Consider the following 72,089-nt stretch of genomic DNA (forward strand, 5'->3'; position numbering starts at 1 on the left):
GTGAGTATAGGAACAAGGCAAATAAATTTCGTCTCAACAGCATCATCAGCGCGGCTGTGACTACTCAGAAAAACGTGAATCCATCTCATTCCTTTGATTTTTTTTTTTCTTCTGTTTGGTGTAAAGAGGCAGTGTAGTAAGGCTCCTCGGGCTCCCTGAAAATAGTTTATGTTTTGTGTTACTCCCACACACACACACAAGCAGCGACCGTCTCCCATAAGATGGAGAGCAATCTGATATCTCAGCAAGCCTGCTTCATTTAAAATATGGTAAAGCTTTCTGCTTTGCTTCTGAGAGATGCTCTCTGTCTTGTGTGTGTATATATGTGTGTGCGTGTGTGTGTGTGTGCACGTTTATAAGATTCAGGGATGATGCATAGACTCTGACACTTTGACAGATGAACAGATTTAGAGTGCTCGAAGGACCCAGCCCGTTCAATATGGGCAGGAGCAGAGAGAGTGCGAGTATGTTAGTGGGTGAGTGAGTGACTGCTTGTTTATATGTGACTACCAAGATTTGCTAAATGTACAATTCATGCCGCTTTTATTTCTGTTCATTGATACATAAAGTTGTGTAATGGGTAGGAATATACGGCTGTGTCAGTCATGTTTACTGCCATGATTGAGCCAAAGGAAATGTGCTTGTGGTGAGCAGCAGGGCTGTCTGCAAGCTGATGGAGCATGAGTGGCTGATAACTTCCCACCGTTGCAACCATGAAGCTCAAACTCGCACCCAGTCATTACTGCTGTTGTCCTCCTGCATGCCAGGCATCATTCTCTAATACTGGCTCTAGACTTTTTAGAGCTTTTTTCCCCATCACAGTAAAATTGTTCGCTCCAGGATGTTCACATTTTTTTCTTGGTATGTACGAGGTGTGGACCTGTAACTGTATCAAGCTTTTCACATCCTGCACTGGCCACAAGAATGCATGACACAGTAACATGATAGGCCAGTATCAACTGGAGACAGAACAATATGTAGCAATATGAACTGCAGCACTGAGCCTCTTAGGAAAGTCTGCAGGCAGAAAGAATCGAGAATAATATCCGCAGGTTAAGAGGCTAACAAGCACCGACTCTTCTATCTGACTTTGGAAGACGAACGCAAAGCCCCAATGCTCTCAAGCAGTCTGCTCATCATTCTTCAGCGTGCAGGCTGCAGTTGGGCATGTAGAGAAGTGTCAAGGGAGAGCATATACTAATATCAGCAGGATCCTGGTCGGGTTTGTAGATGTTTGTAGTACAGATGAGTAGTAGTAGTAGCAACATATGGCTATTTGCTGGAGGCAGTATGTACCAGTGTGAACCTGATTTCTATTAAACTTGCAAAAATAACAGCAGAAACTATTTGTTGTTGATTTTTGGCCAGTATTACACCTCAAACTTCAAGAATACAAAGATTTTATTTGAATTTCAACCCGCAAAGTGTCTCTAGGAATTGGGGAGCATTGTGCCCTTTAAATATGTATTAATACATATAAATGATAGTTTTTCATATTTTGCATATGTGTGTTTTTTTAACTTGTCTTCTTGTTTTCTTTCCAGCTACTCCCCATTCTTCAAAGACACAACATAGGTTATGCTGCTCTTGCCTGTTACCAAGCAGCATGAAAAGTTCTTGGACACCTAAGGTTATCATCTCCCCAACGTCTTCTATTGTCTCAAAACGTTTGACTGACTGCAGTCAGACGTAGTTAAATATTGTCTGCACAGACCAAAAGACTTGTCTGGCTTCACATTCCTAAATCTTTGTAAAGGTGGCCCACCGCACACACACACACACACACACACACACACACACATATACACCGAAAGAAGAGGAGTAAAAAAAAGCTCTCACATCAATGAATCGTCATCCCTACTTTTCTCCCCTGGGCTATCGTGCTCCGGTCCCCGTGCCCTCATCCGGACGCAATGTTCTCCTGTCGAAAATTTGCCAAACACAGACAAAACGCTCACTTTGTCTGCCTAAGCAAATAATTACTTCAATTAATTAGCCATGCCGTGAATAGCTGGAGGCGAACGTTCCATTTAAAACAGCTGAAAGACAGCAGAAAATGGCAGCGGCGCCACCGCTAGAGGGCGCAACTCCAGTGACCTTCTGAGACGAGGTATGTGATATAGAGGATGAGCTGAGTTTGGACACGATGCACTTAGAGGCCTCTTTAATTTGACTTATTGCCTTTTGCACTTTGTTACTGAACAAGGCTCATTTCAACTGGATGATTTGACTAGAGCAGATTACAGCACACAGCTTTTGGGAAAGCATACTTGCATACTATATATATTATATATATATATATATATATATATATATATATATATTATATAAACATGTAGTGTTCGAACTACTTTTAGCTTTTTGTTTTGATTTAATAGCCCAGGTTGAATGCACATTACTCTACCACACTTCTACAACACACTAGTTGCTAATGATTTGAAACCTTTAGCAGTACATACAGTCATTCCAGTTGGACATAGGTGTGTAGTTATTTGTCCTAATAAGCAGACTACTTATTGAGTCATTTACCAAATAGAGTCATATAATAAACATACAGTTTACAACTTTTGCAATAAATGCTCACTGTTTGTATATTCTTGCTGTGTGTGTGTGTGTGTGTATCTGCCAGTTCACTTGTTTGTGTGTTAAAAAGTTGAGAGTCTAAACTCTTTCAATTCTTTTCACCTGCCCTTGTGGTTTTTCCAGCACTGTCTGGCACCATTACCCACTGAGTGACTAATGACTCTTACAAATGTGTATTATTTGCATCAAAAGACGGGGACAGATTTCAATGGCATGCACACCGGTACCTGGACAATGTGAGGCAGTTACAGGTAGAGCCTGTTGATCTGCCAACGGAGGGAAGAAGGAAGTAAGTTAGGGAAGACTGGTGATGTTTGTCATGCCACTAACAACCATCAATATAAAAGAAGGTTTTTCTCTACCTAGTGCACTACTACTACTGTCCTCTAGACACATTGTGTGCATATAGATTTTTCTACCTGCCTTGTTTTAGTACTTTGTGCAGTCTACTTGAAAATTAATGCATGCTTTGTGTCCTTATAAGCACCACTTCTCTTTTTCTTCTTCCCTTCCACTCCCATTTTGTTTTCTAATTATTAGAAGTGGTTTAGGATTGACCAATGCACTGGATCTCCACTGCGCTATGTTTATTTCTCTATACTTACCCAACAATTGGAATCAGGTCCCATGAAACTCACACTGATGTGAACCCAAAAAGGAGAGGGGGATTTGATGAGACTGGCTCTTTCTAACTGAAAACAAAGACTCCCCCTAGTGGGTGTTGCAGGACCATCAGCCAATTTCACCAACCTGGGGTGTCTGTCGGTGCCTTTATGCATGCATGCTTTGCAACATTAGTCACTCAGTGTACGTGTACATGTGTGCCACAGTCAGATAACGAGGTCGAAGTGTGCCTGCTACCTTTGTCCCCGTACATTCAATTCTGCAAGTTTTTACTGTCTGTGTGTGTGTGAGTGTGTGTGTGCTCTCGTTACTCTGTGCACTTCACAATGACTATGCTGCCATTTCTGCACAGAAATTTCTCACAAATTAACTTTGCTGCTTTTGTGTGGCCAGAAGAGGGAATTGTCCCATTTGAGCGAGCGACTGCTGTAATTTCATTTTTATTTTCAAACGAGCCTCCTCTTGTTTAGTTTCTAAGTGCTTTGTTGCTGCATCATTTTCTTATTATTGCTCACTAAAATGGCTTAGGCATTTCCACATGCAATATGTTGCACTCCGTCCTCTTAATTTCGCTTTTGCACAATCACTTATTGTTCTGGAGCAATGAGAATTTCATCTGTATCTTCCCGTGAAGTGCTGATATTTCGGACTTCCCATACACACCATTCAATAGCAGAGTAATGAACTTTCCCCGTAATGACGTTTATACGTCAGTGATTCTGACGGTGGCCACACATGGCTGGATCCACGCTCACAAGGGGCTCGGAATATGTGATGAAATCAAACATCTTGGCGTCCAGAGGGAGCGCATCACCTTGGTGCCACAGCATGGGTGATTGAGTAATGTAACCAAATATGTTTGCTGCGCTGAGACGCTTGGCAACACTTGCTATGGTTGTGGCAAAGGTAATTTAGAGCTCCAACAGGTATGACAAGGCTAGAATGGATGTGTGTGTGTGTATATATCTGTGTGTCTGCATGTATTACGTATGGATAGGTTAAATAACGAGCCATCGAGCGGCACCTCCATTTGTTTAGGTCATCTTTACTCTCATTTTGCTTCAGATCTGCGATTTGAAGACAAATATTCTCGACTGAAATCGCCCCCATGGCCGGCTCTCCAGGTTCAAATTGGGCCAGTGGGGCACAGCATGAAAAGAAAAGAATAAAATTCTCTCAGCCCAAGAGAAGGGACCTTGTGAAAAGTGGATAGGGTCAACCCAACACTCGCCCCCGTCTCCCTTTCCTTCCCCTCTTTCCCTGCAATCCATTAGATCGAGCGCTTCTTCCACCCGCAGGAAGCTGCAGAGGCCGTCTCGATAGCATCCACCATCTATTTTATTTTTTCTTATTCTTATTTTTCAATTTGGTGGCTGGGGAAAGGTCAGGATTAGTTATCGACGTGGCTGTGTCTAAGCCAGAGACGGGGAGCCGCTGCCATGGGTTCCCTAAAGCCATTTTCCTCAGTCCCAGCAGTAGCCTAATCTGTGTGTCAGTGGGTGAGTTCATGTGCACACGATGTGTGAAAGCACCTGTGTACGTGCGCGCCCCAAATGTGTTGTCGTGTATTTACTTAAGGAAGAGCAGATACTAGTGTATGGTAGTGTGGATTTGCGTGTTCTTGCACGCTTCTGTGTGTGTGTGTGTATATGTTTTGCTCTACACGGTGTTTGTTGGACTTGTATTTGCATGTATTTGCACAGAAATTGAGAAAAGCCGCCCGGCATCTCGCTAAGCATTCCAAATACATTTCCATTCAAGTGGTTCTCAAACGCTGTTGTGTTCAGTTTCAATCGCTCTGTCAACTCCCTCGCTGGCTTTAGTCAGTGGATCCTTAAGTGGCAGAGCTTCCTCCACTAAACTCATTGCATTCTACCTTGCACCACCCCACCCCCACCCAAACCTCCTGTACCATCCTTCTTTTCTTCTTTTGCCATTTCCCATCCATTCCCAAACCAGCAGTGATTCCCACTGTGAGAGGCTGCTGTCTCGCAGCCCCAGACCTGTGAAATGATGATAGAGGAGCATGAGCCCCTTACCCATCAGTCTTTGTGACCCACCCCCAACCACCACCACCATGCACACACACAAGCACATACGCACACACCTTCCACCACCATCTCCACAACTGTCTCCCGCACGCTACACTGAGCTATGGTTGTGGTCACTCGTGACGGTGACAGATGTTTCTGGTCAGACAGGGCTGGAGACCTCCCCCCGAAGTCATCTCAGCCCTGGCCTCAACCTGCTGACTGGGTCCCCTTGCAAGGTGTCTACACGTTAGAGGTCAGGTAGTGATAGAAGGAACTGCTACTCAGAGTCAGGAAGGTAGAACAGAAGTAGTGAGGGGGGGGAAAATAGTTCACTACAACCTCTTTCAGTGCTCTCCGTGGGCTTTGTTTCCTCTATGTTTCTCTTCTGTAGCAGAGTTTAAGCTGCTGGAGTGGTGTGATTTGTTTCATGTCATCAATTTATTTTGAGTAGTGCATTGCATTATTTAGATGATGCTTATCTCGCCCTCAAAATCACTATCTTGTCGAGACCGGCACAGAATAGCATCCGTATCTCTCGAGCTCATCAAGGCATCTCATTTATTAACCAAAAGGAATTCTGAGGGAGAGGGAGATATGTGAGGATGATTAGACGCTCCAAAATTTGATGCTATCTTTCAGCAATTGGTTTTCCTTCATTTTCTGTAGCTGCTAGATCTTTAAAAGACATTAGCCACATACTGTAAGAAATAAATCAAACAAATGGATTAGCAGAGCTAAATAGTTGTCAGGAGCCTCACAAGGCCTTATGAAGACAGATCTGCCCCTTATGGAAGCAATCAGGTATGGAACTTATCATAACAGAAATTAGGAGCAAGGCCCATTTTTTATTCCACAACCCAAGGCTATATTTCCATAAAAACTAATGGCCGAGTATATTATTCAACTATGGTGACTTATGTGCTGGCTCCCCTGTATTTTAAATATACATATATGTATAATGTTGAAATTGCCAAGATGAATGTGGCGCTGCATTTCGAGATAAGGCAGAGCAGAGTAATATGAAGAGTTTGTCATTAATGTGCAATGCCCTTCGCACCTCTCGGCACTGGAGTAAAGGAAAGATAGGAGATAGGAGCGGCGGTCTGCGTTTGTGCCCTTTTAAAAAGGGGGGGAACCGTCACCGTATGAACAGATACAGATTTCATAAAAGCTCTCCGCCCACCCGTGCTTCCACTTCAGCTCGTCATCCCTTGCTGACACTTCAGTCCAGCCGACCATCTGCTGTTTTAAATTAAGGTTGGGGGCTCGGCGAAGGTTACGAAACGCTCAGGTGGCGCGTTCATCTCGGGGAGAGCTGCCGATGAAAAAGCAAAGTTTGTGTGTAAATTGGGAGAGTTTACCTTTGTTTTACCTAAACCCAGGTCCCTAAACCCAACACAGCACAAAATAAACAAGTTAAACCACAATTAATCATATGAAATCACTATAAAACAATAAGGGCAAGCAAATGCCTTAGGATGAAGGAAAGTTTAGACTGCTCTCAGACCTCTGGATGGAGAGAGAGCGTGGCGGCTGTTTCCCAGAGCATTCTTATTTGTATAGGTCACCTATGCTACATGTAACTCTAGCTCAGGTGTCTATTTCCCTTATCTCACCGTGCATCTGTAACTGGAAGACAGCCACGCTCCTTCCGCATTCTCTCAGCCCCGTACACTTGCGCCAAACACAGTGATGATTGTTTTCTGAAAGTTAAACTGCAGAAAGTAGACCGTCGGTATGTGAAAATGTCATCACAGTAAAACTCCCCCCACTCATACACACACACACACACACACACACACGGAAATAGGAATAGGAGGAAGAGGGGAGGGCACAGCAAGCCAAAAGGCCATTAAAATCTGCGATCATTTATTTCCACTCGCTCGTCTAATCCATCTCTCTGGGGAATGGTTCTGTCCTTATCCACCCAAGGCTACCAATCTATTCTCCTGTCTGTCTCCATGCATCAGAATGAACCTGTGAAACAGTCAGACATGTTCTCCTTTCTCTTTTACCCCTTTCCTCGTCTTCCGTCTCTCGCCGCTTCCAACCCCCTTTTCTGATTTGTTTCGTTTTTATCTCTACCCCTGCCCTCTTCCTCCCTCTGTCTCCGATTGCCCCTGTGTCTTTCTGTTCCCACCTATCCTCTCCCTCCCGTGCCTGTTTCCTTCCTCCCTCTCTTTCCCCATTTCACTGTGTCAGAAACGTCCAAATGAATCCAATTCAAATCATATCCAGAAAATAGGGAGCAACAACAAGACTTTGTCAATGGCAATTTAATCCATGGTGAGCAAGGTGTATGCAATGCTGTGCATGTTCCAGGAAGCTGTCTGATTACATTTGGATTTGTGCAGATCTGGTGGCTGCTCACTTGCAGAGAGGCAAAATTACACAGAAAGAGACAGCTGACTCATTTTTCACAATGTACTTTAATTTTTCATCTTTGATTTTTTTTTGTGTGTGCACATTTGTTATTCAGAGAGGTATGTTTATTTAAGTTTTGACGGATTTGTTTTGCTAACAAAATAATAAATTGGCGAATTCTTATCATCCCTAAAAAGCAAGGTATTTTGGGAAGATAAGACCGAGGGGTCTGAAGCATGCAGCTCATCATTTAATACCTTACTAGTCATGAAAAGTCAGAGAAGAGAAAAGTAGTCCCTCACACCAAGGTCCAATTACCCATAAGGCCGGATCCCCAAGGTTAGCCTCACCATTTCGCTGTCACGTCAAGAAATAAAACTCTCCCGTCTGCCTGCCTACTCTCGCAAAAGCCTTTTGCTAATGGCGGCCACAAAGTCCCGCTAAACATCAAGTGAATATTTATAGGCCTTTAATAACCTATGTGTAAACCGCTAGTGTCACCAACCAGGTGAAGCAGATGATGGGGAATAATGGTCAAGGCGTTAATATTTGCTCCGACTTCCCCATAGGTAGACAAATGGCCTTTAGTATTGCAGACTCATGCTCACATGGGAATGGCTGCCAGGAATCCCAGACGGAGAGGTCCGTGATCAGAGCCTGTCCAAATTTCGGCGACATAATTGGGGTAATCGTGTGATGAATTGCAGCCATTTAGCATTTTTCATTATCTGCAAGCTTCAGCAATTTTCCATATAAAGGTATATGCAGCTGAGCTCAGTGAGCATCGTACTCTAGTTGAGTTGAGAGCCAGAGAGGACCGGGGTGATGTTAAATATGTACAACTGAGCAAGTAATTAGATTAATAAGGTCTAAATGAGCACCGGGCCCAGGAACTGAAACCCAAAATCCCTCATCCTTGGAGAATCTGGGCTGAAACACATTATAGTGTCTGTTTAAAGTTTAAATGGACCCTGAAAAAAAAAAAAGTTTCTACACTGTGGTTGCTGCGCTTGTTTCTGCCCCTGGCAGACTTGAATTCGCCCCCCTTGCTCATCTCTCTGTTCACCAGACTAAAGAAGAGATGTTCAGCAGAAGTAATAATGAAGGAAAACTTGTGAAGCTCCGCAAGGGGGAGAAAAAAAAAAGGATTAGATAAGAAAAGGCCCTTTAGGATTACTTAACTCTACTCAGTCTCTGACTGCACATGTTTTATGTCAGACTTTCTCTGATTCAGGTAGTTACTATATGATGTAGACTTATTTCATACATGCAGCTCTTACCGATTCAAATGCACGTGCTTCCTACGCTGAATGCACAAATCCTTGGTGGCTCCACGATCTTCTTCTTTGTACAGGGCACTTATGAGTTAGACACTTCATTCAAAACCACACATTTCAATCCATTAGGTCCATTAGGATTCATCCTCCTTAGTAAAAGAAGCGATTTCACACAGTCACATTTCATCCTTTAAACATTAAGATATTTATTTAACAGTCGCGGTTTTGTGCGTCGATTTCATTTTATACTCTCTTTAAACCTAAAAGGTCACATTTTGATTTTTGGTGTTCTGATGTTGCATATATACTGTACTGTGAAGTTAAGTGCCCGTGTTTGCATGTGGTCCGAGGCTCAAAACTTGAGGTGGACGTGTGTTTGCATGCTGGCTGGCTGGTAGTGAAACACCCATTTGTTTTTTAAATGCTCTTGCAAGAGTCCTTATATCATGTATTAGCACTTAAAGTCATATAGCCTTGTATCAAATGAGCCTCCCCATTAAATATAACTTCCAAATTAAACAACATACAGCTACTTTAAGAGTCGGTCATCCACCTACATGTCAACAGTGTCACCACCTGCTACCATTCTCCTTCAGGGATTAGCATCCTTCTTAAATTCAAGTGTTTGTCAACATGATTGACAGCAGCACATCTGATCAGGTTAATTCAAAAAGCTTTTGAATTGGCTGAACTGTGATTGTATCATCAAACGTAGGAGCGTAATGAACCTTTTCACCTCCATTAAACCTGAAAATTGGTTGTAGAACCTTTTTTTTATTCTTCAAACATCATAACTTTGCTGGAACTTTTTGTGGCAGGGGAGAGGATTTTATAGCACTTTATATATTTTATATGAAGTGCTCGTTTTAATTTCGGTTATTTCTACGCTCCTGATTTGATGGTCCAAGTTGAAATTGGGGTTACGTTGTGGTCACAGAATGTATATGAGGCCAGCACGAATTGTCTTTTTGAAGATATATACATTATGTTCCGCCCCCCGCTCGAAGGCTGCCTCTGCCGTACAGTGGAGAAAGAGGACAAATAGAGCTTTAGCAGGCTTTAGAAACATAAAAGTACAGTAGGAGGGCCCCAACTCCCTGGGGGTTGTAGTTTTCCTTCATGAATGCAAAACAATATAGCCCAGGAGTGTGGGCATGTGAGCGTGTGTGTGGAGTGGGGTGCTATCATCAAAGGCCTCATAGACCTCATACTTCAGCTCGCGTTCCTGTGTTCTTTCCTCATTCGCCACGTTTTTCCCTTCTTCCCTGACCTGACATGGATTAATTACAGCCCTGCACAATTTACACCCTGCTGGAACTGTAGCGGAGGCAGGGCGTTAGAATGCTGAATTGCTTTGTGCAGCACATGGAGAGCCTCGATTGCCTTTGCAGGAAGCATGTTTACGAGGCTCGACTCAGAGGTGAACTCCCAGGCCTTAAAATGACAAAATGCCCTCACTTAGATCGAGACAGCTGCAATGTTTTATGGACTACACAGGATCCATTTTAGTCTTTCGCAAGCTGTGACTTGATAAAATCGGCTTCATCTGCAAATGAATGAACATCTCTAAGGATCTGTCACGTGTGTAATGTTGTATAATACTAATATAAAATTGTTTTTGAAATCCACCAGGGAAGAACCATGACATGGATTACATACCCAGATGAAAGCATGCAAAATTTCTCTGTATAGAACAGGCACCATGAGTCGTGTTTATTGGGAAGGGAGGATTAGCAGACACCTCAGCCAGAGCCAGCCTGGCGCTGCCAAGGAGGTGTCAGCAACAACTGGCAAAGCGGGCGCCCCGCCAGCCCGCCTGGCCGCCCTGCCTATGAATGGTGCTTTTGTCAAAGGTGGCAGTGAGGACACTTGAGAGGGCCGCAATTAACACCACCTAAAATTAGAAAGCATGACCCCGTGCATCTGGCCAGGAAGAAAAGAAGCCTCCCATTCTTTTCTTTTTGAATACATTTTTATTTAAGACATTTGAACAAGCATGCATTTTGTCCCATTCGAGCACATTCGCGCTCATTGGGTCAACCACATATCAGAGGTCACACACCTAGGCACTTCACACAGCTACCGAATCCATTCAACTGGGCGAGAGCCACTGAGACAAGGGAAACAATTTGGGCTCAAAGTGAGTGGCAGATCAATGCACTAAAAGCCAAAGCCAAAGGTCAGACTGCTCAGTGGCAACTCAGGGATTCACTGTGACAGCCACCAGGGTAGGAAATAGCCACGATCTTCACATGATCACACGCTCTATAACTGCCTAGAAAGACGATATTATTTGTCTGCATGCTTAATAGTCATCACAGATGTGATGCACGAAAAGCAAAGGCAGTGCCTCTCTTCCCCGATAAACCTCAAGTCCCAAAGACTACGTTGGCCGAAGCGCTCACTGATATATTGGTCTGGACACCTGCCTTGAATACCACTCATGTTGAGTGGTGGATTTGGCAGACAATGCGTCGAACTGTAGCTTTTACAGCTTTTACAACAGAACATCCTCTAGCAAAAGACTTAAAATTTCACCTTTCACTGGAGTAGTTCACATTTAGCTTTAATCATATAGCTATCTGTATTTTGCTGTGTCTTATTAGATATAAGTTCCTTTCCTAATTTTCACTTTCACCCTTTGCATCCCTCTCGCTTTACCCCTGTTTCGTTCTCTCTCCATCACCTCTTCCCTTATTTTCATCATTTTGCAGGCCATAATATCAAACTGTCACACAAATCCAACCGAATTATAGATTTTCTGAGGGGTATGTTGGTATGTTTGGCAGCGAAATACAGTTATGGCAGGAAATAAACAAGATGGCCCACCAAATTGAAAAGGGGGGCAGGGGGTTCCCCTGCTGTGCATTCAAATTGGCTGGCACAATTTTGACAGGCCACTGTCGAGCACGTCTGTGGGATTAGAAGGCCCTGAGATGCTGTTTATTTGTGTCTGCTCATTCGCTTCACTTTTGTCCACAGCTTATCATCCCCTTCCTCAACCACTGCTGTCACCCGGCTACGCTATTAGCGGCTACAGAACTTCTGTCAGGAAGCACTGACCCTCAAGTCACTCTCCCTTTTCATGTGTTCCTTCTCCATAATTGTTGCTCCAAACAATCAAGTTGGGGGATTTGATCTTTGGGATTATCCATACCGCTTGACAGTCACATTGTAAAGTTGGATAATGTTGAAATCTTTAATTCTGGAGCTGTGGCCTTTTCCAATTTAGTTCACCAGTGATGTGAAGGGTAGATTCATAAAAAGCGTCACTTTGCTTGCACTGTTCTCCGAGATATGTTGCCTTCACTGATCAGTATTATAATAGGTCCGTTGTTTGTTTTGTATTCTTTTTCCGCAACCGCTGAAAAATATCAAAAAGCATTACTCACGCTTAATCTTCTTCTCATTCCTCTAGTTGTGAACAGTGCTGCACAAACACAGAATCACCTCCCTCTGTGCAGCCCCTATTTTCCCTGAGATTGCTGGACGCCAAACGGGCAAGAAAAATGACCAGCATGTTCTCCTTACTCCCCTGAGAAGTGAGTCCTATACACAGGGATGTGGCTATTACTTATCATCATCAAAAAGTGCTTGTTTGGTGATAATAAGGGCCTGGGATAGAAATCTCAGCTAAAGGGAGGGAGGGGACTACCTGAAGTAGCAACAGAGGAATCCTTCCTCTGCTTACCCAAGCATTTTCTGCATCTCTGTAAAACGGAGGACCAGCTCTAAGACCCAGCTTAGCCCATAAATAGAGGGAGATAGGAAAAAAACTGTTATTAGCCATGGTTAAAAGGACGGAATAAGATAAAGAATAACAGACAACAACTTCAAATGTGCTTACTGTGCAAGAGACAGTCACCAGGGAATACTGCAAAGGGAGAGGGTATAATATAGCATTAGGTTTTAGCATCTTGTTTTTATCTAATATTCTTGTGTCTGCAAGAGTGAACAGAAAGGTGATGTTGCTTTAGACGGAAGAGCTGTCAATCTGCGAGGGCCCACCTCGAAGGACTTTTGTGTGAGCATGCTTTATTGTGTATTCTATTCCCACAATATTCAACCTGAAGCATGATGACATTGCTAATGGCAGCATTCAGCCCAAAGGGAAAGTCACACATAAATTCACATATCTACTGTTTTTTTTTTTTCTTTTCTTGCAGCGGGTCAGGAGGACTGTGCACCTTGGGGGGAAAGCAGGACAGCTCACAATTCAACATGAAACATAACTCATGTCAGGCTATGTGGGAAGTTCATGCAATACATAAATTTAGAGTCATATGTTATGGTTCCGACAGGGGTCACACTCGATAATAAGCCCAATTGTGATGCAGGGCTAGCGGGCCTTATCTGTAAAAGTTCTCGATAGCGCGGCACGCAGCTCCCCGTCTCTCTTTGCAAGCAGTCCACGTTCCTTGTTTGTTTTATCTATCGCCATTCAGCTATTTGAGTTTGACACTAGGTTCATGACCACTTCAGTTCACCTCCTGGTATCTGATGATTCTGTCGCTCACACTCCTCTAATTTATTCTGAAGAGAGAGTGGGTACGTGCTGGGGAAAAAGGCACACGTCCCATCTGATTGCAAGGTCTCCTCTGATAAATCATACCACGATGGACATCTCGGCTTGATCAAATTTGCATACATCTATCTCACTAGTATGACTAATCAGAAAACGGCGTTATTGTTAACTGCAGATTCCTGGAAGTCTCACACAACCAAACATTTCTATCAGTTGATGGAACAAGCTCCAGTGTAATGGGGTGACATCTTCATCAGTACCTATTTTTGATAATACTTCATTAAATCATAGGTGGAAGGCGACAGATTTCTCTCTTAAGAACTGAATGGAAGAGGAAATTGGGGAAAATACTGAAACTGAAACAGAAATACTTGCCTTGCCACAAGCATTTCTCTGTTCTGTGCAGATTTCTCCACTGGTCACAAACGGTAAAGCTATACCTGTAGGACAGAAGGGGGAGAGGAGAGAGGGGGAAGACAAATTGAGAGAATGAAATAAATATCTATTTAAAAATAGCCTCTCAGCATGGCAAGGAGAGATTTGAAGATATTATCCTCAAAGGCTGCTGTGAGTGAGGCCGGGAGAAGGGAATGCTGTCTACAGTGAAAAATGAAAGGCACATACTGCCTGACAGCCTATGGCTTTTCCTGATACTGCCAACACCAGCCCACTGGAGTGATCCATAGACTCTTTGTGGAGACTTGTGATATAAATGCTGAGGGCTAGATGTTGAAGATCCTCAGCGCGCTGCCGCCCCACCCTCTCTCGTCATCCTTCGCCATCGCCTTGCCTGCCGCATGGGGGGAATTTGTTATGTTCCCTCTCGTACGCCTGCCTCGGAAATATCAGGACAGCAGACAGGGGGCAAGTTGACTGACTTGTCCTTGTCCCTTTTCAATTTGACAAGGCAAGCAGCCTTGGGGACTCTCCAGTCTATTTTCAAATTGACCATTTATAATCAGTTTTCTAAAGGAGAAAGAGAAGGAGTGGAGGAGTCAAGCTGGCCCTGTGTTATTGTGGAAGGTATAGTGCAGTGGGAGATGATAATACAGCAGTGTGTTGTCAGATGTGTCAGCAGGTAAGATGAATGAAGAATAGGGAGTGGGTGCATAAAAGGGAATGCACAGTGGGAAATTGACCTCTATTCAAAAAAGAAAAGGAGGGGGGAAAAAAGGAAAGAAATCTATATCCTCCAGCAAATAAACATATACAGCCTCGCTTTGAAATATGCATCACCTTCCCATGAACCCAAATCAGAGGATAAAGTTGTGCTGGCAGCGGCTACAACCTTCCAGAAAGAAGAGGCACCCGTTGTCCATTCGTTGACGCCACTGTGGCTGCATATATCAGCACCTGCAAGGTCAGGCCGACTCGGGCGTGGCAAGCGTGGCCAGGGCCCCAGCCCGGGAGGCGTTACTGCATTTTGTCACACTGCTTGCTCCGCCGCCACCACACGATGACATTTCCACAAGATGGCTCTTCTGAATTATGCAGCCCAGCGGAAGGGTAAAAAGGGAAAAGGGGGGGAGAAAAAAAGCTCATTTTCTGGGTGTCTGCTTCCGACCTGAAACCGCCACTTGTTTTCATCAGCGCCTTTTGCCGCTTATGCAAAACGATGTGCAGGGTAATAGGGGAACAATCCAGCCGGCCCGCTGCTCCTGTTCTCCATGCTAGAGCCGCCTCTCTCTCTCTTTTGGGTGGAACGACACGGTGTCACCTCTACACTGGCCCCCATCCTCTCCAAATTAATCCCAATTTGGCCATCAAGCACGGGGCAATCCAATGGGGCAGGCGGCAAGTAATTGACATTCTCAGGTGCATGGGTTTTGTTTATTTAGTAACGCTGAGCCAAGGCCTTTCACCGTAGATGACAGCAGACCCGGTTTGCATACACCACTTGATTCGGGAGCACTGCATGAGTGACTGCTCAGCAGCCTGTGGCCCTGTGGCATTTCAGCAGAGGACATTTCAGTAAAGATCGCCTCAGGTGTCAAGTGGCTTGGAAGGTGTGGACGGCAGCTGGAGGTCGTTTGTCCCACGCATTGATTCCACCATGACCCCATTGCGCTCTCTAACTATTGATCCATCCCCTAAGACCCTTACACAATGCCCACAACACACAGGGGAATTACAGCTCGAGCGTCAATGTGGCCTAGCCTTAAATGAAAGAATGGCAAATCTTCAATAGGACATCACACATCACTATATGAAATAGGCATTCTGCCGGCCACTCACCTCCGAGGTCATTCCAACAATGCGTGGAGTCCATTTTGGTTATTGGGATTCCATGAAGGTGCAGAGCAGGAAGTTTATAAACATGAGAGCATGCTCAGAGTGTGGAGTGACCGTAAGTCATTACAGGAGGGGGTTCTTCGTGTGTGTATTGGAGTGGGGGTGCTGGCACTCATACATGGAATACTTTCCTAAATGTTTTCCTAGGCAGATCTCCCATGCCTTTTAGCATGTCACACAGGGCCATGAATCACTATTACAGCACCTACAGTTTTACCTGGCCCCCTCTAAGGCTTTTTCATTAGGGTAAAAGGGACCCCAGACATGCACAGACAGGGTCGTTGTGGGGGGTGGTAGTGTTTGTGAAAGGGAGGTTCAGAGATTTGGGTTGGGTGGGTTAATTACAATAACAATGGGGGCGGCCAAAAAAGAAAAAAAAATGCCATGGCAGGGCTGAGCTGCTCTCATTTGTTTCAATAAGGTAAATTGATTCCTATGTCCTTTGGTGCCATTTGCATCGCATCCATTTAGCGTGCACCTCTCGCCCCGCACTCCTCCCACCGCTGCAACCTCCCCCTCCCCCTCCATTCACTTCACGTGTGGAGGGCAAGACAACATCAATGGGGACGCATTGATCTCCCCGCACAGACGCACGAGGACACTCGCACGGAAGTCCACATGCAATCGAGCAGTATATTCTGTGCATGGGCATAAATAGAACACCCACTAACAGAGATATGACAGACGTTGAGGGGTTTCTGCAGATAGTAACCTGATGGAATAAAAAATAAAAACTCTGATACATTTCAACAAAAACCTTGCACACCAATATTTCGTTAGCCTAGCTAGCATGAAAGCATTTTCATTATTTCTACTTTGCCCTCCTGAAATCAATTTGTTGATATATAAAGTTCGTAATATTTGAAAAGGTGTTCGCCCCATCCTGGCCACCCTATTAAAAAACATGTACACCCACCGCTGTAGTACTGTAATACAGGAATAGTAGCTACGGTAGGCATGACGGTTCTTACAATAAGCCTGTACATTTAAACCCTGTGTGCCAACCCTCTAACTGCAAGTTTTGTTTTGTTTTTTTCATTGTCATGCACATGTCGTGAAACCACACTGCCCACTGGCCTCTGTCTCAGCCGTCGGTTGTGGTAGTATCCATCTCGCCTCTCTCACTGCCAGCCTGCCTGCCACAAACCCCCGTTTTGGTGTAGCACACTGATGCCCGGTGCTAACACATACACACTCCCATCCCTCACTCCCATCATCAGTCAGCTTCAGGGCAGATAGCAGTGGCCATCAGGCAGATGAGTGACGACTGGGACTGTTACCTGACCGCCAGCACGGCAATAGCTCTGTGGCTTGAGATAGAGAGACAAAAGCTGCAGCTGCAGGCCACACGCACACACGACTCAACGCACACCAGCTGATCTGTATTGTCTGTCGTCCAATTAGCTGTCAGTCATGGACATGTAAGGATGTGTAACATAATGCACCCATTGTAGCAATATGTAATCGAATATTATGCGTGTGTGGATCTATGCAAGTCATCACTGCAAACCTTTTCACCACCATAATTAGAGCAATATTCTGACAGAGTTTCATCACACATGCAGCACAGTCTGCAATAATTCAAACTAGTAAAAATGAGGGTGCTATATCTCCATGTAAGACGGAACAAAAAAAGGAGGCGGAATAATGATTATATGCAGATGCAAACCAGTCATTACTGCATTTTCAGCATAATGTCTTTTGGCACTTCCTTCAAGATGACAACACTCTCCAAAGAGCTTATTCTCCAGTTAATACTAAACTATATACTGCAGAGTGAAATTGCTACCAAAGGTATCACAACCACCTCCATGAATCAGCAATAAGCAAATCCTATTAAATCCCTTTTAATTGGGCCTCATTCAGGCAAATCCTGACTGCTTGTGAACAATATAAAAATATAGATTGTGATGACTTCAGGGAGGTAGACGACCTTGCATATTAGAGACAATATTTGTATTTTTTTCATTCCTTCCTATGGTAAAACATTTTGGCATGCTGCAAAGTGTGACGTGGTTGCAGGCCAGGAGGGTACACTTGGTTTCTAAAACTCCATCCACAGGTTTACACAAGCAGATGTTGTACCCAAGCTTGTGCTCGGCTTCCCGACGCACACAAACACATACACGTTCCAAGCATGCCACAAGATTTATAACAATAAAAGTCTCCCCAAAAGGCATTGAAACGCACCGACTATTTCGTGTGCAGCCTTGAACTCTGGCTGATGTGCTATTTGTTACCTCGAGCACTTGGCAAAACAAAAACGGCTATAGCCCAAACACTTGAGAGGGCTTATTGCTCATGATGCCCACAAGTTCAGCGCTTTCTTACTGAAACAAACCATCACAGTTAAACTCCCCTGACAACAAGCCGAAAATACCTTGATCCAATTAGAAACACGGGCTTATTTGCTCAAGTATAAATGCTTAAATTGGTAATACAAGCAGATAATTATTCACTTCCCCAATCCGCCCCCTGCAGAACATTTGTGTTGCATCTGCAAACAGTGTGAGCACAACAATTGAGTCACAGGTTTGGGCACCAAAGGATGATGATTATGGTAATCCAACAATGCCAAAGCTCTATTGTATGTCACCAACTTTTGTTGCAAATTCATGACCTTATTAACCCCTATTAATCCTTGACTGGGCTCTCATGATAAGGGGCTTACACACCCACACAAAACACGCACAAGCGGGCCGAACGCTTTCACTTTGATGCTCGGGACACAGGCTTCAGAAGGCGTATCCACCTGTTTCATCCCTCACACGTTAGGTTCTGCGCATAATATCAGCAGACACCCTTGAGTCATCCAAGACAATTAACGCTCTCCCTTAGACCAACAGTGAAAAAGAAAAGTGGGATGTCGGCATTTGGAGCAGAGGGCCCTCCCAGTGTGGGCACATGAGAAAGCAGGTCTGATTGGTATTAAGTGGTGAGATTAAAAGCCATCTCATAGGTCAGGTCAGCTGGTGTTCATTTGAATGCATTACCAGGGTCCGAGGCTAGATAATTCTCTCATTAGCGCCACTCAAACCCTGAGTGACAACACGGGTGAGAAGGGAGCATGTCGTACAACACTTAGAGTTAATTAGTCCACGTGCACTGTTGCTCTGCGCCCCATGCATCCACTCTCTCGTCTTCCTCCTGAAGTGGCCTAACCAAAAAAGAAAAGCGTCTGCAGTCGATCAGAGATGAGCTGTAGCGTTTGTTGAAGAGGAACCTCCTTTTGTTTTCTAAGAGATACGTGATCACAGGCAACATTTTTAAATCCAAGGTATAGGTGCACTCGCCACTTGTAATGAATTTGGTACAGTGTACAGTGATGCGAGATTTGTAAGCAACAAATGTAATGTAATCTTCTTTGACAGTGTTGCCATCATGAGGGCCCAAACTACAAAAACAAGCTCCTATTGTGCCTTCAATGTTTGATTGAGGTATGACACTAAAGGCCAAACTAGACGGGGGAAGACGCTCACGCTGAATCCCCTTGTACTGCTTTCATTATTCTCAGACAGATAAGACCCACAGGTAACCATTTGCCGTCGCAAAAAGTTTCCCGAAGAGATTTAGACGAGATGAATTTCTTCACTCTTTCTTTGTTGATGACATTGTGTTTGCATATTGGGAGCACGAGGTTATATCCACGTCATTAGTCTCTCTGCTTGGATCCAGGCCCGATAAGCACAAAGCCACCACGGTTTTATTCACTTCAGTTCCAAAGGTTCTATAAATTGTCTCTTTTTCCCTTTCTCACTTATGTTCACTCGAATTCCTACCACTGTTCCCATGAGGGACGGCGCTTGGCTCATTGGCCACCGCACACACGCACAAGGAGGGGAGGGATGGGGGGGGTTCTCTCACGCCATTACGGCTGGGTTTACCCACCCCACACACACACTCAGAATACCAATCATTGCATGTGCCCACCCCCCAACCGAGCACACAGGGTTAGCTGAATATTCTACGAGCTTTCAATTTTTCAGGCAGGTCTGCGAACCCCCTCCCATCATGCAGCGCCATCACACTCAAGGGAGTTAGAATTTCGACAGTCGTTAGCAGGGTCATCTGCAGTCCCTCAGGGAGGGGACTCAGAAGAAAAGATTTGAATTGCCTTTCTCTCTTTTTATTCTCTTTTCATCTACCCGCTTTAGCTCTCTGTATGGATCTGTCATAATTCCACTTCCTGTCTTCAAGGCCCAGCAATGTTCATGCCCCTCAAACACGTCCCCGCCGCCAAATTCATCAATCAAGGGCGAGGTCTTCCGAAGCACTCTCTATAACTCCGATGTCACGCTTCTTATGCCACTGTCAAAAAGTGGTGACAGGGCTCCGAACCACTGGTTATGCCACAGTAAGGCGTTTATCCACTTGTATAATGCACTGTAGTGCTCACATAGGATCAAATGCGGGATGTGAGGAAAATGGCTTCCAGCTGAAAGAGAAAGAGAAGGAGGGGGTTGTGAAGCAGACGGAGAGAGGGAGGAAAAATGAGAAAACATCTCTTCTTCTAACTCTTTCGCACTAATAAGAATTCCCAGTGAAATGTCTGGCGAAGTAGGTCAATGGGATTTAGAAAGTTTGTGCTGTCTCTCTCTCTTTTTTTTTATTCCTCCCTCCTTCTCTCCATACACACTCTTGTCAATGGGAAAATGAGCAATGCGATTAGGAGAGGGGAAGATGATGAGCTAAAGAGAGAGTGAGTAGGGGAGGGGGGAAAAAAAGAGTAAGAGAAAGCAAGAAAAAGACAGAAGACAGGCTGAGTGGCGGCTCGGGGCCCCTCGCCGGTCCCTCACCAGCTGACTGAAAGACCCAGACAAAAAGAGTGAGAGGAAAAGGGGGAAGAGAGAGATCTGTATCTGCGCTCTAGAGGGAGGGAGTGGCTGATGTCTCTTCATCTTGATATTGAAGCAACAGTCTAATCATTTCTCCAGCGCATATGCATATGAGGGTAATCAGTAACTAGAAAAAGGTAATTATATCCCATAAGTCATACCCTTTGTACCTGTAAGCACTGCACCCGACGCACAAGATTGGGATTTTCTTATAATTCACAACGAAGCCGGGTTTATTAGCAGCTGAATTATTTGGCTAATTTAGAATAAGTAAATGAATGTCCCAGTTATTGAATATTTCATAGTGTCTATCAAAATATAATGAGTTACGTTTGCTTAAATACAAATGGGCCCCTGTTGGTAATTTGCCAGAATGTTTCTAGGGGCAAATCTCTGCCAGTGAATGTGATTGAATGTTACAATTAAACGCACTAATTCATTGTCAAAAGCAACTTATCTATACACATGATATATTTGGTGCTTAATTGGAAAGCACATGAAGAAATGGTTTCTTTGGTGACTTTCTCCATCACGGCCTAATCAGAATAAATTCTGCCTGTTGTAATGAATTAAAGCTGAATATTAGCAGTTGAGCTATTAAATAGACTGGAAGAGTGAATTATTTAAATGCTAATTAATGTTTTAAGCTTCCCAACCTCCAATAGGCACACATTCTTCCTCAGCTCCCCCCTGCCGAAAAAAAAAAAAAAAATGGCTGATTTCAACATTCACTAAGTGCACAGTAACTTCTCTTCGCTCATATTTCATTCAATCAATTCAGCAGCACTGGCGCGTCTTTTACCCGTGCAGCTACCTCGAGCCAGTGATAGAGAAAGATGGAATCCATCAATACTGGAAGACAGTTGGTGGAATTACTAATCAACCCGTAGCTGGGAATGAATCATGGGAATGCTTCAAACCTGCTTCAGATGTGATTTCTGTCTTTGCCACAGGTAAGATCCAGTTCAATTGTTAATATTATTAGTTTTTTGCAATAAAATAATAGTATTTGTTGATGTCATACTTGATTTTCCCATGACAGGTTTCTATCATGCTACTTTCCTCTTTTCTTTTGTTTTTTTTTTTTTACAAGTGCCTTTTAGCTCTGTAACCATAATTCTGCATATACAGTATTTAAAGGCAACCAGCTGCCTCAGACGGCGCCACAGACATTAGATGAACTTCATTAGCGCTGAAATAGTGCGAGATGTGCTACAACTTTGTGTTCAAAGCAGTCTGAGAAGTTCCAACGTGAGAGGCAGTGGCATTATTCATGGTTTCACAATAGCTTGTTATTCATCATAAGACAAAGGAGAATCTCACTCGGCTTGACATAGATGGAGGAGGGCCACGAGGGTATTATTCACATCTGTTGAAAACAGTATGCACAGCCAACTGGATGTCACGATACACCACGCTTATTAATGCAAACAAAGTCTCCCAACACGGAATATAAATGACATTTTCCTTCACATTGGAGCATAAATATTAATTGTGTTAAATCTATGATGTATTGTGGTTAGGGAGCTGCTTTAGTTGTTTATTGTTACACCAAAACGGGACGCATTTTATTAATCAAAGCAGCGCGTCATGTGACACCATACTAAGTGCAGCACAATGTGGGTGTGTGTGTGTGTGTGTGTGGTGGGTGTGCTTCCTTATAATACCACAAGGTGACACCATAGGCTCACAAACAGATGTTATCAAACTGCTCTTCCTATTTACTGGTTTTCATACTGTTTGATGTTCAGCTGTCATTCAAACCTGAAACATTATGAATTGTCTGTAATATGCAGTTTTCTATTAGACACACTTATACACGCTTGTGCCAAAGCCTAATATTTAATATAGTGCTCTTGGCATTGTAGGATTACAGTGCTTAGTTCAGCACTTCATAAATCTAATCCTACCTTGACCACAGTATGCTCAAAGAATCAGCAGAGGGACTCGGGGAAGCTCACCGCCTCGTTCCCACTCTTCACTTTCGGAGAGTTTGCACAGCTGTCTGGGGAACACAAGTGGCATTACACTCTCTTCCTGTGGCAGGACATCTGTTGCTTTCAGCTGGCATCCCATCTGAGTCCGCCGTAGCGTGCTTTATGCAGTCTGACAGCGTTACGTTAACTGAGTTGACGACTGTATTATTTTCCATGTGATGGGCGTGTTTTAGTGAGACTTATCAAAGACGTCATGACACCGGTGAATGTGAACTTTTATTATAAATGAGTCTGAGCAGACTTTAACCTCCCAGTCAACCCCGAAACTTCCAGAGTACAATGCGAGGTATTATATTGTACCTGCAGTGGCTGTATATCAAAGACACACTCGTCTAACTCTCACAGGTGGATTAAGTTGAAGATAAGATCTTAGATATGTAGACGGTGCCAAAGCGTGTCACCTTACCCTTATACATGTAAGGTGTATGAATGTACAGGTACACACAACAATGATGCTATTCAAGACACTGCCACCCTGAAGCACTGGCAAACACAATGTGTGCATGCGCGTTTTCTTCTGCAGCTCTGAATACAGGCTGCACCAGCTTGGTCTTACAGCTGCCGTGGCTCTCTGAATGAGAAACTCCTCTCCATAACCATCATTGTGCAGGCTGACTGAGATCTGGGCACGATAGAATACTAATAAACATTGCACTGAAACGGTATTAGCACTCTGCCCATGTCCTCCCATCCCCTACTGAAGTCAGATTTCCTATAATGGCAATTGACTTGTTGAAACTTCCCTAGACTATTTTCTAAACTGAAAGCATTCAAAGACCTAACTGCACTTCAAATGTTACATGCATTCTTCCATCACTGTACACAAATTGCTCTCTTGTATTTCACGATAGTCTTTGCATATTCCTGACCGGAGCGGTATATGGTTCGACTCCTCTTTGCATCAGAGAAGTCCACGTGGAACAAACCAAAGCGAACACTGAAGCCATCAGCCCATTCAAAGTTGTCCAGCAATGACCATGCGAAGTATCCTCTGACATCCACCCCATCTTCTTCAATAGCTGTGCAAAAACACAGAATTTAAACATGTCAACCAGGTGATGTTGTGCATGTATCAAGATTTTGAAAAAATAAACGCACCCACTAAATTAAACCATGGCTGATGACATGACATGATAACCATCACTACAATAATTTGGTAATAAACTGTAATAATAAAGGCCATATCTCAAAACTTATTATTATCAACTATTAACTGCAGACAGTAAAATAAAGGACATAAGTCCATTTACCAGCACCCTGGTTTTGTACATATTGGCTCATTACTTCAGGTCTATTTAGTGATCAACTTTCCCAAATCTCTAAGAACAACAATGCACAGACTGTCCAGATGATGGCACCAAAATAACTTTACATTTGGACAACTCCATGACAACATCTAAAATAAATAATAATGACAAAAAAGTATTCCTATGTCATCTTAGTTTAAATAACACACTTTAAGTTTTATTATTTCTTTTATATCATAAGTCCCCTAAATGTGAATTCAAAGCAAAACTCTCCCAGAAGTGTCTAATGCTACAAAAACATATTAAAATTAATTAAACAAAACTGAGTCTGTACCTTTGCCCACTTCGAAGATGGTGTCTTTGTAAAACTCACAGCGCTCAACATCCTCCATTTGCAGCGGCCCCACCTGAGAGAAGCCATTCTCTGTAATGTAGACCGCCGGGTTGTTTAAAGTGTCCTGTGAAAATCACAGGGCAAACGCTATTGTCAAACAAGGCATCACGCTTGTCAGGCATTCCAGAGGGAGACAGATTGGTCTGGAGTGTACCATTTAGCTGCATTTCAGTCGGGCCCGGCTCGAGCTAATGGCCTGTGACAAGTCACAACAGCAGGAAATTGCTCGTTTGCAAACACTTTTCAGCACAAGTAACTGTTTCATTCAATGTGACAGCACTAATGAAGCATCAATGTGTTTCTGGAGGTGTTAAAAGGGGATTACTGCATACGAAATCAATAGCAAGACAATAAACAAATGTCAGTGTGTTCTTGTTTGGTTGAAGGCAATTTGTCTCGTTGGTCAATTCGGTTTGAGAAGAGAAATGACTTTACATTTCAAATGAAGGCGCGGGCAGGATTAAGGATGGGGTTCATCCTTGTTTACCCTGAGGTGGGGGCCTTTTTGGCAAAACACGCAATAGCAAATGGACCAAAGTTGTCATTTTACCTTAATGTACTTGAGAAGTTTTCTCAAGCCACTGGGCACTACAGCCAGCCAGGACACACCACTAATGGGCCAGGAGGGATCCAAAACTTCCTCTGCATTGCGATCACTCTTTATACCCAACATCTGACCCGAGTCGCCTCCTGGCTTGACTTTGCGAGACGTGTAGTAGTTTAATGCAAAGAAGTCTGCTGTGCCCAAAACAGTAGGGTCATCCTTCGAGAAGCTGGGCAGCCTTGAGCTGCCACCGTATCCGAGCTTCTCGCTTTGAGAGTCGATGGCAGACCTCATAGTTTCTGGATAATCTCCAGTTACGAACACGGGCCAGGCAAACCATCCTAACGTGAATGCAAGGTCCCGTTCAGTTGCAGCAATGTCCTCCTTGCAACCTGGGTCTAAAGGTTCAAACCAGTCACTGTTAATGGCCAGAGACACTGCTCCCTTCTGCTTTGGCCTATAGAAGGAGTCATAGCTATGCCAGGCCGTAGCGTGGGCACGCAGCATGTTGTGGCCCACAAGGTAGGCGCTAATCCCTGCTTCTTTTAACCCTGGGGCGTGGATGCCGTCTTCGTGACCAAGTTTGGCACAAACATACGGCTCGTTGATAGTGATCCAAAGTTTGACACGGTCACCGAAAGTTTGGAAACAAAACCGGGCATAGCTGTCAAATAATGGCACTATTTCCTGTGATTTCCAACCCCCCTGGTCTTGGAGGGCTTGAGGCAGGTCAAAGTGGTAGAGTGTAATCATAGGTGACACGTTGCAGGAGAGCAAATCGTCGATTACTTTGTTGTAGTACTGTACACCTGTTGGACAGAGAGACACACATGATATAAGCTCGTTCTATTGCGTTGTTTTGGGTTTAACCTGGCACGGGGCTGACAGGAATATGGAAATACCTTTTTGATTGACGTGCCTTGTGGTCCCATCAGGCAGGAGACGGGCCCAGGAGAGAGACAGGCGATAGTGCGTCAGCCCGAGCTGCTGGATGCACTCCAGGTCTTTCTCCCACAGCTCGTAGCTGTTGCAGGACACATCCCCATTCTGCTCCCCAAACACTCTGCCTTTCTCCTGATGGCAAAATGTGTCCCAGATACTCGGTCCCTTGCCGTCTGCCTGCCAGCCACCTCAACAATTTCATTTCAGGAAAGTAATAATAACAGTAAAAGGAAAAACACTGTAATGTTTCTATTGGGACAGAAAAGTGTGTCTGCAGTGCAAATGTTGTCAGATGTGTGAGGTAGCTGAAGTTGGTCCACAGGGTGCACCAACATTTATGGACTACTGTGCATGGATTCAAATGGAGGTATCAACAGCAACAATGCAATGGTTTGTAGTTTCACCACAAAACTAGGGCAGAGCTGAAACAATAGAGGAAGTGCTGGTGTAGCCGTGCACTCCATTACACTGCACATGTGTCGCAGTTCACACACACACACACACACACACACACACACACACACACACGTCGTGGTTGTGTTTACCTTCTATTTGATGCGCAGCAGTTGCTGCTCCCCAGGCAAAGTCCGGTGGGAACATGTTTCCACGTCCTGGGACACAGGAAAGCACACAGGTCCGATATCTGTTGCATCGCAGATGAGACGTTTGGGTTACATGAACCCCGGTGGACATTAAACACACAAACACATTAATGCAGTTTCTCTCTTTGTGTGCATGTTTGTCGCTCGCTGTAGCCCCCCCCACCCAAAAAAACAAAAACAAAACAGTAGCAATATGTCTTTATCCATATCAATTAAATAGTTTTCTTCACAGTTTGTTTTACCAGTCATATCCAATTCGAAACCAATCTGCAATATATGTTCTGTATTCGCTTAATATGATCGATTAAGAATCCGAAAAACATTTTTTTCTTTTCTGTGGTTAAATTAAGATTATTAAAGGCTACGTGGTTACATGCCCTAACACATCAGTTAGACTTTTACTTTAAAGTTTATATCGCGACTTTAAATAGACACATATTACGAGGAGCGCTTGAAAGCACCACCTGCCTTGCGTGACGACGTCACACAGCGGCGTACAACAGCACAGCAATGTTTTGAGTCCAATTCATGTTATTGTCACGTTATAAGATTTTTATTGTATTGTAAATACATTTTAAATAGCTGACGGTAGTATCAACTTAAAAATGTGCGTAATAATTATAATTTCAGTTTAATCCAGAATGGACTTTTATACCAGAGTTTGATTAGCTGGCAAAATAAAATAAAAAATACATACAATAAATATAAAAGGTTAAAGGGTGCTGAATCACTGCACATCAAGGCTAGCGGTGCCTGAACATTTAATCACATCACTGGAAGTTAAAGCATTTAGCTTGCAGGCAGAAGATCCCTGTCCTGTGATTACTTCAGTGTTATCCTTTGAAGCAAGTGAGTCACTCAACCTGATCCTAATAAAGGAAATGGATGGTTTGCCAAAGGGCAAATTAATGTATCTGAAAGTGTTACTCACACATGTACAGCTAGAGGTTACACGGGTTTTTGCTCCTCACATGCTGCCATCTTCCCTGGCTATTATGTGTAGACCAAAAATAGACCAAAGGCGACCAGATACCACTAAGTACTGAAGTTAAAAAACAAAAAAAGGCTCAACCAAAAGGACTGGGTTTGAGTACTTGTATATGTAAAAGTGAATTGCTGTTTGTGAGCTTATCTGTCATTTTGTCTCATTCTGCACAGTCTTGAATTACCTTAAACTGTTTATGTATTGTAGAGAAAACTGTTACTTTTCACCAGAGGTGGCAGAAAATTGAAATTGCACGCTTCTTACTTCTTTATACTGAAGTTGAACTAAATACATGATCTTAAATGTACCTTAAGTACAAAATTAGAAGTACTTCACTCTGAACATCTGAATTATAGACATCTGAATATTCAGGCCTTGTTAAGTGTCATTAATGTACAGATTCAACAAGGGACCTACTTCCAAAACTTATTTCTGAGAAAATTTGTCAGCCATTCGTTTCATTTCTGTTCTGTCTAATGTTAGTAGGGACACTTCAGTGACAGCAAACACTTAAGAAAGTAAAAAAAAAAAAAAATGTGGAAAGCGATTTTATTTTGCCTAATTATTCAAAAAGGGGACAAATATCTATGTTAGTGTAGTTTGTTTGCATAAACATAAACAGCAACTTGTAAGTGGAGATGCATTTATCACTGTTGACTGTTTTAATAATGCATCATAATTTATGAGCTATTTGTATGTTGATGCACATCTTACCCAAGTTAAAGTTAAATCTACTTACCACTCCTGCTTTTCACTGGTGGCGCCTGAATGGAGCTTTTGTAACAAACCCCCCCCTCCCCACCACCACCACCACCACCACCACCACCCCCCCTCCTCCTCGACACATCACCTCATTGCATGACAACAGAGCCTGAGCCGAGGATTTTATTCTGAAAAGCACACCGGAAGTGGCTTTGCAATTCCGCTGGACTTGACACTAGCGGAGCCCGGGGGCAGGATCACGGGGAGAGATTTCTCTCAATGGAGAGAGAGCTGGCTTTGAATACTTTCCAAAAAAACCACACACACGGTGGGGGGGAGAGCAGCAGCCGAGCCGGGACGCTCTTCTCTAAGCCATGGCGAACTTTTCCGCGTAGTTTGTGGAGCATTTGCGACGCGTTGTGCGCGTAAAGAAAGGTGTTGTTTTGCGCGTTCGTCTTTTTTTTTTTTTTTTTCCAGGAGTAATTTCCTGTTGGGGAAAGAGTGAACGGGAAAGTTTCGTGGCTCGTTGGGTTCCGTCGACTACCTTTCGTCCTCCAAAGTCATGGGAAGCTATTTAAAATAAAAGAAGAGTTTGGTGAAGTTAGTGGCGTCAACCTGGGGCGCAGTCGTCTCCCGTGAGGAGGAGGAGGAGGAGGAGGAGGGGGAATAACAACACGCCGCTGGTTTGGGCAACAAAAGAAACCCGTCGTAACAAATGGACAAGTTATCTAGCGACGTACTGTTTCAGCAGGCTCGGAGGACGTGAACGCAACGCCAGGATGGAGAGGGCATTGTAAATGAGTCGCTTGGCAAACAAAGGAGTGCACCTCCGTGGGACTGGACACCGCCGAGCGAGGAGAAATGGAGGAGGACGGCTCGCTTGAGCCAAACCAGAGGCTGGCTAAAGTGTCGCTTTCGTTTGGCTTTCAGCTCGCCTCGTTGTAACAAAGCGACTCGCTATCAATCACCCATCTCTCCCCCCCCCCTAGTCTGCGCAGTAGCAGGACATTTCCTTTGCCCAGTGCTGCAGGGGGCTTTCTAAAATAATAATAATAATAAAAAAAAAAAAAAATGGGGCCGGATCTGTTGCAGCTGTTTGGGCTTTTGCTGCTGTGTGGCTGCGCTGCTTCGGTGGGATCATCCGACTGCAAATCATATGACGAGCGCACGAAGGGCGCCGGGAAAAGCCAGCCGTCCGACAAGAAAGTGGTGTGCAGCAGCATGGAGCTCCATCAGGTGCTACCCGCGGACTCCTTCCCCAACAGAACAGTCACCATGTGAGTACGCAAGACATTCACCTTTGCATTGGTTTTGCGCAGTTAAAACGCACTCGGCGCGTAATCCAAGCGCCAGTCCACATTATTGTTGTCATAAGGAGTAGTTCAAGTGTGCATTTCCTGTGTTGTCTGCTTTTTATTAGCCCATTGGTGGAGTTCAACTTGTTTTTTGGTGTACTCAAAGGACGTCTCCCAGTGCATGCTTCACTCCCAAAGATAAATCCAGCAGGGCAACGAGCAGTGAACTTGAGCTATACTTGTGTCTGTTCCCTGTCAGCCATACATCAGGCTTCCACAGCTGCACACTGTGTAGTGGATGTAAACGTATCTGCAGTGTAACCGTAACCACCTGTCTTCCTGTAGTGGTGATTCATACTGCACAAGATACTGTGCCTTCTAAATCAGTGCTCTGGCAAGACGCTTATCTCACCATGTCTCCAAGGCATGTCCAATAGATGGAAGAGCGTGTTTGTTTGCATTGTTTGCAGCCTACCTGGAAATTAGAAATTCACTTTACAAGTTGCAACTTTATTGGTTAACAACCACTAAAACAAAGAGAGCGTTAATTTCTTATTTCACAAGCAGCAGATCTGCCTTTCTATGTTCCTCTCAGCACCACACACACACAAACGCATCTGTTCGTGACCTCATGAGTCTTTGAAATACTTCTGCGGATCACTGAGGTGTTTAATATATCGGACAAAAGAAACAACACCGCCGAACACTAGCCAAAAGCAATTCAAAGCTGTGCATCCAGTGCACTCTGAGGTTGTGTTGAGAGATCCGGGGGGGAAATATGAGAAGACCAGGCCAGGGTGCTGGAGTGGAAAGCAAATAATACTCTCCAGGGAGGGAAAGAAAGTTAGAAGTTATAAGACTATTGCAGTGAGTTTGCAAGTTTTAACCTGTTAACCACAAATCACACGCACATTACTTTGAAGTACATTTCAAAGGAGTACATAGTGAGAGTTTTAAATCTTCCTTCAAAGCTAGTTGCAGAGATTTGGCACTTGTTTGAGTTGGCTAATGACAAATAAATGAGGATTATGTCGCCATTGCAACCAAGAAATGCAGATACAAGCGCAGTGATTTGGAAAACGGTGGAAATGCATGTTTGCATTGTCACGTTTCTGCACGTCAACAGGCATTATATCAGTGAGTGGAGCCGAAAAATTGTAATTAGGCCAGTCTGGTGTAGACTGGGTGGAGCTGAGCACCTGGCAGTCATTCAACCTGGAGCCTATAACCTTAGAGACTTGTCAGTAAAACAAACTCTATGCTGCTAGACTAAATATCTCATGATCACAGTGACCCCACTGACCTCAATGGGGGTAGTCAGTTGTCTTCTTCATCGTCCTAATGCTCAAAGAACAGACTTTTGAATACATCACTCCATTCAACTGCATCTCCACAGTAATAAGTAAATGTTCCCTGTGTTTTTTTAATTACTTGGCAAGCAGAGTGTGCCTATGAACCACAGTTGTGGATAAAACGGCAATAAATAAATGTTCTGAGTTCTTCACACCACAGCTCATTAACCACCCAGTTTTTTTTACCAGCATTTTCTTGATTGTTTTAAACAATTGTTTTACAAAATAGCAATATAAATGTATTTCGCTATAAATTTTCTTTCACTATATAAATCAATATGGATTTAACACTTTAATAAATGTATAAACTTAGGTTTCAGACTTGTGTATGGTGAAGGCACTGAAGTGAAGCCATATTTCAGGGTAGGTGCTGCATATTACATCAAGGATCGCCCACCGACTCAATCGTGGAACGTCTACAGCTTCCGGGATTTGGTGTTTTTCATAAAGAACTAGAAATAAAGCTACAAAACTCAACTTTAGTTTCTCAAAAACCTACCTCAACAAACGGTGTATGTTACATCATACACTGTTGGAAAAAGTCCCGTTGCAAAGCAGAGTTTTAGCTATAAGCAGTGGTAGGATTATAAATGTGGTTTTCAAAAGTTCTAGGGTGAGATTTTTATAGAATTTGAAATATGCTGTTCTCTTTCAGCTATAGTCTGGTCTAAAATAATTTTGGAAGCTTTCCCTCCAGCCATGGTTACTGCTATGTCTGTATGTCTTCTGTCAGTCTGTCATCTTGTTGTAACAGTGACAGATTGGAGGTTGTGCCAGGTTTCTTGAGACAGTATTCAGCTTAAGCGCTGTAACACAGAGGATGACCTCTGTAGAACAAGAAAGATATAATTAGAGAGCACAAACTGCAACTCTCAGGAATACTCTTTAAACTTCAGTTTTGCATTTCTGAACATTTGTTGTTGTTCATCCAAAAACAACAGGACTAAAATCAGGATCTTCTACTAGTTTATTGTTGGTTACTGTTTCCTGTAGATGTCAGTGGCAATGAATCGGCACAGAACTGCACAGTTTTCAGGGTGTTAATATACAGCCTGTAAAATCAGCAAGTCCTCTCTGCGGGGGGTGGTCTTGTTTACGGCTTTCCCACTGTCTTGTAGTGGGATTTGAACATGGCCTGAACACAGCTGGTCTGAACTGTAGCAGAATGAGGCAGAGGTTTCAGCCGCTACAAGAAATATTTTCCCAACCAGATATTTAGAAGCCCTATTTCTGCTTGCTAAGCCAAAACTAATTCCACCTCGTTTGGGTCTTCAGAAGGTGAAGGGATGGTTTCACTTGATATTTAACTGTGCAACACATCAGCCAACAGTCCTCTATAGTTCTATATTTAAATCATTAAAACATAATACCTAATGTCACACATGAGTTGTAGAGCTCCACTGATAGCTATGCCATTTTGCAAAAGTAGACATCTTTCCTGACAAATCCTATCATGCTCCATCAGATTGGATGGGAGGTATCGATGAACTTCCATCTTCAGGTCTCCCCACAGATGTTCTATGGGGTTTAAGTCTGAACTTTGGCTGGACCGCTCTTGGACAGTCAGAGGTTTGACCTGAAGCCACTTCGTTGTTGGCTGTATGTATGACAGTTGCCACGCTGAAAGTCGATCCATAACCCCAGTCTCAGCTCACATTAACTCTGAAGGGTTGTTTTTCCATAGTCTTCTCTGTAATTGTCTGCATTCATTCATCCCTCATTTCTAACAAGTTCAGAACTTTGCTTTTGTGGGTTATTGAGTCTAAATTGATGAGTTGTGATACTCTCTGTAGAGTACAATTTCAGGTTTTGACCCAACTCGTTGTGCATGTTAATTAAAGGCCTTGCCGGATATAGTAGAACAAGCTAGGTGTGATTAGAGACCTATTTAATTCATCATACTTATTTGTGAACTTCTATGTACTCAAAATTTCCTGATCAAAGGTCCAAGCTTTTCAGACAACATAAGAAAAGGTCTGAACCACAAGCACACTTCTTGGACAGTTTTCTCAACAGCCTTTTGGGCCTTAATGTCCTTTATTTTCAAATTATTGCTAGAAGTTTAGCATGAGCTCCAGTGCCTGTAGATGTTTGGTACCGTTTTGCCTTGAATGCCTATCTGTAGACGAAAATGAATGATGCATTCCTGGCATTGGTTCTCTCCAAGTGATACTACATGCCTAAGTAATCCAAGAAGAAATGACACAAATGTGATTACAGCTGGCCTGTCCTCCCATGTCAGCGCAGGCCTGGGCTAAAATACGAGGAGTTGAATTTAACTCTGCCTCACATGGAAGGATACATCGATTAAAAATGTGAGTGGTCTGCATGAGTGTTTATTTCTGTTTCAATCAGCATACCCACACAGACAGGAGCTGGTTATATTTGAGCTTTCTGTACTCACCCAGCTCATATTTCTTTACAGAGCTTGTTTAGTGTAATCAGGACTTACTCACAGGAGCACCTGGGTTGGACACTGCTAGTAGCACACCTGGTTTTGGCCTCCACAGGATTAATGTTGAGAAGAAAGCAGGGATTTCCTTCCTCACTGGAGGAAAAGCAAGCTCAGTTTGATGACACATTGGAGTGCAGTAAACTGCCTTATTTTACAGTGGAGCATACTGGGAGTTAGGATCACATTCTCATGTGGTTTTACTTCAGACTTCCTTTTCTTTAGGCCTGACTTGAACAGACCTGACACTTCCCTTTCAGATCTTAAAACGTATAGAAAATTCTGACATGTCAATCATCTAATTTGTTTATTGTTCCTAGCCTTAAAATACTGTTACGTCATGCTTGGAGCCTCTGAAGTGCTTGTGAGGCTCCCCGCATGACGTAACACACAGGTGCCTGCTGTCATGCATGTCCTAAGAGGATTTGTTTTTGTTGCTTTCCAAGCAGCCAATTGCTCTAAAGGAATGCTCTTGTGTCTTTCATAGTTGTTCTTCACTGTTTGGAAAAGGAAGTAAAATCCCAAAAGCAAGGAACTGACAGCTGCACATTTAGTCAGTTTGCAGCCTTTCATTTCACGGACCCGTTGAGCTTTGACTTTGCCAGGTTGTCACAGGTTTAATTTAATCCATGGTAATCTATTATATGTAGTGTGTATACATGAGCTACGTGTGCAATACCTTCTTGTCTTGGTTCATTTGTGGCTCATGGGCTTATTCTAGTGTTTGTGTGTTGAATCTTTTTCTGTTCAGCCATGGATCTACAACATGAATACCTGGGTGTAATGGCTTGGCCTGTTCTATTGTTAAAGGGTGGATCACAAGTGACCTTTTCAGTTTGCTCCAGCACAAGCGAATTCTTGAGGTTACAGATTTTCAGTACACGTGAAGCCGAAATCCTTTTACCATTGTTACCATCACCTGAATAGGTCCACATTCAGTTCAATGCATTGCAAGCTCTTCCTACTTTTGTTATTTGAGGTTTAAGAATGAGCTGGATAACAGTGAGAATAACCTTGGCAAGCTGCAGCACCTCAGCAATTGGATCAGTTTCCTTTTTCACCTGAGCCGAGGCCCATTTTTCCATCCATTATATTCAGAGGAAGTCACTCTAGAAGGGTTTTTATGAGCTCAACTGGAGGCTGAAATGTATTTGAAAACCTGTCGAAGTGCTCTCTGCTCTTGGGAGTTCTTTGTCTAAAAGCCTTGTGAGCATAAAGAAAGTGTTGAGAGAGAGAGAGAGCACCAGTTGGCTTTGTCCTTAAAACACGATTTGACTGTGAGGGTAGTTTATAGTGGCTGCCCAGTTTATTCCTTTCCTGGTAAATGTGCCTATAGCCATAAGTGTTTGTGTTGAACGTGTATTTTCTTCAAGTGAAAAAAGAACTCAGGACTACCTACCTTATGTTATTAAATCTAGGTCAGTGGATTTTGTAGTAGTCTGACGCAAAGTTGAAATTCCGGTTTCAAATGTGTTTTGATATTTATAGCATTTCAATCAGGAGACGGGCAGGATGTGAGACTTGGTAGGATCTCCCTGCAGCTTGTTCCTGGCTTGAGCTCAAGCAGGCCTTATCTATGCATCAAGATAAGGGAGACTCCCATCCTTCATCATTTGAGGCCTAGCCTGAAGAAATGCCATAAATGTTTCTTTAGTCTGGAGACCTCAGGGTGACTTCCAAAGACAGACAGGATACAGACGGTCTAGCTACAGGCTGCCTTAGGGCAATACAGATATTGGGGTTATATGGCCATGATCTCCAATACAAGAAAGTAAAGAAGATAGTATGTTGCAGATAATGCAGGACATGCTGAGGCTACTATAGATGGGTTCTGTTTGCATGTAAAGACAAATCTTTGTTGTATAAAACTGTGTAAATTGGTTAATGTGCTAAACTTGAAGGAATTTATATTTCATTCTAAGTGATTTGAGAACTTGTTTAATTTAGATACGATAAAAGCCAAAATCCCAAAATCAGACTCCAATCACGAGGCCATCATGAGGAAGAAGGAGAAAAAGGCTTAGTGAAGGATGCTAAAATGTGCAAAGAACTGAAAGATAGTTTAAAGGCAAGTAAAAGGCTCCTGACTCTCGAGATCTCGCTTTTACAGATTTATTTGGATGGCTTTTTAAAATTATGCTAGTAATGTTTGTTTGTGCAGCCACAACAATTCCCAAGATGTGAAGAAGCTAATCCATAAACCTAATTATAAAACTTTTTATAAAATACAGGAATTAATTGTGCTTTTTTGTTATGCCTTTAGTAGTATTTTGGTAATTTTGTAAACTGACTTATAGTGACACAAACTACCTATAGATGCTACCTTAATTGCTGCATAAATGACTAATTAAACAAATGTCAAAAAACACATTCCTGAATTCACCCAGCCCTCATGGTAAATGCATCCATTCAGTATGCCAAACGTTCTTCAATATAAATGAGACTTTTGTGACCACAGTCTTAGGAGGCACGCCACTTCTGCCTATGCCATCAGCTCATGTGTAAACGGACAGTGATAGAATTTGCAGTCTTGTACATCATCATGTTTTAACATCTGCCATTTCAGCATTCAGAAGGGTGCAGAACACAGGCGGTAAAACACAGGAACTTCTTGTGTGCGCTCTCTCTCTGAGTGGCAGGAAGCCAAGTAGCAAATCTCCAATGAGTCTCCACTGTCCAACCCTGTATTAAAACAACCCCTCAACACCCCATAATGACTCCAATCTGGCCCAGGTTTGTGGGTGCCACTAACTTGTATGTCACCCACCAAATCCCCTCATTGCTGGCCAGAAACATACACTAACCACAAGTCCCTGTGTTCCTGCTATTGATGAAGCAGAGAGTAGTTTAGGAGAAAGTCTGAAACTTTCAGGGACATTGACACAGATAGTGGAACTTTAACTTGCAGTGATTTAACTTGTGCAATATGCAGGATATAAACTGGATAATAAACTTTATCACCCAGCGAGGAAGCAATCAGGAATTCACACTTGGACTTGGAGGTTTTCTCGAGCTCATAGCAAGAAATATGTCAGGCTACCTGTTCAGCGCCTCATGATGCATTACATTTAATCTGACGTGATCTGTAATATGATCATTTCTCTGTACAGAATGCTTTTTCCTAGTAGGTTGCTGCTAGGTTTTTATTTGAGTGTCCTGTCTAGAAATAGTCAGTGACAACAAGAGATGAACCTTCAATAAAGATTTGGTTAAGTCAACCAGCGGTAGTTGTTGCTTGCTCACTAAATTCAGAAGTGATCTAGTGAAATTAGCCTCTAATGGACATTTTGAAAAATACACTGTTACTTTACCTGACAGCTGTCATTATAGTTGTCACCACAGACATATTGTGTACTCATACAGATGGTAGAGTTTACACTTGGTTAATGGTTAGGGTGGGGGACTTTTTTGTGCAATTAAGAAATATATTACATTTACTGAAATTCTAATATTTGTTGAAGTTTATTCCCAAATAAGTAATTATTAAGACAGTATTAGTCATGTATTTTTTAAATTGAACAACTTTTTTTTCTGAGTTGCTTTGCATTCATACACATTTTTCTGTCCCCAGAATTTTAAACAACAACAAGATTCAAGAACTCAGAAATGGATCCTTCTTTGGATTGTCCACACTGGAAAAATTGTAAGTACTGTTATAAGTATTTTTGTTACTCAGCTAGTGGTTCATAGGAGTCATGCCTAAATATTGTTTTAGCTGCTGTTATCTGCACATTTTAAAGCAAGACATAACTTTGCTACTGAAATTTGTGCTTGAGTACAAATTCCTACCCTAATAAAATAAATGATCTTGAGAAAGAGGGAATCTTTCCCAGATTGCAACATACATGTTAAGGCTGTGTATTTAGAAAAATGACCAATGAGTTCAATGTTGCCATCAAATACCTTCACAACATTTCACGCTATACCTACCAGTATATTAACAGGAGCTATTCATCATTCCACATAGGGAAGGTTTGACTTGCAGAACAGATTCGTAAAACATACATTGGCTTCATACCAGTAGAACATTGAGGCTATAGAAAATGAGTACAGCACTTACTCTCAGTCATTCAAGTGTATTAGTCCACGGTGGAAGACAGGAGATAGTACTAGAAAAGGCTAATTATAGGTATAGCCTCTAGGGTTGGTTCCTGTCTGCCCCAACACACAGCTGCTTCAGTATTCTGGGAACTCTCATTTTCTATAGGCAGCCACTCACAAGATACAGTTAGACCAGCATTTTTTAGTTATATATAAGTATATTAGTTATTATAAGTATGTAAACTCTTTGGATTTTATTATGGAGGATCTGTTGAGAAAAGAAACTGGTGAAAAAGACATTTTTTTCCACTTGTCTTCTTATGTTCTTTGGGATTCCTTGAGCAATGGAGAGATGCCATTCGTGACTTATTTCTGTACCTTTGAGGATTGAAATGTTATCGCAATGCTCCATTCTTACAGAGAATTCAAGTAAATGGCTCTGGGCCTGCACAAATGGGCCGTGGGTGATTTATCACTCTGGAATGGCTTCATGCAGATAAAATAACCAGACCGTTAATGACCGTGCTTTTACCCAAGGCTACAATAACACATGACTGCATTGATCTGGAATTCTAAGGGTATGTTTCCCCTGTCATTCTTTCCGGTCTGGTTAGAAAGACCTGGAATTTACAGGGTATTCGGGGGCCTTTCTGGCCATATTTAGCCTTGTTGTGTGAACTTGCATTAACAGAAGTTCAGAAAGAAGAATAAGGTCAAAATCTGCCCCACTTATCATTAGATAGTGGTAGATAGATTTTATTCTTTCCAGAAAACCCACTGATACCCATTTTTCTGCTCTAGTCCTGCCAGAAAAACAGGTGCAAACATTGTTTGATTTATATGACAAATAAATAAACCATAGCAGTCTCTTCTCTTTGGATAGTATCAATATCCTCTTTCTGGTGAAATGACTTGACTCCTACATGCATATTAATTTATTAATCTGCTTGTATGTTTAGAGGTGAATGCCATGTGGGCTAGGATTTGGTCCGTGGGAGGCTATGCAGAGTCTAGTTTTGAAAAACGCAGAACTTTCTCGAGCAAGATCACCCCCCCCCCCCCTCCAAGCTAGTGAAACAAGTTGGCTAGATTGCTTTCTTTTGTCATTGTAATGAGGCCAAGCCAAGACCAGAGGTGCCAGCATCAACCCCCCGACCTTTCTTCCCATGTTCCCATACTCTCCCTCCCACCTTCATTTACACTTCCCCTTTTTATCCTGGAACTCTCAAAGAGAAAAAAAAACATCCTGCATGGATCCATATGAATAAACCGAAGCTCTCCATCTTCAACCCCTCCTTCCTCCTGCCTTTTACAGCTTTTATTTTTAGTCCACAAAGAAACTCTCCCTCATTTGGATTGCCTATACGCAGCCGTGAAGACTGAGACAGCAGCTGGCTACGAGTGCCGGGGAGGGGGAGAGAATCACTTATGCCCGTCCGGCACTCTGCATGAAATTGCAAAGTAACTGTGGAGACCGCTGTGTTTTGTTGGGGCCAAAGGTGTCCCCGCTTGGAAATAAGCCACACACAATCCCTATTATCAGTCTCCACATCAAAATAGAAGCCAAGTTAGGCGACTGTCACATGCTAATTCTTTACTAAATCTGTTGCTGTGGTGGAATGCTTATTGTGGACGAGGATAACAGCTCTTGTGTCAGAGTATTTGTGAATAGTGCAATACTTTTGGAAGAAAGAAGCAAAGTTACGCATAAAAAATTAAGTTAGTTTGAAATAGTTATTGCAGTACTGCATTTACTGCACATTTTATAAAGACAACAGTGTTAACAAGGCTCTACTTTGTTTAACTAGTAGTATTAAAACAATATTCAATAACTTAAATACAATCTTATTTGCACAAATGAAAAGTAAAAAAAGCTATCGGATAATATGCATCCTTATTTACATTAATTTCATGTTATTTTCTGATATCAAATCAGGCTTTAAAACTTAACCTACAAGTGATGCTGAAAGTTGCCGAATGTCTCTTTTAATTTGCCATGGTCAAGACCTTTTGCATTTTTGTAACCATGACTACATTTTCTCTGTGCCAACATAAAAACAGCTTTTTCGCCTGCACTCATTCAATTGACCAACACACAGTATAATAAGAAAGCACGAGGAGCTCAGTGTAGATGAGAAAGATTATTGGTTTAACACAAGTCACACATAATTATAAGCTCATTGATTGCACAAAAATATAAGTTCTCACATTTATGGTAAAATGCATGGCTTGGTAAATGGCATAAAACATCTGTTTTTGTAACTGAAAAAGGTTCATCTATATTATTATCCCAACGTCTGTGAAGATTCTCAGTTTTCCAGATCATGGTTATCCCAAAAATTGCTGTTCATGCCGTCAGCTGGACTTGTTCTTGAAGATGTTTCGCCTTCTATGCAGAAGAGTTCATCAGTTCTGAACGGATTTCTGTCTGGTATAGAAGACGAAACGTCTTAAGTTAGCCAGCCCAGTTGATGCGGAACAATTTTGGGATCATTTCCATAGTAGAAGCAACCAGGTGGGATCTGAACGACAATCTAGAAATAGCAAAGAAGCTACTAAAAGCTGCTGGAAACAAAAATATTTTATTATAGCGAAGATTTGATAAATGTAGTTGTAGAAACAAGTAGGCAAACATTGTCTCCTTTCTACCTGTATCCAATGTAAAAAACCCATGATATTCACCAGACATGTCTGTAGTTTTCTGCTTGTGAGCCGTTTCCCCACTCCTAGTCAGAACGCAGAATTAGGTCTTATGGGAAACAGTTGGCCTTATTCTGACAGAAGAGATTCGTGGTGCTTTATTCTAATTGCTTCCCGTAGCTACGGTGGCTGCTGTTCAGCAAAAGTCTCACTTCAGATTTGATTTTGTGTTTATGTCAGTCTCATGCCAGGAACCATATATAACCATATATATATATAACCCACTATCAGTAAGTGATCCCAAGCGTGGAAGAGCAGTCCAGTTAATCTTACATGTGTGTCACATGTGTGTGAAGAAGACTTTTTGGACAGTCTGTGTGCATAAAAAAAAAGAACACCCTTCAATTCCTGGCCGGTTCAACAACAACAGTTGTAGACCACACTTAGTGATATTCAGCCAGTGATTTCAATATGAGCATGTTCAGAAAACCCCACGTTTTTCACCTCAAATAGGTCATGTGTGGTTGGCGGTCTTTGGAATCTGAAGTGTAGCTGGATGCTTAAGCATGGAGCGGTTTTCTCTGACTCCTCATATTTTAATATCTGAGCACTACAGTGTCCTTTTTCTGTTCGTTTCATTAGTAGTTTGGTTGGGTTTCCCCGTAAGAGCACCTTCAGACATTCATTTATAAGGTTATTGTAATATCTTTTGGTGAACACAAATTGGTAGGATTAGTAGGGCAATTTGTATCCCCAACATTAAAGCTGGCCGACCTGTACCTCTGACTAGTGAAGAAAGAGAAGGCTCATCTTTCACTCATCAGCTACAGGCTAAACTTTGTTCATCTGGTTGCAGTTATATCCTGCTTTCCCTTGACTGGAGCAGCTCCAACTCCAGGAAAAGTTTACATTAAAATAAATTTGCTTGAGCAACAGGCAAATGCGTAGACTTAACATGTCTGTGTGGCCAATACACACTTGAAAACTATCCCTCGCCGGCTATAAGAGTTTGTGTCCAAAGACATCATGCCTTCTCATTTTTCTCTCAACACTCTAGCACACGGAAGCCAGCTCGCCTAGCTCACATCAAAAGCTTTAGCAAGCAATAGATGTTTTTTGTTTTTTTTTTGTCTGACTTATCTGTGGCCTACCTACCTGCCTTCAGATGACAGCTCCTTGACATCAAACAAGCCGAGTTACCCAGAGGCCCTTTGTGTGGGTTCAGGTGGTGACTGGAAAGCCTCCTGAACCTCCACTGTAATGAGTGACTATGCAGAGCCAGTGCAGGTGAGCACTGCAGGCATTCTGTGACCACAAGCCTTTGACTCTCAGTGTGTGTGTGGAGGTGTGAGGGCTACAGATCACTGTTGGAGGATCAGGTTGTCAGTGTCAGCAGCTATGTATTAATGACAGATGTGTGTGGTCTAGATATTTTAATTGGATAAAAAAAAAACACTTCATGTGCAACATACACTCTCATAATAGCACAGATGTCGGTGATTGTGTAGCATTGTGTTACAGATGGTAGTGCAAGTCCTTTACCACAACTGCAAAATGTTAGATGAGGAAGAATTGCTCATGAGCTAACATTGTTTGTTTTTGTTTTCTTTTTTTTTTTTCCTCCACAGGGACCTGCGGAGTAACATGATCAGTCGTATCGAACCAGGAGCTTTCCTTGGATTGTCGGCGCTCAAAAAGCTGTGAGTAGCGGTGGAGCTTCTGCAGCTACTCTGTGTCTCTCTTTAATGTGGTTTCGGCACATGTGTGTCTACTCACACATTCACACATTTAGCCCCTGTGGGATTTTACTGAAGTATTCTGTTTGTATTGCAACTGAAAGATCCCAAGCTTTTCAGTGAGTGCGCGCTTTAATTAGTTGCCATGCAAGAATGGAGCTCTATGAATAGTACAAGTGAACATGTTTTCATCAAACGTACTTATTTGTCATTTGAAATGTGGTTAAAGCCATGTTCCATTTGTATTTTGCATGTGTTAATGTTGTTTGTGATTTGGTCAGAACCCAGTTCACTGCTTTCAGCATGGACTTGTCTAATTGCCTACATTGTGTTTAAAGCAGCTGTTGTTTGGTCTCTATCTATGTGATGTGCTGTGTGTGTGTATTCTAGCACGTCTGGAGTGTATCTAGTGTCCATAAGGGAGCACGGTCTATTTCTACTGTCTTGTTTTGTCTGGCCCGCTGCCAGAGACCAAACAGCATGAGGCCTTATACACGTTCACACGCTTGGGGAGGGAGTTGCATAAACGTGTGTGGCGTCTATGAATATCATGCGAGGATCAGTTTGATGTGCAACTGTGTACATAAAGCTGGAGTTCGTCTGTAATATGCGTGGGGTTACGTGTTTCGCTTTGTGTACGCGTGCGCATGAAAGTGCACAAGAGCGCAGCGTGAATTGGAATGATCCGACAGTACCCAGTCGCTGCCAACACAAACTTCAGCTTGGCTGCTGCTGCAGAGCAGTAAGAGCGAGACAGGAAAGCTGTCAGCTCTTTGGCTCAGACCCTCTTTTCCCCTCTCCCCTCCTACTCAATGCATATTCATGCAACACCGAGCTGCGTCTACGCCTGCCCATACGTCGCCTGCATGTTAATATCTTGACCCCACACACACGAGCGATTCGTACAGATTTTTGCCTCATCACCACGACGTGATCTGCAACTTCTCATGCCAATATAGTTTGCTTTTGCCTAAGGGAAACAAACTGTAATTGGCCCCCGCCACACGTCTCAATTAATTTTAAAGGTTAGTTGTCACTCAGTCGACTGAATGGAGAAGATGAGTGAGGGAGACTGTGAGGTACTGCTGGACTCTGGGAATGTAAACACAGAAGGTCCACACTAGACTTTGGCATTCCCAGCTACGGATAGACTGAACTTTGTTTTTTTTTTTTTTTTTCCAGTTTTACATCACATTTGCATCGCATTTATCTGACATGCCTTAGGCATCTTGCCCTTATTTTTGACTGTGCTCTAGCCAGTCTTTAATTTACCTCCATCTGTGTGTCTGCCTCTCCCCTCCCTATTGCTTAATTAGATTTCTTCTTATTTCAGGATGTTCCATGTGGAGGGCCTATTTATCTTAGAAGTGACAGTGGCTTTTAAAGAGGGTTGCACAAGTTGGGCTCTACACAACAGTTTATTAGAGAGCCATCCTAGAGGTTAGAAGCGGGTTTGTAATTCACATTTCTCACCTCCCTTGACTAAACAATACAAAATAATTTATCAAACAAATAAGGAAGAAATGTCAGGATCATGTTGGATATTAACGCCACTCGATGCCTCAGGTTTTTAATTTTGTCCATCACGTGTAGACCCTGTCAGGGTTCTCAAAATATCTGCCAACATTATATAAATTCGAAACTGAAGCATCAACGCTGAATTATCAAGATGCTCATGGGTCAATCTCCAGAATCGTACTCTCCCCATAAAAACCACTACACACCAAGCTGCCGGTCAACTATTGACTAGTGCTGTCAGCGAGCTTGTGTCAGCCTAGTTTTTTGTGGTGTGCCCTGCACCACTGGCACTAGTCGGAGCTTTTCAGCCAATTCAGCATGTTGAATAGACTGGGGCCCCGTCCATAAGAGCTTGACAAGAGCTTAACAAACCACTTCAAAACAAGGGGAACTGACCCCAGTGCCATTAGCGTTGAACCGTCTGTGTTGATTAAGAGAGGTGTAAAAATAGTTTGTGTATCTGCAGTCCTCAGTGTTCTTCTGCTTTCCTTTTTTAAATGATGAATACAGACACCTGATGGTATAGAGTGTTATTTCCTAGTGTTGCGTTTGTCCCTGACAAAATGTGAGGCAACGCAACCATTAGTCTTAGTTGCGTAGAGTTGTTTAATGTTGGCTTTGTGCGTCACGGCCCTAATGCAGTTGGATAGTGTCTCTAGCAGACCCTCTTGACCTCTCCTATTTTTAATATAACTCATTCCCACATTTTTTCTTCATACTGCTTTTTAAAGTTGTACTCCTCAAGCCTAAGCTATAACAACATCTAATAATAAATTATCAGGGAAGGCATTACACAGCTGTTTTCCTGGCTGAGGAGTACTTGAGATGAGTACTTCAGATGAGTAATCTGAACGTCATGTGGCCCTGTAATGCTTCTAGATACTCTTACCTTGGAAGAGCCCACGTTTTGGGCAACTTCAAATTCAAATGAACAAAAAACGCAAGGATCCAGTTCATATCAGGTCAACAGATGAGACAACCTATAAAGAATGCTGCACTGTGCCCAAGCTGTGTGCTGGAGGCCACAGGGGTGGTTACACCCTCAGGGGAAAGTGTTTCCCTCACCTCACTTTACCTTACACACAGTTTGCACATGTAGTAGTACATTTAGAGCTTCTCTCACATGCAAACCCTATGGATTCAACTAGCCTTTGCTATCTTTAGTTTATACAATTCATACTATTCACAACCAAAACAAAAAAGACTTACTGGAACTTCCTTATTGTCATGGTTTTGGTAATTTATTATTAATGAAGGGTTAGTGAAGGTAAAAAGGCCATTTTAACCATCTTGTCTGAAGCATCCTTTGATGTAGCTCTGCCTCTAGTATTTAAATTGAGGCAATAAAATAAGATGAAAGTATCCCTTAAGCTAGGGGAGCCCCCCCCCACCCTCCATCATCCCAATTCTCTCTTATCCTCCCCTTGACAAACAGTGCTCTCGCAAACTGGCAAGCCTGCAAAAAGCCTTTTTTACCTCTTCTCCCCCAAGTGGAACTAATAACCTCACACAGTAAATTCCCCAGCTGGTACCTTAAGGACAAACACCAATAATTACATAAATGCTCGGATGTTAGCATATGCCTGACAGTCATTTTCCAGGTATCACTTTGTGCCAGTATCAAGTTCCTCGAGCACCCCAGGATACAGTTTAGCTGCTGGGTTGAGGTAATGATCTGTCTTTTCTCCCTGGCTCTTGTTTCTTTTCTTGGGCACATTTCAGTGATTGAATCATTCACAGAATATACAGTGTGTTAACAGCGACTTTGCCTTTGAACCATGGATTCACTGTGAGCGGTTACCTTAAGTGGTATCTCTCTGGGAATTTAAATACGTTCTCTTTTGTGCAGCAGTCTTGATTTATGCTCCTCAAAATAAGTATCACTTTGCTGGCTGTTAAAACCTCAAAAACCCTCATCTAAGATTACCTGAATTAATGAGCTGCTAGTAGTTAGGCTAGTGATATTCCCTTGCCTTAATGCCTTTAATAAAAAAAATCTTTGTAATCATAGGAGGTGAGAACTCAGGGAACGCGGTGCCAAATTTGACCCAGAGATTCCACGAGTCTTGCCTTTCTGCAGCCCCTTCTGCATGTTTGCACATTAGGCGCTTCTGAAAGGCGTCAGCAGTCTCGGAGATGTTTGCCAGAGACATCATGCCGGGTCACATTCACAGGAGAAACGCACACACGTATGGCGTGTTTGACATTAATCGTAGTTGATTAATCACCTCCCAGTGTTTCTCTGCCTTTTGATGTGGAGGTTCCCTTAGAGGCCTGCACAGACTTTAAAAACTTTTATTTATCATTAATGCAGCTGACTAACCTGTGTCTTTTCAGAGCATTACACATGTCGGGTTATGTTATTTCTAAATTGTGGAAGAAATAACCCAAAAATGTAATTTCCTGTGCGTCTTTCAGAGACTTGTCCAACAACAGCATCGGCTGTCTGAACGAAGACATCTTCAAGGGCCTCAGCAGTCTGATCAGACTGTAAGTCATGAGTTTATTCAGGAATATAATAGATCCATTACTTTGTTACAGACTTAAGTAAAAGATTATTTTTCATTGTGTGTGTATTACTTTTTTTTTTCTAGAAATCTTTCAGGGAACAAGTTCTCTTCATTGTCTCAGGGGACCTTTGACAGCTTGGTGTCTCTGAAGGCACTGTAAGTATGATAAGGAGCCAGTGTTTTGCTAAAGTCATGCAATAAGAATCAAAACTGTGTCACACAATGCGATGGCTAAATTACAGCCGCTTCTCCCCGTGCGTGTCTCCACATCCGCAGGGAGTTTCAGACACCTTACCTGCTGTGTGACTGCAACCTTTTGTGGCTGCTGCGTTGGATCAAGGAGAAGAACATTGTGGTGAAGAACACAAAATGTTCATACCCGCAGTCTCTCCAGGGTCAGCCCGTTACCTCCAGCAACCTGGAGCACCTCACCTGCGGTAAGGACACACACATCTGCCGTGTCATTCGTTCAGTCTCAGACGTTTTGAAGGGTTGAAATAAGTCATGTTGAGGAGTTACGCAGGTATAAGTGGCAAAATGCTACGCTGCCTCTTTAATTTCTTTGTTTTGGTGTCAGTGCGGCTGGTGTTTGGGCAACAGGGGCTTGAGCAATGACACGGGAGATAAGAGAAGGGCTGCCCGTGTTTGTACTTGCTCGCTTCTTATCTGTTTTGCACTCATCACAGTGAGGGATTATGAAACACATGCCATGCATCTAACAGGAGGCAGTGGCCTGACGTGAATGACGAATAACATCTAACTAATCAGAATTCACTCACAGACACTGTTTCAGCTTTCCTACCGAATCTAGACGAAATGGATAACATGTGACAAATACACGCCATGTAGTAATTATTTCTCTCTGAGGAGGCTGTGACTAGCTGACTCTCTTTCTCACTTGTCCCTGGTTTCCTCAGATGCTCCCCTTGAGCTGCCATCCTTCCAGCTCACTCCGTCCCAGCGTCAGGTCGTCTTTCAGGGTGACAGCCTCCCGTTTCAGTGCCAGGCCTCCTTCGTGGCTGAAGATATGCAGGTGCTGTGGTACCAGAACGGCCGCATGGTCAAGCCTGATGCTGCTCAGGGCATCTTCATTGAAAAGCGCATGGTGCAGAATTGCTCCCTGATTGCTAGGTATGACGATGTATAATCTGTTGACAACAGTCTACTGGATTCTATAGAGTCTGTGCACTTAATCTGATTTAGTAGAAACAATAGAGGGTTTTTTTTCTGTGTGATGCATTAGTGCGTTGACCATCTCGAACATCCAGCCTGGCTTTACTGGGAACTGGGAGTGCCGTGTCCGGACAAGCCGAGGCAACACAACCAGGACTGTCCACATTGTGGTGTTGGAGAGTTCTGCCAAGTACTGCGCTCCTGAACGCATCTCCAACAACAAGGGAGACTTCAGGTTGGTTTACGTACACAGACACAGAGATCCTCACTTATACTAGTCCTCTCAGCTGTCTAATGCACTCTGAAGTAAGAACCCATCTTTAAATCATTAAACACAGTGATAAAATGATCTCTTGCTGTGACACTGCAGTTGTGTTGTTGTGCTAAGAGCACCTCCTTGTGGTTAAATTTAATCATTACCTAACATTTGACCACGATCACTACTTAATTCCTTTGTTATTGATGTTGTACCCATTGTGGCTCACATGACACAAAGTCAGAAGAAAATAATTGTATGAATTAATTAGCAACAGAAGCAGGAGGACTGATCCATGTGGCTCCTTCCAGGTGGCCACGCACCCTGGCAGGAATCAAAGCTTACCTCCCCTGCAACAAACTGGCAACGAGCGCGGGCAGCTACTCGGGCAGCTCAGGTGAAGAGCAGCGGGCATGGCGCTACTGTGATCGTGACGGCCTGTGGGCAGAGGAGGACTACTCCCGCTGCCAGTTCCAGAAGGACGTCACCAGATTTCTCTATGTTATTAATCAGGTCTGCATCTATTGGGCCAGTTTGAAATTTACTGACCTGGGACTTTATATTTATTGTCCTTTTTTCCCCCCTACCAGAGAGGCAGTCCTCTCTGAGTCTGTTGACTCAAAGCTAATTGTCTCTCTGTACTTTCCTGCTAGATGCCTCTGAATGAGAGTAACGTGGTGCCCAGGGCTCAACGCCTGTTGGTCTGCACAGTCGATGCCGCCAACTTCTCCGACAAGATGGACATCATCTTTGTGGCGGAGATGATTGAGAAATTTGGCAAGTTTGTTGAGAAGTTTAAAGATGTAAGTACTGTAGCCTCTGCGGTTATTTGTTCACATCTCCAAGCTGAAAATCGGAATGAAATTAGAATATCTTGATAAGCCACACGCCACAGAGTGTGACTCACTAGACTAATGCTGGACATCTGTGTGCTGTCATGTTGTTTAATGAGGAAGGATGTGTTGTCATGACGTTTTTGCACAGCTGTGGGAGCAACAAATACATCCATTTTCAAAATAAAGGAGTTAGCAGCATGCTTTAAGTGCTCTGAACAAGATGCCAAGATGCTGACTGAACACACTCACATTCCTTATGTTTCCTTTCAAGTCGCTTGAAGCATGTGGGGGTGCGTATGTGTGCATATTCACCAATGTTGACCCTTCTTGTCTCCCAGCTGGGTGAGGTGATGGTAAGCATGGCCAGTAACTTGATGCTGGCTGATGAGAGGGTGTTGTGGATGGCTCAGCGTGAAGCCATGGCCTGTTCCCGCATCATCGCCTGCCTCCAGAAGATTGCAGTGTACCGCGTGGCTACAGCACAGGCCTTCTCCTTGGTTAGCCACATCCACATTATCATATCATGTTGCACGTGTTATTTATTTTATTTTTTAAATTCATTTAAGAAATGATGTTAAAATTAACTCTTACTCTTTCAGACATCCCCCAACATTGCAGTGGAGGCCCACGCCGTTAGGGCCAGTGACTGGAACGGCATGTCCTGCATGCTGTTCCAAAGGCCCAGCCCCGAGCGCACACCTGGCCAAGACCGTCAGCTCACCTTCAAGTGCAACACTACTAGTTCCTTCTCCAGCATCCTTCACAAGGTCAGCTACTACCAGACATAATCCTATCTACTGTTAGGGTGAGATTAGGGTTTGATAGCAGCTTGTAAGGACAAACACAAAATCCTCAAAAGCTTAACATGATCATAAGAAAATATTGTATATACAGTATATATACATGAATTTGTCTGATTTTTATATATATATATATATATTTTTTTTTTCTTCGACTGTGTGTTTTCTCCATATAGAACACAATTGTGGAGGCTTCCTTGCAGCTTCCCCAGTCCCTTTTCACCCAGGCTGCTCTTCCTGGGCAGACGGATGACACGGTCTACAAGCTCCACCTACTGGGCTTCCGCAACGGCAAGTTTTTCCCCTCCACTGGTAATTCCTCCCAGCTGGCTGATGGAGGGAAGAGAAGGAGTGTTGCTACACCTGTCATCATGGCCAAGATAGGTCAGTCATTGTCTATTGTTTTTTTTTTTTTCCAGTATAACAAGAACCAAATATCCACTTAGCTCAATTTGAGCACAATACTACACATTACAATGAAAAACTGAAAGCGCCTTTATCTGTGTATTGTCCATCAGATGGCATGTCCCTACGCGTGCTGCGGACCCCTGTCAATGTCACTCTGCGGCGCTTTGCCCGTGGCTCCGACGCTGTATCTGCCTGCTGGAACCTGAGCCTTGTGGGAGGCCATGGTGGGTGGCAGAGTGATGGCTGCCACATCCTGGGCCATAACGACAACTTCACGACCATATCCTGCAACTCTCTTGGCAACTATGGCCTGCTCATGGTAGGACATGGGTCAATGGGTCATGTCAGTCATGTGTTAATCGGTATAGAATGGTGACTTACTTTAAAGGCAGAGCTTTCATTCGTAATTGTTTATATATTTATTTAAAGTGATCTACTGCTCTAGTGGCCATTACGAATGAAAGCTCTGCCTTTAAAGAGTTTCATCAGCACCTTTAATCTGATGCTTGTCAGCAGTATAATTCACAGCATGTTACTCAAACTGCGGACTACACCTCATCTATCTTGCAGGACCTCAGCAGTGTGGAGTATTTCTCTCCGAGCATCCAGCCCCTGCACCCAGTCATCTATGCAACCAGTATTATACTCCTCCTCTGTCTGCTCACCATCATTATTAGCTACATCTACCATCACAAGTAAGACTACTCGCTGCTGTTGCATGCATGCATTTAAGCAAATCTAGCAATAACCGTGGTCACTTTGAGAATATATAGTTTGGTAATTGATGTTTATTGACATGAAAGAGGCTCTATGGCCTCTGTAGTTTCATGATATGCGTGCTCGATCTCTTTCCATATTTATTCTGTGATGTATTGTGTGTCCATTACTCTTAGGTCTGTCCGCGTGAGCTGCAAGTTCTGGCACATGTTGATCAACCTGTGCTTCCACATCTCCCTCACATGTGGTGTATTTGTAGGTGGCATCAATCAGACACGCTACGCTAGTGTCTGCCAAGCAGTGAGTATTCATCACCCTGTGCACTTTCGAAGCTCCTGCCACTGCCTGCTTCACCCTCTCAAACTTAATTGTCAGCAGTCAAAAGTGAACAAGTGCTTGGGATGTGTTCATAGGGAGGGAAAAAGTTGACGTTGAGTTGCCTTTGGCAGAGTTCACCCTGCTCACAAATCTGGCAGAAGCAGTAAAACATTGTCAGACAGATGCAGTATATTGTTTCATTGGCTAGAGGTATTCCTACAGCTCTCCTCATGGTTGTGTTGTACTGACACACATTACTTATTAATATTTCATATTTCATTGCATGAGGTACCTGGATGAGAACGTTTGCCTGATAACTTCTTGTTTATTTAATCTCTTCTGACATTAAACTGTCAGAAGAGATGACATAGTCAGAAAATAGCTCATCATCATGCTCGTTTAAAATACTCCTATATTTTTAACAACACAACTCCACATTCTAATGAAGGAGATTGATTTAATTTGATTAACTACATGTAAGTGCATCGTTGTAATCTTATCTCCTCTACTGCAGGTGGGCATTTTGCTGCACTACTCCACTCTGGCTACAGCTCTGTGGGTGGGTGTGACCGCACGCAACATCTACAAACAGGTGACGCGCAAGGCCAAACGCTACGAGGAACTGGATGAACCTCCACCACCACCGCGTCCTATGCTGAGGTACGATAGCACCCCACTGACTTTTACAGCAATAGAAGTCGGCCTTTAAAATAAACTAATGAATACGTTGTTGGAAATATTCCTTGTTAGCTCCTTTAACTGGAGCTTTCCTGTAGCTGTTAAACTGCACGTGGTGATGTTAACAAAAGTTTCTCAGTTGTTCTGGTTATGACCTAATACAACCAAGCACGCACAAGCGTTCCTTTATTTTGTCGTGTTTGATGGCGAAACAGCCACACGGTGTCAGTGTAGAAGTCTGATAAACCGTTTGTCTTTTGTGTCCACTTCATGCTCCCCTATCACATTCAACAAACAAAATCACTAACGCTGAACCACTTGTCTGTTTTTCCTCCAAAAGGTTCTACTTAATCGGCGGAGGGATACCCATCATCGTCTGTGGGATCACTGCTGCAGCTAACATCAAAAACTATGGTAGTCGGACCAGTGCACCATAGTAAGTAGTCCCAGAGGAGTTCCTATTCCTCAGTTTGTGCTCATGGTGATGTGTAATTTTCTCTGGACAGCGTTATATAATAAGAAAACAACCCCACACCACAGGATCTTTTACATTCTGTCCCCAGGAGAACTTGGCTTCGTTATCGACTGGCCAGACTGTGTTGCTTTAGTAAATAATGCATATTTTTATGAGGGTAGGAAAAGTTTATTCCCTGAAGTTCTGATTATGGCGGCCTATTAATGGTATGTGCATCCAAGCAACAAGCAACTGCTGCCAGTTTACAGCAATTTCCCCCACCCCCCCTTCTCCACAGTGGCAGCTGTTTGGATCGTGCAACGTGGCTGACTAATTGAGAAATCTGGACGCGTATCTGTCTGAAGTCTTTGGAGTTTAATTAATTTCTCGCAAGCAATACGAATCCTGTCTGTGTTATTAGATGTAATGGGACAGTTACTGTAAAAATGACTGCAGTTGTTTTTGTGTTTTAAGTTTTTGAAGTAAATAATGATAGAGGCAGAGTTGGATAAGGAGGTGAGGTATTGTTTTAATGAGCCCCTTTGGCACTTTTACTCTTAGGTGATTTATAATTCTAAGTAATTACTCTAAGTTGGTCTCATCTATTTTCTTACTGTGTGTCAAATGTTTGATTGGCCTTCTCTTCCTCTCTCCTCCTAGTTGCTGGATGGCGTGGGAGCCCAGCATCGGTGCTTTTTACGGCCCGGTCGGATTCATTATCTTTGTGGACTGCATGTACTTCCTCAGCATCCTGCTTCAGCTGCGTCGCCACCCTGAGCGCCGCTATGAGTTCAAGGAGCTGACCGAAGAGCAGCAGCATCTGGCAGAGGTCGGGCCGGACGGTCCCGGCAGCCACTGCCAACCCCTCACTCTACAGCTGCAGCCGCATGAGGTGTTGCCCTCCATAGTGTCTGCTCCTCACACTGTGCCCCTGTCAGCCCTGGAGAACGAGCACACCTTCGCTGCACAGCTCATAGGTGCAGCCGGGGCATTAGGGCTGTATGCAGCCCTCTGGGTGTTCGGGGCAATGGCAGTATCACAGGACCACCCTTACGACCTGGCGTTCACCTGCTTGTATGGGGTGGCTGCCCTGGCACTCGGGGCGTTCATGGTGGCGCATCACTGTGTCAACAGACAGGATATGAGGCGCTATTGGTCCCAGGCTTGTTGCTCTGGGAGACGAGCCTACTCTGCCCAGGAGGATGTCCTTCTGCCTCAGTCGGGTGTGGCAATGACATCCACAGCAGGATCTGCTAACAAGGCTGACGGGGAATCGACAAAGTGTGGCCACAGCAGCGCAGACTCTTCATACACAAATAAGAGCGCCCCAAGCGTGCGCCATTCCACCCACGGCAGCAAGCTGACCAATCTGCACGCAGAGGCAGCTCAGTGTAAGCCCGCCTCAGCACCGGCGACAGCCAATGGTGCAGCTGTTTTGGACAACAGCCTGACTGAGCATTCACTAGACAATGAAATTAAAATGCACGTGGCACCAGTTGAGGTCCAGTTCCACCCAATGAACAACGTCAACAATCCGACTGCCGCCGCCAACGGACACGCGGGCAGGCATCACAAGAACAGAGCGCGAGCGCACAGAGCGAGCCGGCTCACCGTGCTGCGAGAGTACGCCTATGACGTTCCCACCAGCGTGGACAGCAGTGTGCAGAGCGCCCCCCACAGCAGGAGGCACCACCACTACGACGTAGCTGCACGCAACAGCCGACGGGCCGCGTACATGGCCTACAGGGAGCGGCATCAGAGCCAGATGCAGCAGGACAGCAGCGACAGCATGAGCCTACCCCGGCGCTCTCGCTACTCAGATAAAGGCGGCAGCGACACCCCGGGGAACGGGGCAGTAGTGACTATAGAGACCGAGCGAGGGACTGCTACTGCAGCATCCAGCTCAAGTAAAGACTCTGCTCCTGCAAAACAGAGTGGCTCCAACACAGAACTAGAAAACCTGCCCAAGTCATACGGGCTCAACCTCGTCACCCAGAATGGAAGCACCCTTAAGGAGAATGGACAAGCGGTGCCTTTAATTAACGCCGAGAGTGTAGCAGGGGTGAAGACTGGTCTGTGGAAACATGAAACTACTGTGTAGCAACAGTTTCTCTCCTGTAAAGATATGTATAGTCAGATGCTCATGCCTTCAAACTGTGAAATGTCAATGTTTTTGGACTGTACATTTTTTTTTTGTCTTGGCAAAAGAGTTTAAAAATAATTATTGAGGAAAAAAAAAAAACTAGCCACATTACTGCCATTGAGCTGTCTTTGTAGATATGTTTTTGTAAATGGTTTATTTTTATAACTTTTATTTTGAACACCCTGTACATGAAAATGCATGGTCTGAGCTGTAGGGCCTGTGCACAACCTTACCCTGAGACATTTATATTTTCTGCCATGTTATATTTTGTCTCAATAATAATAATAAAACAAAGGTTTCATTTGGCCTATTGGAAGTTGTTCTTCGAGTGATAACATCCACGTCTCCTCCGTTTGCCTCTGCAGGTGGTGCAAAGGTGAGTCACGGCTGTTTTGTTTCCAAAAATTACTCTTCCTGACAATATATGACAAGCTGGTAATTGGGTTTTTTCGCTGACCTTCAGGTGGCCTCGGGTTTCTTTCTGTGCAGTGGAGCAGCACTTTAATTGCAACCGACTGTGACTTTGGGCTCTATAGGTGTTTTCTTCCTGCCTGCTGGCAGATTTGATGAGTGCACTGTACATCGTGGTCACCTGCTGACTTGATGCCCGGACTGTAATTGACAGCTGACTCTCAGGACAAGTGAAGCTGCCGTGAAGAGAAGAGGATAATGAGAAGAGAGCATCTTCTCCTCCTTCCACTCTCTCTTCCGTTCTCCGTCTCCTCCACAAGCCCGACAGCTGAACTGGAGTCCCACTCACAGTTTGACATCACCGCTGTGGAGAGGGAACACAACGCGGCGACAAAGATTTCACTGCAGAGTACTCGGGAGATGGATTAGTATCAGTTCTTGGCAGCTAAATGTCATTTATCCGACTTGGTGGGTTGTGTTAAGAGGAGCTGAACCTCTTAGGTTAGCAACCACTACACTAAAATCACTATAGTCCAAACTAAGACTGGCCACCAGCATAAATACAATTCTACTTTCAAATGATTGCATCAGTATTAATCGAACACTGTCTTATATAATCTTCTATTTACTGCGTGTTTACTTTTAGTTTAACTAGTTTATAGATTATATGGAAGTGTGTAATGAGAGTACAAGTACCTAAGGATTGTACTACTCACTGTTCATCACTCATGACATTATTAGTGTACATAAATACACAATTGTATATTAACAGCCTTGATGTGGACGTGGATATGCAGCATAGCCTGTTTAGCTCTCTCCCTCATAAAGGGATGCGCAGTTATTTTTAGAAACTGCATGACACGCTGTTTGCACTTGGGAGATTTATTAAATAAGGCAAGCGCTGTCTATTTTAAGTGAGGCCATAACGACATCGTCTTTACTATCTCGAAATGTAGAAGGTCACGCTGAAGAAATAGTATAAAACATTCCATCAATTCTCCTCACTTAAGAAATGATCCGCAATCATTGTCTGCTGATCGTCCCGGGCCAGAGGAGAAGCCGAGGCGCAGCAGAGCTCCCGATAGCACCAATTTTTCATTAATGGCATATTAATAAAACGCATATTTCACTCAGGCGAAGATTTATTGCCAAGCCGTCTTGGATGTGACAAATTGTAATAAGACTTGTGAATTATGTAGAGAGCAGTTATGCCTTGATTAGTGGCAGCCTCTATGATTTCCTTGAGGCATGAAAGACTGATCTCCAAATAATCGCCAGGGTTCTTCAGCGCTGCCATCTGTTATAAAGTTCTCTTTAGGTTGTCAGAGAAGCAGGGAATCACAATCAGTGGATGCTGGTGCTGTGTGGGGAAAGAGCCCATCAAGGCTAATAAACTGATACTAGATCGGACCACAGCCAGACTCTGGGCCAAAACTGATAAATGGAGGTGAAAGGAGTAAAGTTGCATCATGTCACTTCATCCATTCACAATAGGGTCCAATCACATACCTCAGAATGATTGTTCTGACGACATCTCGTCAGTAGGGACCTGTTTAGATGTAGGGTTTCACCCCCGTCTCCAGCACCTCGAGATCGTACACCAAGCTGAAAGCTGAGTGCTAGTGAGCATCAGAGCAACCATCCAGGATGAAATAACAAAGTAGTATCAGAAAGTAGTATCACCTCAGGCAGCATAAAAACAACGAGGAGGAGGAAGAACAAGACTCATCACAGCTAGATAGGATAAATGGATAACAGCGATGATACCTCCATCACATCGCCGATACTTTTACACCTAGTAGCCACTTAGTGTTTTGTCTGTGGAACAAATCCGAACTCAGCTTCTCGCAGAGAGGCCCGAGGACGACTTAACGTCAGACAAGTGATGAGTTGTTTACATTTTCCAAACACTGCTCGTGGTGCCTGAAGGAAGCATCTGGCTCTGCTGTGGAAACATGCCACTGGAATAAAGATTGATACTTTCTAGAAAGCGAAGCCATCCGACTGTGCTGATTGTAATTAGATGGGCTCCGACTGTCCATGGGTAGCAATAGGTGTGTATATATATATATACATACAGATGTTGTGTTACAACATACAACTACATCAATACAAAGGCTTCCTCTCGCCTAATGCTGGGTCTGGGTCTTTGGTTACAGTAGTAGGTAACAGCCTTTTGTGACATTCAGGCTTGAGTCAGTCACTCAAGCTGATGAAGGGAGTTCTTGGCAGAAGAGGCAGAGGGGCAGTTCGCTACTGGTTTCACATGATTAGATGAGAATCGCACTTCAGTGTCGACATGTAGACATGAGGACGTTTCAGATTTCTTCCACATATTGTCAAATTAAGGTCATTAAAGTCAAGGTCTTCAGCTGACCCGCAGCCATAAAAAAACTCAATGAAAAGATTGTTTTTAATATTTTAAATCAACTTTACCTCAAACTCGCTCTATAATTAACAAAGTCACACAAACACACCTGCACGCCATCTAATGATGACATCAAGCCATCTGCACAGCTCTCATTAATGCCCTCGCGTTGCCATCCATCTACCTGTGCCAGTCTGTCTGAGCAGATTTGGGCTTCATCGTTCTGTCCAGGTGCTCCGTTATTTATAGCCCCCTCAAAAAAACCGTATCAGTCATTGTTCACGGTGACAGTTGCAGGCAGAAGTCCCCTCTCTGTCTCTCTCTGTCTCTCTCTCTCTCTCTCTCTCTTTCTTTCTCTCTTGGACACACACACATCTTGGATAACGAAGGGCGCCTACTGGGATGCGTTTGTCTTGTCTCCACACAGAAGGAGCCTTTAAGCACATGTGGGGGGAGACGGCCAAATGTTGTGCACTTGTAAATAGACTTGCACTTGACTTGCAATTGACTAATTAACAGAAGCTTAACGTTTCTGAAGCTGCAGAAGATCATCACAAATCTGCGGAACACCATATCAAACCATGTGCATATCATCTCTGTACATTCCAGAAATAAATATGTCTAAACATATTAAGTACGCCTTTGTCCTAAGTTGCTATTTGCTCTGACACACTCATCAGAATTGTTTAAGTGTGAAGCTCCTGTATTGGAGAAGTGTCAGCAATTTACCACAATGCCGAGCTGAGGAAATAGCCTCCTGTTTCACCATTTGTCCAAAGCTGTCTATTGTATTTAAACGAACTGACTGTGTGTGTTTTTTTACAGCGTGGTAGAAAAACTCTTATCCTTTATGGTATTCTTGGGGGACTGGAACAATCATCTGCGAACTCTCTCTGATGTGCTTTGTTGTTTAAAAATGTCCTAATCTTCAAAATAGCTGACAGTCGTCTTGACTTCCCAAGAAGCAGGATGGTTTATCTTTTTTTTTTAATCGTGAGCTTCATTGTTGGCTGTAGTGGGTTTGTTGCATTGTGCAGCTGCGCGTATATATGGAAAATCTCCACTTGATTTCCTTGCTGGTCTGTTTACAGACACACTGTTCTGTCTAACAACTGATATACCGTGTGTAGCGCAGTGTGTATGGAGCGAGAGAGGAAGAATGCTGTGCACTGAATGCACCCAGTGTGGTGTGCATGTGTCTATTTGTCTGCAGACTCCTGTTTTGTCAGGCAGCATCCAGAAGTGTGTTTTGAGTTGGTGCAGAATTATGTAACTGTCTTAACTGTTTCTGGTGAGTTGGGCAAACTGGAGGGATGGATATTGAAAGCACTGTTTAAGACCCACGGTGGTCCCTGAACTACACAGCGGTAAACCAGTTTAATATAAGCCATGGCTATGTCGAACAGACCACGCTGTAATAGACATGCCAGAAATGTGGTTTGTGCCAGTGGATGGAAATGCTGCACTGTGAGCTTTATACCGTATACGTGGTGAAAGAGCAGGTGAGGAACATAGTGGTTCGACCATCTGGTGCGAGAAATGTGGACCCCAGGGTGTTATACGCAGCATCAACCTGGGTGCAGGGATGTTTTTTTTTTTTTTTTTTTTTTTTTTTAAGCTATGAGAGCCCTAAAACTCAATAAGCAGTCAATGTAGGGAGCTCATCCTTACATTAGGGGAGTTGTAAAAGTATAAACGGTGCACATGAATCACTTTTCATGTGTTTTAACCATTCCTCCGCTTCATAAGCATCACAGTGCAAGGCGCCTACCTTTGAAATCAGCAGCCTTTTCACTATCCTTCTATTGCACCCCCATTTAATATACAAAGAATAAAAAATAAATAAAAAAATCCAAAATAAAACTTTGGAGGTTATCAACTTCACTTGGTTATTAGGTAACATTACACCTGTTCTCACTATTTACCTAACACACACACACACACACACACACACAAGTCAATTAATTAATTAATCACCAACGCAACCCAGCGAGGCGCGCTCCCGCCAGCGTGCACGAGCCCCGCTCCGGCGGCGCGCCTCGCTGTCAAACTTGGGAGTTGAGTGAGCAGCAACTAGTCCCGACGAGTCCCCCGCTCTTCAAAGTCCCATTTCGGACGCAGCCATGGATTCAAAGAGGGTGGAGAGCATCTCTGCCCGGGTGGACGCCGCTGTTTCTTCACCCGGTAGGACCGTGGTTGCATGTTTCGTGCGTCGCTTGGTGCTTTTTGTTATTTTATTTGTGTGGCTCTGCTGTCGTCCGTCCTGCATGGAAGCGAACAAAACCCCCCTATGTGGCAATATCAATTTAATATTGCCTTGACTAGTGGCTGAGCATAGCTGCCTACAGGTGCAGTCTTACTTGAATTTTGTGAGCTTTTAAGGCTCCTCTTTAATTCGGCGTGTAATTAATTGCAGCAACAGTCTCACTGTTTTTGTAAAAAGAATAAATAAAACTTAATGAATTGAACTTTAAATGCCGACGCTAGCTTGTTTCACCCCGTCACTTGACAGAGACAGTGGACGAGGTTCGCTAGCATTAAATTCAGCTTAAAAAAAGAAATCTGGAGAGGGATCATTTACCTGTCGACAAAATGGATTTCCAGCAAACTAGCCACGATTTATTGAGCGTTTGTTAAAAGGCAACATTAAATTGAACTATTTTAAATGGAGTTTGGTTGTATATGTTTCTTATTATAAAGTAGAAATTGCATGATATCCGCAACGTGAATTTGTAAAGTAGAGGTAAATGTAGAGTCATGGCTGGACTTTTGCCTTCTCTTGAAAGGGAAATATGGTTAGTGGAAGGTTTTTTGTTTTTTTTTTAATTCAATTTTAACTTTTTATTATCAACATTTTACTTTTATTTTGATAGTCATGGTTTAGAAACAGCTGCCTCTGCAGCTTGTGTGCACTAAACCTTTAATCACCTTATGACAACCAAAAAATAATAATAATAAAAAATCGGTATATGGTCACGGCCATCAGTAGAAAGCAGAAAGAAAACCCACATAATGGATTGAGTAGTACAAATCCTCTCCTGGGTTCACCCTCCACAGTACTTGGCCGGCATCCAGAATAATGATCACTCAGTTATAGTCCATAGGTTTCCCCCCTCAGGCTCCTCTCCGCCTCTCTCTCTCAGAGCCAGAAGAGCGCTGAACTGCTCATCACTCCTGGCTCGGGGGTTAATGTTTGTTTGCACAGCTAATTGACTTCTAATTATCCATTGTTAAGGAGGTGAGAGCAGATCTGACCCGTCGAGAGGTGGTTCCCTCTCAAACGCCTTCAGCTAATCTTTTATTCAAATGCGTCTCTCAGGAATTGCCATCAATTTACCAACAGCATGAGAGACACATTATTGTGATCACCTGAATAAATGACAGCTTTTGAGCATTTCACTGTGGATGTGCAGACGTTGACGCTTTGCACTGAGAGAAAAATCCACTTTATGTAAAAACAGAGGGCAAAACGGACTAAGACAGTAGTTGTGTTAAAGATATCTGGTGTAGTCTCGGTTGCCTCACTTCTCTCTGTCAGGAGACTGCAGGTGTTGAGATTTAAGTCTAACATGTTAAGTTACTGAAGGACATCGATTGCTGCTCCCTAAAAGTAGCTTATTTAAAAACACGTTTTTCTGTTACTCTAACTTATCCTGAAAAGTGTATGATTTCCCCCGGCAGCCGGTTGCTCCCTGTCTTCCTTAGCATTTGAATGTCTCACTGTTCAGTTGGTTTAAGTTTGCATGGGCGGGTCAGCTTGGAGGATTGGAAACATACCTTTTGTTTTTTGCTAGCTTTGGTCAGTAATAAATCGCGTTGTTAATTATTTATTTATTATTCTCCCTGCTCTCTTAAGCTTCCACTTTTGTCCCTAGTGGGGCTACCACGCCATCGTCCCTCCTTAGGGAAATCGTAAAGACATAACAATTGCCCACGAAAATGCTACAGCCACCGAGCCTTGAGTTGATCCTCCCCAGAGCTGCTTCCGTTGGTACAGCGATTCTTTGCACCAGTGCCTCGGAGCTCTCTCAGATCACCATTGCAGCTTCTGTCGGTGCCTGCCAACGGCTCCCCTAGACATTTCCCTCCTTTAGTACCCCTGAAAGACGATATATGAAAAGCAGCCCCGTAAGGTTTATTGTTCCGACTGAGCAACTTTCAGCACCACGGCCAGCTCCAGCTTTTGCACTTCAGTAGTTGAGAACAAGCTGTGTCCATTAAAGGCTTTTGGTGATTACTAGCTTCTTTTCCTTTGTGTCAGGAATCATCATAGGCAATTATATTTCATGTTATATACACAAGGCTAGGAACAACATTAACTAATAAAACATAAACAGTAAAATTGGTATCATGAGGCTGTTGAATCGATGCTTAGTTTACCCAGATTTACATAGAATTACTTGTGTTCATGTTTAGTTCACTTGCATATTATTTAACATAACAGAGCTTGTTAATAAACTAAATTAACAGCTTACTGCCAACCAACAGAGAATTCAACACATATGCAATGATAGTGGGGACCAGTGCAACAATAAAATGACGATTCCAGAAGATCGGTCACCGCTGCAAATCTCAATATGCACAACATAACAGAGATATGCCTTTATGAAAGACTCAGTATCAGTATCAGCCTTTGTTAATGTTTATTACTGAATCATTATGTTCTCAGGACGTATTCTCACACTGATATTTACTGCAGCTTTTGGGACATTGATAATTTAAACCTGTTAAGCAAACTAGTTTCTTGGTTCTACCAGGGTAACGTATAGAAAATATAGTTTGTCTGGAAAAACTTTGTGTGTGGGATTTTTCACTTAGAGAGTAGCTTTGAAGGCTGGAAAAAAAGAGTCTTGTATGTGATTTGTAGATTTGAGGAAGAAACTGTGTTCTTGGACTTCGACTTTGAGCTTTGTCTTGTGTCGGGAACTGACCACATGCGGCACGTGAGTTTTCTCAGCATCTGTCATCCAGGGGTTCTGACAGCACAGTGAAGCAAAGGTGCGGACTGGAGCTGCTGCTCCAAATCTGTCAGACAGCAGAACAGCGGGTTTTAGCTTTTCAGAGGAGAGTTTTGACAGTACGCAGCACAGGATCACCGATCTGAATTTTCTTCTCTTTTAGCTTCTGCAAAAGATTTGTTGTTAGGCCAAACCACAATGCGTCTGATGATTTCAAAGTGCGAAGGGAGGATTATGCTAATATATTTATTTAAAGGCAAACTAAGCAGAGATGGACCGATCGTTTGTGAGGACTGACATTTTTAGCAGTCATTGAACCTTCACAAAGACTCGTATTTGTATTTATTTATTTATTTTATCTTTATGAAAGTGTAAAAGCCAAACAACGCCTTGTGTTTCAAGACTTTAGAATTAGGTAATCAGGAAGGCTTAGTGATGTGTGTGCGATCTGTTGTGTGTTCCCTCTATAAATAGATTTACTGTTTGACTTATTAAACAGTCAGATCTGGCGCATCAGACGGTCTTAATGACATACCAACTGCTGGGAAGTTAAATTAACTCCCCAGCATCAAGTTGGGTCTCACGAAGAATTTTATTTTATTTATTTATTTTATTTTATTTTACCACCTGTGTGCTTCCTCTCTACCTGTCAATAAAAAATAAAAAAAGCAGTTTCTTTATCAAACCGGGATTAATCGCGCCACAAACGTCCCCGTTCGTCTCCAACAGATTGTGTTTGCTTTGGATGCAGCCTTTGTTTTTTTCCTTTCGATGGACTGGGTGGGGAGCATCTGCTTGCATGGACCATCTGCCTTGGGACTCAAGCCAGAGAAGAATGAGGGAAGGAGACATGGTTAGAAAAAGAGGTTGAGGTGAGAAAACGGGACAGGGAGGGAGAGGTGGAGTAAGACAGTGATGGATAAACAGAAGGTGAGCGATTGGGATGTGGGCAGGGGACTGGTGGAAGTAGGGTCACAGCACTATTACTGAGGCTCTAACTTTAGAGGGAGCAGAACATAAGGTACTTGTTTGCTATTAAGAAAAAAAAAAACATCTTTCATGTTTATATTTTCACCCTCGGGCTTGTTTATACCACAGATTTACTCCATTTGACTTCCTTGGACAAAGTGCCAGAGAGCCGATGCCAACTGGGTGGCAACGTTTTGGCCTTGTCTTGCAAAATCTTTCTTTCTATGTGCCAAGGTTATATTGAGGATATACTACATTCCCTAGAAAACAAAAATGCCTTTCTGTCCAGGAGTGCTTCTTCAAAATGTCTTTATAGTTTCTTTAAAGTACACAAACATCTCTGAAGATTTGTTCTGTGACTGGAGTGTCTTTTTTTTTTTTACTTAAAATAATCCCAGAGTTATAACAGGGAATAACATAGTTCTTCAAAACTTTAACTTAAACTTCAAGAACCTACATATTTAATGGTGTTTGTCTGTTGTCATTCTGATCGATTAAAGCACTTGTAGGCAGGTTTTGATGTTTGTTTTGCTTTTTTTAGTTCATAAAGCAATTTAAAGCTGCCAGATTTCACTTGGAATAGGGCAATAGCGTAAGAAAATGGGGCTAAAGATTCAAGTTTCAAAAAACTTTATTAATCCCAGAGGGAAATTGTTTTGCCTCATTACAGTTATTCTCAACACAGACAGAAAGAACGGGAACCACAAGCAGGAAGGGTCACAAGCAACATCAATACACAATAACAGCTATAGAGAAAACTCAATATATATGCCAAATATGTAAAATGTGTAAAATAGATGAATGAAATTGGATCAATATTATAGCCTATTGTGGATTGACAGCAAGTATATGACACAACTATCCCTTACAGAGGGGGGAGGAATTGTACAGATTGATGGCCACAGGTAGAAAGGATCTCCTGTGGCGCTCTGCGGAGCAGTGGGTGGGAGGGATTGTTCAGGACTGCGCTATATGAGACCTGCTGACCAAAACCTTCTGTTACACACTGTGCATATAATAACAAAAGAAATCTGAACTATCCCGTTTAACTGTACAGTTTAATTGATGTTATTGCTTTGTCATTATGTGGATCCAGCTGTTTACTGTTTGGCTCTCTTGGCATCTTAGCATTCAGGTGGCACTATAAGGTTTAGCTCTTATTTAGCTTGTCATCTTTTTCTGCTCTGTTTGAGGGAAGATATCCTGGGGTTTTAAATCGCGCCCGTGCAAATTACTAATCATTGGTGTTTGTCTGTGTACCTCCGTGAATTCTTATCATTGTACAAAGAAGTACAAACAATGCATTACAATGTGCTTTTGAGTTCAGTTCCAAAGCTTGTGAGGGTACAGTGATAGTACTTTCCACTATGAGATGCCTTTTAAAACCTAAATAAATGATTTCTAGAGCGACATTAAAGTGTCGGGCCGTGTGTCTGAGTAGATGAGTCTTTGCAAGTGCTCAGAGATGAAATGGTGTCAGAGCTGAACATCATACAGGCCATATGTGGAGGCAGGCCTGGCACGAGTAGCCAACTGGAGGGTCCGTCTGTCTTTCTTCTTGTCCCAGTGGGTGGGCTCAAAAGCCTATTCTGGGCTTCAGTCGCTCCAGAAGTCCATGTCCTACTGGTCACTGCCAAAACTTAATATAGACTCCCACAAAAATGCAAAACTAAACATATCTTTCTATCTGACAGGATGCAAAGCATATAGACACCAGCCAGATGTGAGTCTATCCTATTAATTAGGGCAGACCTGAAAATAGACTGGAGGAATAGAAGCATTTTGTGTAAAACAACAGTGTTGAATGTGTCTCCATAGGCTTAAGTAAGTATTGTATATGATTTTAAAGGCTATGTAAACTAACACTCTAAGAGGAAATCGTGTATCTACTGTAGTTGTGGCTTTCAAGTGACATGCAAGGCTGACACCATGTGGCTGTAGAGAGGAAGTGGTGTTTCAAGTTTTCCTCCTGAGGTTCAGCTGCAAACCTGAATAGAGTTAAAACCAGTTGTTGCACTGCTTTTGTTATTGGCCTGTTTTATCTGAGAGTTTCTCAGCACAGTCTTTTTGCCAGTATGTCTCCTTTATGGAGATCCAATAAGATATCAGGGTGGTTTATTTTATTTATCCCCCAAGCGTCACGGGACTCCTGAGGCAAGAGGGCTCCTAGACTAGGGTGTGAAAGGCATGGTGGTTTGTTATCCCAGTGTCTGTGTGGGTTCTGGCTTCTTCCCACAGTCCGAAGACATGCATGTAAGGGTTAGTAATTTAAAATAGTCTTAAAATTATTTTTATTTGATCAGTTATTTGATCAGATGTTGGTGTTTAGGGCGATTGTGTGGCGTAGTTGGTTACCTGGATTGTTGTGGACTGATTTCTGTTGATTGTTTGAGCTCTACCTGCTTTATCTCACAGATCTCATGATTATTTTTAATAATTTACATAAAAAAAACAACAATATTAAATACAGGTCAATGCAGATGAACTAATAACATTACAATTACATAAACAGATTTTGAAATTGCAAATGGGTATTAAATATTAAATACTGCTCGTAAGTAGTAGATTAGTTAATATGTAAAAGTGCCTCTGTTGTAAAATACTTTTGAGTCAGCCACAAACGGTGGCTGACTCTCCTGATCTTTAGTCTGCGTTAGTTGTGCAGTGGCCAAAAAAATTGCCCTTTGTTTGATGAGCTAAAAAAGAGAGTATCCCCCGAGAAAATGAAAGTGACCTTACAACATAAACCTGCAGATAGGCTATATTCTTTTGTACGCTTCACTGCCACCGTGACACGCATCCTTACACAGAAGGTGCCCCAAATCCCTCTAGGTGCTTGTACAGTCACCGGCGCAGTGTCTCTGTACACGCTGACCGATAAAGAGCCGGTGTTATCTTCAGATAGCAGGCGCTGCGGCTGAATAATTTATGGAGGCATTCCAACACATTGACTCAGAAAACGACACACACAACCACCGTGGGCTGGGAAGTGGTAAAGGGGTCGACACATGTCTCTGGAGGTGTGTTTGTGTGTGTGTGTGTGTGTTGTGGGGGGGGTCGGTGTCAGGCTTCACTCATTTGTGCATATTCAAGAATGTGTGTGTTTGCACACACTCAGGTTTCTCTTAGCAGTATGATTGTGTGGTGAACCTGACATAGTGTTTTCTATTTTTTTCCCCTCCCTTCTCTCAAACTGGCTGCTACATTGGCCATAATGCCACAGTCCATTTAACAAGTGGAGGAGTGAAAGAGACCAGGCAAATGTGAGCTGATGGACTGTCCGCACTGTTCGTTTTCATTACGCTGAGTTGTCTTCTCCCAAGAGCTTTGTCAATTACCCACTTAAAAATGTGCTGAACCCTTATTCGTGCATTAATTAATACTCGTGCATAATTGAAGCACGATAATGAACAAATGCTGGGATTGACACATAATTGTATCGGGAGTGTTAGGTGGACACGCAGCCCGTTTTTCCATTACCTTCATTACACGTGTGACCTTTCAATTAGCTGTGGATACTGCTAATTTTAAATGAACTGGATTGCATTGTGAGACTGCGGGACTCCTCAACCGGACGGACGAAGAAGAAACGCTCTTAGTGGTAGCTTACATAACAAGGTTATCCACATCTCCTACTGTAAATCTGACACTGATCGTGCTCGTGGCCCGAAAGTTCTTCCTCCTATCAAATTACTCGGTTCACGGTTCAAGAGGTGATCGTATCGATTTCAGGAGGGCTTGAGTAAATAAGTTAACAAGCGCAGTTTCTGCAGGGGGTGCTGTAATGGAAAGGGAAAGACAACCTATCCAAAATCTTCCAGCGTTAAATACTGCATTGCAGTTTATTTAATCCACTGGGCTGTTTCCCCTCATGCGTTCTGCTAATTTTAGCAACCACTTTGGAAGACAAGGTCACGTTGGGTGTGTGAGAAATGGGGGAACAGGAGATGTGTCGAAGGGAGGCAGAGAGATAGCCTAGATGCACGCGGCTCAATGCGTCTTCTGTCTGGCCCTGCTGTGACAACCAACTGACCTGCTAACACCAAACCACAGGGTTTCTTACCACCGCGACATCGGAGATGGGAAGGAAAGATGGCGTAGAGAAGCAGCTGCTTATTTCAAGCTATTGCAGCAGAGTATAATGAGCTCTCTGGTTTATTGCTCCAACCTGTGACTGCAGCTTTTGCAGTGTTCTGCTGTGACTCGAGCTTTTATATATATGTGTGTGTGTGTGTGTGTGTGTTTAAAGTTTCAACATGGGTGAGGTGGGATGAGGAAATAGTGTGAAAAACCCACAATCCTTAAACCTAATGTTTCCAGCCTTTGCTTTGGAAACACTTCTTACATTAAAACCATTTTACCAAAACAAGAAAGGAGTAAAAAGGTGTATTTCAAGTGTACAAGAAGCAAATTGCCAGGTTTACAGTGACACTGTAGCTAACAACCCTCTCCCTATTTACATAAACCATGTGGCAAAAACCTTAGAAACATCTTTTAAATGAAAATATTAACATTTAGTCTTTTTTTCAGCTTCTCTATATCTTAGCATTTGTAAAAACAACAAATCAAAACAGGCAGATACAGCAGATGTCATTAAACCTGTCCTAATAACTGCATGCAGACCTGAATATGTGTTTGTTTCCTAAAAGATTTAACTTACATGTAGCTCAGCTCACTCCTACATTGCTATGTATTTCCATTATGCTGGAGTAGTGAAGGCATTTAGTGAGGACTGATTATTAATACGGTGAAGGACATTAAAGAAATAAAAATGCTACTTTGAAGTTATGTTGCTGATGCTGCTGGGCAGTAACCTCCTTCGCTATGCGTAATGGCCTCTTTAATGGGCTACTGCATTATCCTGGCAAGGTTTTATGGAAATGCAGAGCTTTGTTCAAATGAGCTTGTTGTCTTGAATGTGTGTCTTCCATCATGTTATACTGAGACCGCATGGTTTGTTTATATTCCTATAGCTGCAACAAAATCATGGCCAAGAACAATACAGGTATATTTGGTCCTAAAGGGACAGAGGATGCTAAGGCGTAGGAGGTTCTGTGAGTTGCAGACAAACAGAGCATCATGCTGGTTTGTTAAATTGGTATCAAATTGAGAAATTTGGGTTGCTTATCAGATCATCATCGGAGTAATTGTTAAGATACCGAAGCACAGCTAATGGTTTTTCATGTGCAGTATAGTTTCCTGCTCATGCACAACAGCTGTCCAAACATATCTCTGGTAATATTAATAATAAATGCAATATATGTTTTCAATAGGAGTCAGTTATGCAGCTAATCCACAAGAACAAAAGGTCAGTATTGGGTTGTCAGTACCCTGCTTTTTTTTTTTTTTTTTTTTTACAGTTGCTCTGCTGCTGCTGCTCTTCATCTAAAAATTTATAAGCCAGGCGGCCTGCCAGAAGTTGAATCATCACTTCAGGAGGCTGTGTGAAGCACTATAATCATATTGCTGCTGATGTCTCAAATGCCACTTGAGGCCAGCTTTCCTGTCTGTGCTGGCAGCCTGGGACCACAACAAACTTCTCCAAGTAGCAAAGTGTTTACCAGTTGTGCCTAGTTGTGCATAGACGGCTTTCTTTAGTTGGCGTTTGGATGCTTGGAGGCATCAGTCACCTGCAAAGCTACTGTACATGTACATGTGTTCAAAAATACTGATAGCATAGTTGGTGTACTTTCAAAGTTTACATTCAAAGAAAAACGCTTGAAGTCAAATACAGTGTTTTAATGTCATTATAATGTGGTTCAAATGTTGAGGACCTGTTCTCCGGTTGACACTGCACCCACAGTCAGCTGCAATTGATGCAACATTGGTGATGGTCTGATTTTTGCTCCTCCATGTCTAATTCTCGTTCCGTATCATGTAACTCTAAATCCACTCTACATTGCAGCAAATAGCTTTTGACATAATCGATAGTTTGTTAGTCTGTTTGTTAATCTATGCTAGAGGAACAATGAGGATTTAAGTGCGCAATGGATTCACAAACTCGATGATATATCTCATACGCAAACCACATAGCACCTTAAAAGTCTACATTTAGCAGCAGATGGATATAAATTTCATTTCAGTCATTTCTCATGAATTGATTTGTGCAGGACAGATAATCGTAATTAGGAATGATTACATGGCAGGAGTAATCCACACATCCCCCCAACTTCAACCAGATTAGCTTCCTCTACAGTCTTGACTATGCGGAGTCGTGAGCTGTAAGTGCAAGTGGGGTTTGATAGCATTTTATCAAAGCAGAGTCTAGCTGTAGATCCAAACGACTTACTGTGAGAAGCTACAATTAAATTAAAGATACAACAACCTCCATTAGCCTCTTACTTTACATCTATTTCATAATATACTGTGTTTCAAAAACTCAAGTTTTAACCAGCAGTCATTAAAAAACTGATAAAAACATAATTTTAAAATCAGTTGTTCACTTAACTAAATACACAAAAAGTCTAGTTAACTTAAATTAAATTAACTTAGCCATGCTTTTATGTGTTGTTGGGGAAAATATTTGTCCTCGACAGAGTAGTACCATCTATAGCAATGCCTTTTTCCCTCTGTACACATCCTTCACATTTTTCTCATGTGGATATGAATTAGCTCTTAAATTGCATTCAAAGTTGTTTAAAAAGTTTTTAAATGTTTTAGGAAATGGTTTAAAATGTCTTAAATTTGACTTGTTTGAACCTGCAGCATTTGAAAAATGATCAAAACAGTCAAATCTGTTCTTTAACACCAAATAAAGCTCAAATAGGTGGGACTACTTGCACCGTCTGGGTCTTGATTTATTTTACACCTCCTTTTTTATCTCAGACGTTTACAGTACCTGTTCTTGGAGTTGGTCAGTGCCTTACTAAGATGGCCTTGACTATCAATGAGCAGCAATGCCTTTCTTTAAAATGAATTATTCATTATACTGGGGACAAAGCTTCCAAGCCCTCTCCCTCAGGATGTGGACATGAGCTTGCCTATCAAGTGTTACTGGGGAATGCATATCGTACTGTAACGCGTTAACCAATCAGTTCATTGTTTTCAATCAGGTGTATGGGATGGCCTGTTGGGAAGAGATGCCTCTAATCCCAGCTCTCTGTCCAGGGCCCCCTTTGTCTTCACTGGTACACAATACATGTTGCTTATCTCCAGACAAGGAATTAGCCTCAGACGTGCCGTTCACCACACAGTAATTCGGTTTATGTGCATTTAAATGTAAGCTTAAGCCTTTTTGGCTGTGGACCAGGGACAGATCATTTACATAATGATGTAGTGCATAAAAATGTATGACATTTACTGTATGTGTTAACATAAATAACAGGATTTCTGTAAGCAGAGCTGGCAAAACGGCAGCTGTAAACATAAATACGGCATGATTCAGAGTGTGGTGATGTGCATCATCTTCAACCCAAAAAAAACTTTAAAATTGGTCTGTAGTAACACTAATTTGTACATATATGACATTAATGGCTATCTTGTTAATTAAAGATAATACCACTTAGATGAAGATATTTAAATACAGTTTATATAGTTCCATAAAACTAGACAGCAAAAAACCGAGGACACATTTAATTTTAGTAGTTTGAAAATAAGTAAAACAACTTGTCACACAGTTTATGGTGGAAAAAAGCAAAAGATGTGTCATGTCAGGCTGTCACCCAGTTGGCTGGTCCACTCAAATGTCTCAGAAGCTATTGGGTTGCTATGAAATGTTTAGTGTCCCTCTTTTTTCTATATCACAAGGCTGAAATACCAGCTACAGCTGCAGAATACACAGATCCAAATTTAATATTAGTGTAATATATAAAAAATGACTGAATGGATGACCATGCAGTACAGTACAACTGTTCCTTTCTGGATATACTTTAATACTTTTGGTGTTTTGAAACACCCTTGTGAACATGTTACCATGCTGACGTTGCAGCAGCTCGATGCATACGGCATCTGTTAAAGGACAGTGTGTGTTTTAAGGGCTTAAAGTGTTTTTAGAGACTTCAGGAGAATGGTCACAAGACTCCATTGTGGATGCAGGATTTTTGACTCTTCATCCCATACTTAGAAATTGCATGTATGAGCTTTTAATTTGAAGAAGAAAAAAACCATGTCTTCCAGCAGGTCTCTCCTTCTTTCACTCACTCTGTTTCACAGAGCGATCCTTGCTCTCCTCCTCCTCTTCCTCCTCCTCCTCCTCCTTCCTTCCCCTTTTCACACTCTGTTGATCAGCTCAGTAAAGGGAAAGTGCTTGTGTGAAACCTGAGGATCACTTGCAGCCTGAGGAAGCAGAGAGAGCGCACACTTTGTGTTTTCGCCTGCAAGGTAAGATGATGCTCAGAGGCTCACAGTTGATAGCAGTTAGCCCTCGTAGTGGACTTCAGTTTCTGAGCATTGAAAGATTCAAATTAGCGAATTAGTTGAGGGCGAATTAAATGCCCTCCATTCACAGCAGGTGAATGATCTATGATCTGCTGATGTTTGAAACTTCTGCTCTTTAAATGGGACCTTCTGGGGGATTGTAATCTTAGTACTTCAGATAGTGCATCGCTAGGTGCTGTTTTATTGAGTTGCATTAAATTTTGTTTATTTAACTCTGGTGATGTTTATCAGGAGACAATGAGAATGTTTGCTGGGTAAAATCTGTTCGAGTGAGGCTGTTTGTAGGCAAAGCAGAAGCACAGGCTGGTTTACATTAACAGGTAATGTGTGGTGTATTTACTTTTTCCATCTGTACTCTTAGAATAGCTCAAAGGATAAGTTGCCTTCTCCAAACAACATCTCAGGGCGTAGAGGACAAGCAGTTTCCGGTTCCAAAAGGGCAAGTTGAAATGTCTTGCATTTCATTATGCATAACTCGGGGCAGAACAACACTCCAAATTAGCATATGTTGTCAGGTGTATTTCTGTAACTTATGCCAGTGTGCATGTTTTTTTTTTTTTTAGGGGTCATCGTTTGACTTATGAGGCTAAGAACAATCACGTCTTTGTTATGTGTGTTATTTGCTGCAGTCTTGCGGCACTTTAGCACAAATAATTAAAGTGTGACTCTGCACAGAATAACAGCACATTATATTTCACAACAGTTAGCTTTCAGCCATGTGTACACGAAGCAAGAGGACCCAGTGGAGGGAGGACCTGCAGCACCTCCGTAAAGACCACGGCTTCTCCAAGAAAGTCCTGCTCAACTGCTGTCTCGTGCGGCGCATCATGACCTGGGCCTCTCCCAATCCCAAAGGTACACCCTGAATGTAGAGTGATGTACTACTGAGGGCAAAGCCTGGGAGACACCAGCTGTGCTTTAGGCATGTGTGCAATACTGAAATCTATCTGTTAATAACACTGATTATTATTAAACCAGCCCTTACCAGCATTTTACAGAGGTAAAGGAGATGTTTACTGGGCTAAGTACTGAATTTCTGTTTTGAGTAATATTAAAGGTACAGTTTGTACCTCAACAAAACTGCAGAATCAAATATGTTGAAACTCACACACATAATAATAACACTTATAATACTGGCATTTTTTAATCAGACCTTAGAGCACTGGTTAAAACATTAATATACTATTGATCAGTCACGCTTCCACCTGTCCGAACGCCAGAATATATGATTTCACCATGAGTCACAGTCGACATGTCCAGTAGATGAATTCACTTTGAAACCTCAGTATTGATCACTTATGACCAGTGGTCATGTAGCCTTACAGAAAAGGATTTAAAGCTGTGTGTCTTTGCCACACACAGAGGCAGTAAAACACAGAGACAAAACACTGGAGTGTGTCATTGCCCATGGCGATCATACTGAATCCTGTGTTTTATTAGGACTTAACTATTTCACTGCGCATTTTTTTAAGATGTCTACTTCTCTCAGTTACATCTTGATGTCATGGCAAAGTGTTTATTTAGTCAATAAGTAAAATGTATACAGATGAGTTTGTAGCTTCTCTTATTGGTTTTCTACTGTTGCTATTCATTAGTCACACTTCCTTAGTTCCCATGACTATGTAACGACTCAGCACAACCATAAAACCTGGAGCATTTCGTAATTGGCAGGTGCTGTTTCATATCGATGTGGGCTTGTCAGTTGTTAGGACAAATGGGTTGTGTTTGGTTATG

At 42.8% G+C, this 72,089-nt stretch overlaps 2 protein-coding genes across 4 annotated transcripts; one reads left to right on the forward strand and one right to left on the reverse strand.

Moving 5' to 3' along the window:
* Nucleotides 1-22,733: 22,733 nt before the first annotated feature.
* gba3 (glucosidase, beta, acid 3) lies at nucleotides 22,734-28,004 on the reverse strand. Of its 3 annotated transcripts, XM_026352623.1 has the most exons (6): nucleotides 27,984-28,004; nucleotides 26,203-26,300; nucleotides 25,618-25,845; nucleotides 24,722-25,524; nucleotides 24,112-24,235; nucleotides 22,734-23,549 (listed from the first exon to the last, which is right to left on the reverse strand). In XM_026352623.1, exons 2-6 carry the CDS (start codon nucleotides 26,255-26,257, stop codon nucleotides 23,344-23,346), a joined length of 1,416 nt encoding a protein of 471 aa, XP_026208408.1. In that variant the 5' UTR covers nucleotides 26,258-26,300; nucleotides 27,984-28,004; the 3' UTR covers nucleotides 22,734-23,343. The 3 variants fall into 3 exon arrangements, with proteins under 3 accessions (XP_026208408.1, XP_026208407.1, XP_026208409.1); XM_026352622.1 differs by lacking the exon at nucleotides 27,984-28,004 and having other exon boundaries at nucleotides 26,203-27,886; XM_026352624.1 differs by lacking the exons at nucleotides 22,734-23,549; nucleotides 24,112-24,235; nucleotides 27,984-28,004 and adding an exon at nucleotides 24,242-24,367 and having other exon boundaries at nucleotides 26,203-27,896.
* A 1,013-nt stretch (nucleotides 28,005-29,017) lies between these two features.
* Nucleotides 29,018-53,585, forward strand: adgra3 (adhesion G protein-coupled receptor A3). The gene is made up of 19 exons (XM_026352621.1): nucleotides 29,018-29,223; nucleotides 36,617-36,688; nucleotides 41,355-41,426; nucleotides 45,399-45,470; nucleotides 45,575-45,646; nucleotides 45,767-45,927; nucleotides 46,408-46,621; nucleotides 46,734-46,898; nucleotides 47,231-47,432; nucleotides 47,573-47,722; nucleotides 48,094-48,252; nucleotides 48,355-48,522; nucleotides 48,732-48,939; nucleotides 49,074-49,282; nucleotides 49,534-49,658; nucleotides 49,857-49,980; nucleotides 50,513-50,658; nucleotides 51,017-51,112; nucleotides 51,791-53,585. The coding sequence occupies exons 1-19, from the start codon at nucleotides 29,018-29,020 to the stop codon at nucleotides 53,229-53,231; spliced, it is 4,062 nt and encodes a 1,353-aa protein (XP_026208406.1). The 3' UTR covers nucleotides 53,232-53,585.
* The last annotated feature ends 18,504 nt before the right edge of the window (nucleotides 53,586-72,089 follow it).

Source organism: Anabas testudineus, chromosome 18 (genome assembly GCF_900324465.2).
Source record: "Anabas testudineus chromosome 18, fAnaTes1.2, whole genome shotgun sequence".
Classification (NCBI taxonomy): Eukaryota; Metazoa; Chordata; class Actinopteri; order Anabantiformes; family Anabantidae; genus Anabas; species Anabas testudineus.

Bases quoted from the DNA above. Each gene is read 5' to 3' on its own strand.
- gba3 (XM_026352622.1), bottom strand. From the start codon at position 26,350: ATGTCCACCGGGGTTCATGTAACCCAAACGTCTCATCTGCGATGCAAC. The intron at 25,846-26,202 runs GTAAACACAACC...GAAATTGTTGAG, and splicing joins TGCTGCGCATCAAATAGAAG to GTGGCTGGCAGGCAGACGGC. The intron at 24,236-24,721 runs GTAAAATGACAA...TGATTTTCACAG, and splicing joins AACTTCTCAAGTACATTAAG to GACACTTTAAACAACCCGGC.
- adgra3 (XM_026352621.1), top strand. From the start codon at position 29,018: ATGGGGCCGGATCTGTTGCAGCTGTTTGGGCTTTTGCTGCTGTGTGGC. The intron at 48,253-48,354 runs GTTAGCCACATC...TTACTCTTTCAG, and splicing joins CAGCACAGGCCTTCTCCTTG to ACATCCCCCAACATTGCAGT. The intron at 50,659-51,016 runs GTACGATAGCAC...TTCCTCCAAAAG, and splicing joins CCACCGCGTCCTATGCTGAG to GTTCTACTTAATCGGCGGAG.